The 72,089-nt window shown below is 39.0% G+C and overlaps 1 protein-coding gene across 1 annotated transcript; it reads left to right on the top strand.

Moving 5' to 3' along the window:
• Positions 1-23,549: 23,549 nt before the first annotated feature.
• Positions 23,550-50,560, top strand: TNFSF4 (TNF superfamily member 4). Its single transcript, XM_027613680.1, has 3 exons — positions 23,550-24,039; positions 48,042-48,090; positions 49,620-50,560. The coding sequence occupies exons 1-3, from the start codon at positions 23,887-23,889 to the stop codon at positions 49,967-49,969; spliced, it is 552 nt and encodes a 183-aa protein (XP_027469481.1). The 5' UTR covers positions 23,550-23,886; the 3' UTR covers positions 49,970-50,560.
• The last annotated feature ends 21,529 nt before the right edge of the window (positions 50,561-72,089 follow it).

The raw sequence follows: 72,089 nt of genomic DNA on the forward strand, positions 1-72,089 counted from the left end.
GAAAAATAAATGAATATATCAACAATGCCTACAAGTCCCAAGGAGCCACTCTGCATTTTATGTAGATCTTGTTTCCTTTAAAGGGGTTTCAAAGTACCAGCAGGCAATGGATGATTGCTTTGTGCCTCTTGCCCCAACGAGGTAGACACCGCTACATTAGAGGAGGCCTGAAGTTATCCATCTCGTTCTCCCTTTCCCCCCTAAGCCCGGCTGTTATTTCAGGATCATATGAGATTTATGTAAAAATCCACTAGCTTCCCTAGTGAGGGAAAACAAATGAGATACAAGTTCCTGGGGAGTGGAACCTGCTCTTGAGCAGAAGGGAATGTGAGGGTTATCTGGGAAAGAGAATGTGGGAATGAGACAAATCGTGCATTCTCAGGAAAGACAGATAATATTAGAGAGCAAGGTAAACTGGATGAAAGTTTGCAGAAGAAGGATCAACACAGAAAGCCTTGTGGCCAGGCCAGGCTTGGAGGAGGGACATGGAATGGGGACAGCTGTATACATTCAAGAAAGGTAAATTATTGGGAGGGAGATGATCAGTGTTCTGCCTCTGCACCTGGGAGCTGGCTGGCAGGTGTGCATATGGCCAGAGGTAAGTCTGTAATATGCATCAGATTTCAGTAGATTGCTTCTGAAATTACTGGACAATGTTAAGCATCTGAATGGCCCTTTGTGGAGGGATGGTGGTATTGTTGATGGATGTATGTGCAATGATGTGTATCATAGGAAGAAGTTCTTTCTAAACCTGAAATGATGTGATTCTCTGACTCTAAAAGTTAAAAAGCAAAGCAGGAATATTGAAGCCTTCTAATAGCCCTGTTCTAGTCAAAGGGATAACTAATATCTCATCCCAACTTTTGTATTCATTCTGTATTCTTTTCAATAATAACTTTTCTGAAAAAGATGCCTTTTGCCAAACAATTTTGAGTCTCAAACTCACAAGGGCTGGAGCAAATTCTCACTCACCCATGACTCATATAAATTATATTTGGAAATTCCTTTCAACAGAAGGTCCTTCTACATGTTTTCTCTATAGCCCATTCTAGAAAAGTTTTCTTCACTTTTAATCAGACACCCTTGAAGCCACTTTTCCTAGATTGCTGTTTTCAGTAAAGATGGAGTACAGTTTTTTTTTCCTGAAGATATTTTGACATTTTTATCTTCACAGTCTATTTCACAGAAATAAATTAAGTGCACCTCTGTTTTCTGAGCATGATAGAAAGATACAAACTGTGCATGTCAGATAGACATAATTTTAAATCCTCGTTTCACTACTTAATGGCCATGTTTCTGCCTCCAGAATGCTATGCTTGCTGTTTCTTCTCTCCATATCGTTGCCTGGATCTCTCCTTTATATCATGTAGGTCTCTGTTCACCCTCATAGCTTCCTACCCTGCTTAGTTTTCTTCATAGTTTTTATAATACTCAACATATTACTTGTTTGTTTGACTTTGTTTTTGGTTTGAGTCCTCTTTTATTGTCTGTTCCTTCCTGACTCTAAAAGTTCTTTCTAAAGAAAGTTCTTCACTTTAGACACTCCTTTCTAAAATAACACCTTCCGTAGAGCACACACTCAATAAATATTTATTAAATGGATGACTAAATGAATGAATTAGTGACCTTGGGCAATTTAGTAACTTTCTTTGAGCCTCAGTCTCTTTTTCCTATTAAACAAGTGTTATTAAATCTCACTCAAAGGATTGCACTGAGGATTAGATAACATAATGCAACATATCTAGCACAGTGTCACATCAAATATATTCAGGACTTACTTTTTCTTTCCCTGGTGAAAAATGATTCCCTTATAATGTTTACCTGATGGATCCCTAAGGATCTGTACCACTGAGAGATGATTACATTGGTATCTGACAATCAAAGGACAAAACAAAAAACAAAAAAACAAAACTCAAACAAAAATCTCAGTGCTTTCAATGGGTTTTCTGACAACAGGAAGGAACATGAAAACTGACAAGAACATTTTGTAAGACATGGTCCCTGGGAGAAAACCTTGAGGTCTTTGGTTTTCTGATTTCCTTCTGTTATGGCTAAGACAATATTGGCCCAGGGAAGTGAGGTCACTTGCCAGGTAACTAGTAGGAGAGCTGGGTCTGGAACCTAGATGCTTGAGACTTGCTTTGTGCTCCTGCCCTCCTACACTTCACTTGCCTCTAAACCTGAATTGGTTCAAGCTAGTTTCATAGTTTAGAGACTCTGCAGATGGAAAATGTTAATCATTTTGGTTTCAGATTCTTGGCTGATTCCAGCTTTCTAACTCTTTAGTTATAAACATGTCTTAACCTTCATCATAATAGCACCTTAATAACAATAAAGATTAGGAGATTATTTTTTTCTCTTATTAAATTAGGTGACCTCTTCAAACTTTGTTTGTAGGCCTAAAACTATATTGTAGAAAACAGTTGAAAGAAGTCATATAAGAATAAGGGAAACACATGCAAGATGGAAATAACAGAACATAATGCTGGAAACACTTTAAGATCAAATTTAGTATCAAATCAGAGACTCCCGGTCTGAAATCAGTAAATGATGTGAAACAATGTGATAAAGTTATGAACATGATCTGAGACTGTCATAGAAAATAAGCTCAATAATAAAAAAGTATGATTTTAAAATCTCACTTTCATTTTTTTAGACCTGGGCAATCTTCTATGACATTTGATTTGTCTAAATAAGAGCTTTAAAACTTTAACATAATTAGACATACTTTATGCTAAATCAGCTTTACAGAAGTATTGAAAATGAAGTGTATATTAGACAATCACAGTTTCCATGTAACTTATTCTGGGTAAAATCAGAATAGATACCTTTTTAAAACCTAGTTCCTAAAAAATGAGCTAAATTTGTTTCTAGTGGGCTCCTAATAACTTTGCTTTTTCAGGTTACATTTTGATGGGACTTAGTCATTAGCCGCTTTCCTCTTAAATGCCCTCCTCAAGTCCTTACTTTGCCCTTCTGTCTCACATCTACCTCCTCCCCCCTTCATTCTCTTTCTTCATCTCCCCCATGACACTCCTTCCCATTCCCATAATTTTCTTACTACCCCTCTCTGTCCATCTTTCTTTCCTTTTATTGCCCCAAGCTAATTTTCAGAAAATCATAAACAAAGGTCTTCAGGTCTTGAAAAACTGCATAGACAAGACTTTCAATTTAAAATACACTATAATTTTTATCAGATGTGGTGATCTTAGATACAAATTGTAGTATATTACATTGATGGCCCCAGTTCTTCCCTATAACCACATTCTTTGCATCAGACTGTGAAGTTCTACCCTTGGAAGAGGTGGGGGCATATTTCCCCACTCTTCAACTTTGTTTTGGCTATATGACTTGCTTTGACCAATGAATGAAGTTGATGGTATACGATTTCCAAGCCTGGGGCCTAAGAGGCCTTGTGTAATTCTGTTTTGCCTCCTTGCACTTCTATCATTGCCATGAGAAGAAAATGCCAAGACTCTTCTGTGGGTCTCAGAAAGAGAATGAGAGACACTTGGCCCAGAACTACCCACCCAAGTCAACTCTCAGTCAGCTGACCCCCAGCTGACACACAAATTCATAAGCTAAATGAATGCTATTGTTAGGTGCCACTGATATTTGGTGCCTCTTTGTTACACAAAGTTATTGTAGCAATAGGAAATTGATACATTATCTACCTCAATGTCTTCCATTTTGAACATGTGGGGACTGAGGCCCAGAGAAGTCTGTTATGAACTAGTTAAGGACAGATCTGGAACTAGGACACAGAATTTCACATAGCTGGACCTACACTTGTCCAGTAAACCATGTCTTGTTGTGAAGTGCATTTGCATATGCCTACAACTCTTAATACCCTTCCGCTGAACTTCTATTAATACCTCATTATTTATTTCTTTAACTAATTTGACTCTATCATTTCAGCTAACCAATTGGGTTAACTTGATTACTCAATTTATGATAAAAGGCAGGAAACAAAAGGCAGTATTGTATTGTTAAGGCTTATCAGTCTTGCTGTGGTATATATGTGTATGTATATATGTGTGTATTTGTGGTGGGGAGCTATGAAAACTTGTCATCATAGCTATCATTGACTGAGCAATTACTATAACTAAACCATACACCATGTATTGTGCTAAGTACTTTTTAAAAATTCGAGTATAATTAACATGGAGTGTTATATTAGTTTCTGGTATATAATATAATGATTCAACAACTTTATACATTACTCAGTGTTCATCACGATAAGTATACTCTTTTTTTAATTTAAATTCAATTAGCCAACATATAGTACATCATTAGTTTCAGATGTAGAGTTCAGTTATTCATCAGTTGCGTATAATACCTAGTGCTCATCACATCCTCCTTAATGTCCACCACCCCATTACCCTATCTCCCACCCATCTCCCTTCCAGCAACCCTCAGTTTGTTTCCTGAAGTTAAGAGTCTCTTGTGGTTTGTCTCCCTCTCTGATGACTTCCCATTCAGTTTTCCCTCCCTTCCCCTATGATCCTCTGCACTGTTTCTTATATTCCACATATGAGTGAAACCATATGATAATTGTCTTTCTCTGATTGACTTATTTTGCTCAGCATAATACCCTCCATTTCCATCCATGTCGATGTAAATGGTAAGATTTCATCCTTTTTGATGGCTATAAATTTCAAATCTCCTTCACCTGTTTCACCCATTTCCGATCCTACCTCTCCTCTGGTAACCACCAGTTTGTTCTCTATAGTTAAGAGTCTGTTTTTTCATTTATCTCCTTTTTTTTCTTTGTTCATTTTGTTTCTTAAATTCCACATATGAGTGAAATCATACGGTATTTGTCTTTCTCTGATTAACTTACTTCACTTAGCATTATACCCTCTGGATCCATCCATGTTGCTGCAAATCGCAAGATTTAATTCTTTTTATGGCTAATATTCCATTGTGTGTGTGTGTGTATGTGTGTGTGTGTATCATAATTCCTTTATCCATTCATCTATGATGGACGCTTGGGTTGCTTCCATATCTTGGCTAGTGTAAATAATGCTGCAATAAACATAGAGGTGCATATACCTTTTGAATTAGTGTTTTCATGCTTTGGGAGTAAATAGTCAGTAGTGGAATATTCATTATCTCATTTGGTCTATACCAAGGGTTAACAAACTAGGGCCTTGGGCCAACTCTTGTCTGCTGCCTGTTTTTATGAAGTTTTATAGGAACACAGACTTGTTTATTTGTTATGTACTGCCTATGGCTACTTCTGTGCGGCAATGGCAACGTTGAGACGGTACAGCAGGGAGAGGATGGTCTGCAGAGTTGAAAATATTGCTATCTGGCCCTTTACAGAAAAAGTTTGCTGATACCTGGTCTGACAATAGTAGTTTTCAAGCATCATCTATGGATCCTGGGGTTCCTTAAGAGGTTTGTGAGGTCGAAATTATTTCATAACAATACTGTCACACATTTGCCTTTTTCACTTTCACACAGTGCCTGACATTTGCACTGATGGTGGATAAAACTGTTGTCATTTTGGTATCAGTTAAGGCAATAGTACCCCTCTGTAATAGTCACCGCATTCTCTAAGCACTCACAGTAAACAAAAAAGTCAGTTTCACATAAGAATGTCCCGATGAGACAGCAAAAATTAATTTTATTGAATTTTGACTCTTTCGGTATCCATCTTTTTAATATTCTGAGTGCTGACGTGGGAAGTGTAGTAGGAGCGTGGGCTGCACACTGAAATACTAGGTAGTCTAAAGAGAAAGTCCTTGTGTGATTGAATTAGGAGTTCAATAGCCGTTTTTTTCACGAAACACAATTTTTACTTGGGAAGAAAAAGACTAAGAAACAGTCTTTTTGAGTTTTCGGACTTGAGTATTTGGCAGATATTTTCTCTTAACCAAAAGAAATGAGCCTGTTACTTCAAGAAAAACATTTGGCAATATTTTTTGCTAATGATAAAATCCAAGCTTTCAAGTGAAAGTTAGTTTTGGAAAACTTGCATACCACCTTGAGAGTGATTGCTCACTGGTACTTAGTGACTTTTCTGGTGACTGCAGCGGTGATATGAATGAATGAATGTAATTTTTTTTCTGGCTGTTGAATAACATAATGGGCCAGTGTTAGGAAGATCTGTATTCATTCAGTGAGCCAGTATTTAAATGATCAGTGAATTATGTTACAAATTCATGGATGGTAAAGGAGCCTTTCAAAACACAAGGTATTCCAATGGATCTTAAAGTAACAGTATAAATTCATTGATATAATTTTTGATTTACATGGCAACTAATGTTTAAGAAACTACCACTTGTTAAGTTCTAGTATGTAATCAAATGATAATATCCACAATTTTCTGAAAAGAATATTAAAACACTCCTCTCTACCAACTATACATTTGTAGTTAATTAGATTTTCTTTGTGCACATCAACCAAAACAGCATGTCACAACAGATTAAATGCAGCAGATATGTGGATCCAGTTGCCTTTCATTAAGCCAGATATTTTTTTTAAATATATATAAAAACATAAACTGTTCTCATGAATTTTTTTGAAAATATAGTTTTTTTCTATAAAAATTTGTTGTTGATGTTAACATGCAATAGGGTTAATTTTTAAATGAATAAATGTTCAAAATATTCTTTTTTTAAAATTATTTTATTTTTTTATTATGTTAGTCACCATACAGTACTTCATCAGTTTTGGATGTAGTGTTCCATGATTCATTGTTTGCTTATAACACCCAGTGCTCATTGCAATATGTGTCCTCCTTAATACCCATCTCGGTTTTAATTTTTGCTATAGTAAATATTGATAGATATAGCTCATGTAAATAAAAGCTCTTAAGGATCCTCAATAATTTTTAAGAGCATAAAGAGGTCCTGAGTTAAAAAAATGAGAATCGCTGGTCTCTATATATTCTATGATATGGGTATAATTATTATCCCAAGTTTATGGATGATGAAACTAAGGCTAAGAGACATTAAGTAGCTTGCTCAAATTCGAATAGCTTGTGGTACAGCTAAGATTCAAACTGCAGCAGAATGATTATGGAACTTAACAATTGTCACCACCAAAAATGCCTCCCAGCATTTCTGGATTTAGAAAGCTGGCAAGAATCTGGACAGTCTCTCTACCATCCCTTTCCCACTTAGAACAGGCCTCTTCTGGGACTCCTGGGTGTCTCTATTGGTTAAGTGACCAGCTCTTGGTTTTGGTTCAGGTCATGATCTCAGGGTCATGAGGTGGAACCCTGGGTGGGCTCCGTGCTCAGCATGGAGTCTGCTTGAGATTCTCCCCCTTTCTCTCTCTCTCTCCCTACTTGTTCTCTGTCTCTCAAAGAAATAAATAAATAAAATCTTAAAGAAAAAGAACAGATTTCTTTTATGCCCACTTTTTATTCTATTCACCTTACCTCCTTCTAAGTTCTAAAGACATGAGCCAGTTTATATGCAAAACTGCAGTTAGTAAAGTTAGGTAGAAGAGAACATAGAACATGTGGAGAGAGGGTGACCACAGACCTACCCAGATGAGGCTTTTCACTTTCTACTAATTAGGAAGAGGAGAGAGGATGTAAGCTAGCACTTGGCAGTCTGGGGAAGGTTGGCTCAGTTGGCCAGGGTAGGTGGCAGGAAGATCTGACTTAACAACTGGCTTTTGCACTATTCCATGTTCTCATTTCAGGAGTATTCCAGAGACGCACTTCCACATCCTGGTCCATGGCAGACACTGAGCATAACTTAGAATCCTCTTTCTCATTGAGTATAGTGACAGCCTCAAGGCCTGGCCTTCTCAAGGCCAGGTCCCCTACAGTCACTCTGCATAAAGGATATGGCATATGTGATGAACCTTATTACTATTCTGGCATTTTGTTGTACCTGTGACCCCATCTGTGCAGCAGGTGTGAGTCTCTTGAACACAGAGCCCATCAGGAAGCTGTGTGTGACTCATTCCCAACTAGAAAAGCAAATGCTGATATTTCTATGGAATTTTCACTGGCTGCATTCATTAGGAAAGATCTGTATATTTTTCCTCCTATACCTATGAAATAGAACCCTCTTTTGTCATCCATGCCCTATAGATAAATATATAGTAATTAGTAGCATGGGCTCTGGAGTCAGATTATCTGGGTCTGACTCTCTAGTTGTATTGTGAGGATCAGATGACTTAATGTAAATGAAACACATTTAACAGTACTCAGCTTATAGTAATTCTCCATGAATATTATACTGTGGCAGAGTCCCTATTTAGGAAAATGTAAATGGTTTAAAACTAGGAATTTCAGCTCCAGCAGCAAGGGGGTTAGTTATCCTGAATTATCCTCCAGTTGAAAACAACCAAAAGAAATGGAAAGAACATAAAGAATATTTTAAAAATGCATCTCTGAGCCAGCAAGAAAGGGAGACAACCACAGAGGCTGAAAACTCAGTGAAAGTAGGAAAGTAGGAAAGTAGGAAACTTAAAGGCAAATGCACATCAAAGCAGATTTCATTTGGGGTTATCTCTTAGTGACCTTGATGTTTTGTTTTGATGGGTGCACAGGACTTAGAAGTCAAGGGATAAAGACTAAGTTTCGACTACAGTGGGGATCTCCTAAGAAACTCACAAATAAAGCTGGAACACCTAAGAGCTATGGTCTAGTTTAAGGTTAAATTAAATCTTCCCTGTAGAATGGGACAACAAGGAAACCTGTCTGGTTTGACCTTGGTTTGAGCAGAGGAAGAAAAATCTCCCCTGAGAATTTATAACCACAAACCAGTCCTCTCTGGGGTTTGAACATGAATGGAAAGTCTGAGCTGCAAAAAGAAATGGTGAGCAAGTATGTGATTAAAGATGTAGTTAAATAAAAACAAACATTGACTGTATAAAATAATAACAGCAATGATAATACCTAACTGGTAGGACAAATCAAAACAAGACAGAACCAAAATACCAGACAGCTACAGCATTTAAGTTCGGGGAGTTACACTGATTAGAATGAAAACATTCTAAGATCCGTGTAGTGCTTAAGAGAGGATAAAAATATGAAACTTCAAGTTTGTTAAGTATGCATGTTAAAAAATTTAGGTTAACCACTAAAGGAATAGACAACAAGTTCTCCTTCATCCTGAATACCTTTTGAAAATCTTCTCGGGTATAATGATTTGGCACTGAGGTAGCATTATCTGAGGCCCTGTTGTTGGGTTGTAAATAGAAAATAGAAAGAAAAGTTTTTACAACATAAAATATTCACTAATGAATTGGCTAATTATGAAATTAGTCCCTACATAAATATCCTTCTCCATCTTTTCCAAGTCTATGGTTGTGAACATTTGAATGCAAAGTAAATTGAGTGATGAGTAAAACGCAAGTCTTGCAAGACAATCAAGATATTGAGTCTGTGAAAGTACAAGTGGAGAATCACGCTTAAAGCTTTTGAGAAAGTTCTGGCAGGTTCAGAACAGTTAACAACTGAAGAAGAGGGAATCAACAAAGATGGTAGCATGATCACATGATTTAAAGGAAAATGATTTTGATACACACAGGTTAAAAGAGCCCTTGAGAAAACGGATGAATCTTTAATTGTACTGATTATGGAAAAACCTGAGATGCTGGAAAAGGGAGCCCAAAATACAGTCACTTGAGATAGAAGTTAGGTCTCTCATATAACAGTCTAGCTCTGTAAGGTCAGTTGGGGTGCATGCTCCTTCCATCTTATTGCTCTGTCTTCTCCTGGGGGGTGATGCTCACCTGTGGAGTCAGAGATAAATCATGTGGCATATCCATGTTTCAGTTAAAAGGAAGGGGAAAGAGAGGAAGTCCAGAACAAGCAATTTCCTTTTAAGCAAGTGGTAACAGAAGCTATAAACATATAGCTTATATCACTTCCCCTCATGTTCCATTGGCGAGAACTAAATTCCATGGCCACAGGGGCTAGTGAAGCTGAGAAACGTAGTCTCTGCCTGGCTGGCAAAGGGCCTAGCATAAGAGGAGAATAGATTTGTGGGGACCACTGGTTATCTGCCCCAGGTAAGATGGACTCTGATCATGTTCTGAAAAAAACATGAAATCATGTTTCACTATCTGTACAGTGATATATGATAGTTAGGTCTGATAAATTATGCCCACCCAAATCAATACTTGATTCAGTCTTTAACTTAAAAAAAATCACCATAGCATTATTACTCATATTTTGTAAGTCAGATAAAATGAACTTATTTAAAAAAATAAATAAGCAAGGGTTTATTAGACTACGTGCTTAATAACCTTTGTTTTGTCTTTTTATTTTCTAGTAAATGACTAGAAAACTCTTATTTCTCCTCCACATCTGTAGTTGATGTGATTCTCCATCCACGATCTCTGTGTTCAAGAATTGAAACAAACCTAATTTCTATGTTTCTATTTTTAACCTCTGTGTATTTAGGTCCAAGCAGTTGCAATTTAATTTCACTCCATAGTTCCTGTTTTCACTCTGGTTGCACCTAAATTCCAGCACCCAGAAATTACTGGGGCTCTGTCTAACCTGGCATTTGCTCGGACAGCTATCATTCATCTGCGCCTCCTTCATTAAAAACATACTTCAAGCAAATACATGTGCCAGGCCCTGAGAAACCATTCAGTCCTTTCCCTTCACTAGTGAATTTTGGTATATCGCTAAAAGTTCTGGCTCAAGAGCAAGGTCAAGCATGTACACATGTTAGAGAAAGAAGTCAATTTAAAAGATTGGCTCAAAGTGAGGAAGAAGAAAGTTAATGACTAAATGGAAATCTGGGGGTTGTCTATGATTTTTCATTTTCAATGAATTTTTTAGAGATGTGTATATATAAGAAAGAATGACATCTGTTTGTCCTGGGGAATTCCTCTTTCAGTGTTGGGGTCAGGGGTAGAGATCTCTGTAAACGTTCAAGTGAATGCGGTGGTATTCAACCCACCTCTTACCACATGACTGTAGCTTCCTAGTTGCTGTGGGCTATCAAAGGGATAAAGAGCCACAGTTCTGAAAGTTGCTTAGAGTCTCCTTGTAAAGAAAAATGACAGCTAGGACAGGCAGGAAACAGAACTGTACTAATAAAACACTGTGGCGGAAATAAAGCACAATCCTGAAGAAGGCTAGTATTATAGATAGGCGGAGAGGAAGGGGAGATGATTGTAAGATGAAAGAACAGTGTGGTCAATTAATTGCAAAAGGGCAGCAAGGAGCATGGTGGGCAATGTGTCTCGGGGCAGGGAGGACAGGTGTAACAGGAGCCAAGGTTTGAGTGGGAAAATTTGCTTTGTGGCTACACTCTCGTCTCAGCTACCCATGCTGCACAGCTGCAAGCCCTCTCCTGGGCACTCAGTTTAATTGTGTTACTCTTTCTATAGCCTAGTGAATGAGAACACTGGCTCTACAGTCAGCAGACCCGAGTTTGAATTCTGCCTCCAATACTTACTGCTGTGTGAGCTTGGGAAAGTTACTTAACCTCTCTGAACCTCTCTCTTCTCATTGCCTTGCGGGTTTTTGATGACTGCAATGAGCTACCATACATAAAGCATCCCATGGAGTTTTCAGATACTCAATAAGAGCAATAGTCATCATTATAATCAACACTGTGGTGATGAGTGCTTTGACCAGGGTGGTAGCATGGGGCAAAAGACAATGAAGTACAGCTTCAGAGTGTCCTGAGTTCACACAACAGCTACATCACTTCCCTAAAATTCCCACTCTGCCAGGAATAAATGAGATCATGAACATGACGTGCTCCACATAGGCCTGGTATGTCATAGTGCTTTTGAAGATGTTTGCTTCCTTCCCCATCACTTATCCACCGTTTTTTCTTTGTTCCTCAGCATACACCTACTTTTCTAGTTTCGTGTTTGTGCATAGACTAGGACAACGGACATGGATGAGGGTGGTCATGTGTTGGCTTGCCTGGACAGTCCTGGTGTGTGTTGTTCACCCAACATTATTTCGAGTAGTTTTTTTTTTTTTTTCGATTTTATTTATTTGAGAGAGAGAGACAGAGATAGTGAGAGAACACAAGTGGGGAGGAGAGGAAGAAGCAGGCTCCCCACAGAGCAGGGAGCCCGATGCGGGACTCGATCCCAGAACCCCGGGATCATGACCTGAGCTGAAGGCAGACGCTTAACCGACTGAGCCACCCAGGCGCCCTCGAGTAGTTTTGAATAGTCTTCCCTTTCACTCACAAAGCATCCAGTTTGGCAATTAATCACCCTACTGCGACCTCCAGCTTTCTGCCCTCCTGTCCTGCATGCTAGCCATAATCACAGGCTGCCTTTTCTGAAGGGGAAATCACCTGGGGGCTTTGGGCTGGGGCATATCCCTCCAGAGTGGCTGCAGAGCTGACAGGCATCTCCCCAGGCAACCCCCTTATTTGTATCTCCTTCACTGTCTGGGGGTCCCCAGGATTACCTGGCCAGCTCTCTGTTTTCTAGCATAGCCTATTCTTTCCCCTGGAACTCTTATTGAGATAAGACACAGACATATAGTAGAGTTTCCCACCCTCCCTTTTACTGTTTGTTTCCAGCCAACACGGTTTTTCTGGTCATCTGAGAGTTTATGATACATTTGGGAAAAGGAAGAAGGGGGATCAAAATAATGTACAGGAGGAAATCACAACTCAACATTGGGACATTAGAAATGCCCCTAACCTCCATAAGCATATGAAAGTTGGCCTTTTTTAGCCCTCCTCACTGATTCATCCCTTCCAGTGAACTTCTGAAATCCACCTTGGTCTAGTCTTCCTGACTAAATTTTTTTTTTTTTTATTCTTGGGACTTTATGCAATAGTTTCCCCACTATTTTCTTTAGCAATTTATTTTTGGAACTTATTGGGAGCCCAATAAATATTTTTTTCTAGAATGGGGGCAAGCAAAGAAATGGACTGAAAAGGAACAAATTCCTGACAGGTTTTTTTTTTTCTTTTCCGAAAAGGCTCATTCCCTGAGAAATCCTGTTCTAATCAGAATGACACTCCAGATAAGGATAGAATCAGTATAAATGCTTACTGAAGCCTATGTGCCAGGTGCTTTAGGAGCATTATGTCACTGACATCTCACAGCGACCCTGTTAAATTATTATACTCTTTCCTACCTTTACTATACAATTTTTATATTCTTTCCCACATTAAGGAGGAAACCAAGGCTTAATAAGATTATGTTGTCTAATTACTCTAATAATTCTTCCATTATTACTGAAGAGGTTGAGGCAAGCTGGAATTCAGACTCAGGCAGCCAGTCTTCAAAGCACCTGCTCTTAATCCTTATACTAGACTGTCTCCCCAGACTGTAGGAACCAGAGACCCCAATCCCAGACTTGTAGCTAGGATCCAACCTAGAGAGAGCCTGCCTGGCATGGGGCTGAATTTTGGGTGGAGTGGGCCCTACACTTCTGAGACAAGGCTCAACACTCTGACCATTTCTACTTTGTCTCTCTGGTTTTGCTTTGCCTTGCTTTCTCTGACAGCTTTTCATACTAGTCTTAATGATCATATCCTCATTTTACCTTTAAAGGTTATTGAAAAGGCATCATTTGGTGACTGTTTGGAAGGGTCACCCCCACTTCAGTTGGCACTGATTTTCCACTGCCATATTTTCTTACCAGATGGAATGCCATGAGGGAGAAAGGGCATTCTGATGTTAGGGTGTACAATGGGATTGTGGAAGAGGCTGCTGCACCTGGGTGGGCTCAGGGAAGGAATTTTCCAGGCATTTAAGCTAAACCTCTAAATTTTGCTAATTTTGGATCAGTTCTTCCTGTGAGGTCAGCATGGGGGAAATGCTCTTGATTACTCTTCACCTTTGGATTTCCGGAATCAAGATCTTTACTGCCTGATTATATCGTGTGTGGTTATTTTTTTTTTTTTTTTTTTTCACTGAGACAACTAACTTTCCCTGATTAAGGTTGGGACTTTTTCTCTTTGGTCATTTCAGACCCTTTCAGTGGACTTTTTGTATCTTGTCTTTTGCCTCTGATGTTTCCTTTACTCAATCAGACTTTATTTCATGTCTCACTGGCTTCTACCCTGCCCTAATTTTTAGATGTCAGAGAGTTCCAGCGTAGGCTATTGAGTTCTCATTCTGGAATGCTGTCTCAACAGTGAGAGACAAAACTAAGGTCAAAGCTGGAGGCTGATTGGAGGAAGAACATATACCTCCTAGATGGGTTCTTTTAGTAGGGGTAATCCAGGATCATAATGTTACAGTATTTCTAGCTTTGGAGATGATCAACTATAACATTAGCTAACACTTATCACACATGTATTATATGTTACATCATGCAAATTGCCTATCTTGCTGCACTTGACTCTCACTCAAATCCTGAGCAGGAAACTTTCTGTTTTCACAAGGACAAAATCAAGGCTTAAAGAATTTAAGGGCCTTGCCAAAGGGTCACACAACTAGCAAATGATGGTCGTGGGGTTAGGATTCAGCCATCTTAACCTCTACACTGCTGTGTGAAGGAAGATATCACATGGAGTGAGTCAGCCAAATGACCTTAATCTTGTTACATAACCTGTCTGTTTTAGTTTCCTTATCTGTAAAATATGAGGAAGAAAATGACTCTTGGAGTCATCTTAAGCACCTCTGTGGTGCTTAAATGAGGAGCTGTCCAAAACAGATCTCTTGATTTGCAAACTGCCTCCTAAACTGCTTCTCTATGGTCTTCCTCTTAACTCAGTCAATGGCACCAATACATAGCGACTCAGTCAAGTCATCCAGAAATCATCTTTGATTCCTCCAGTTCCTTCACTTGTCATATTTAATCCAGTAAGCCTTCTTGCTCCACCTGCAAAATACATCCCAAATCTGATCATTTGTCAAAATCTCTACTGGCACAACCCTAGTAGTCAAGGGGCTTCACATCTTGCCAGGATTACTGTGTCTTACTGCTTATAGAAGTTGTTAGTATTAATTCATTTCCCACACAAGCAGAAAAAGAAAACAAATAGAACTCCCTCCACCCTTTTTTCTTAAGTAGTAACTAAAAGACCAATGGAAAATATTTTTTACTAACCTTGTAATAACAGAATCCCACATTTTACACATTAGGAAGGAGCTTTATTTAATATAATGTGAAGGTTAGAGGTGGGAGCCACTAGGAAACATCAAAGGTTTTTGTTTTGTTTGGTTTTGTTTTTTGTATGTTAGGGGAATTTTGTTCCCCATGTCTGGGCCAGGAACAGAAGATGAGATCTTTAGTAACTAGAAAGAGAGAGATTGAGAGTGTCAAAGAAGAGGGGGCTACTGTAAATAAGGAGCTTTAGAATTTTTTCATCAATGGGCATTGAGTTGGCCCTTCCCTTGTCACCTGGAAACTGAGATGAAGCATGTAGGGGCCCTTGAGATAAATATATTAGGTTCTTGGATACTGTCAGTACACATTTGTAGTAACTATGGAGGGGACCTCACTGACAGCCAATAGGAATAGGGATCTAGAGAGTTCAGTATGGAATGTCAAGGTGATTAGATCATGCAAGGGGCCTGAAGACTCAGGAGGAACAATGGTTCAAGGAGAGAACTGATGACAAAGATGAAAACTATCAATCTGGACTGATATGTGGAGCATCCGACCTCTCTCTGGAATGCCCAGAAATACTTGGGACCACACTGTGGAATGTGACAGGGTCAGGTTATCACGTGGGTTAGGATCTATCTAGCCCAACAGTATCCACTGGAAATATCACAATGTAATCTAAAAATTTTTAGTAGCCACATAAAAAAAGCAAATAGAAACAGGTGAAATTAATTATAATAATGTATTTCACCTAATAGATCCAAAATATTATCATTTCAATATGTGACACTAGTCCAGTGGTATGCTGGTAAAGCAGTTCTTTCTGAAAAAAAGTCCCAGTTTGTAGTGTTTACCAATTTCCATGATGTAAATACTCTTACTATGCTCAATTTCAAGTTAAAATAATGATACTAATAATGACAACTAAAAATTATTGAATGCTACTCTGTATCAGTTTCTCTCTCTCTTTCAGCACTGTACTTTACTTGTCCTTTTTTGTTAGCATTTTGTTATAACATTTCTATAAGAAAAAAAAGCAACCCGATTTCAAGTTGTCTCTTTTTTTTAAATTTTATTTTATTTTATTATGTTATGTTAATCACCATACATTACATCATTAGTTTTGGATGTACTGTTCATGATTCATTGTTTGCATATAACACCCAGTGCTCCATTCAGTACATGCCCTTTTTTTTTTTTAAAGATTTTATTTATTTGAGAGAGAGAGAATGAGAGATAGAGAGCATGAGAGGGAAAAGGTTCAGAGGGAGAAGCAGACTCCCCACTGAGCAGGGAACCCAATGTGGGACTAGATCCCGGGATTCCAGGATCATGACCTGAGCCAAAGGTAGTCGCTTAACCAACTGAGGCACCCAGGCGCCCCTAGTACATGCCCTTTTTAATACCCATCACCATCTCGAGTTGTCTCTTAATTCTGATACAACTTTATTTTAGTCATTTGTAAGTCTCTTTATACTGTAGTGTTTTCTACAGCTGCAGGATCCTAACTACAAGGTTATTATCTATCATCTATCTATCTATCATCTATTTATCTATCATCTACTGATTGATCATAGATGACTAAAAAAGGCTGTGACATTAAATAATTTATCAGTAGGAAGTTGTAAAGCTTTTATTTGCATACAGTTCTTTTGGCTTTGCCCAGAATGTCAAGAATAAAAGCAAAGTGGGATCAAAGAATGGTGGGGTATCATGGAACTAGAAGGGTAGAAGGATAGAACAACAGAAGCTCCAAAGAACAGGAATAAAACTATAGCCCTCAATCCAATTGAATTCAGTCCCTGTACTAAGCATAGCCAGGGACTAGTTCCGGTGGGGAGCAGGGGCATATGACAATGGCTAAGGCTTGTACCCTCTTCCCCATGGGTTGACAGGCACATCTATGCAGAACTCTGACACAGGTTAGACTGTAATTGGTGCTAAAAATAGAGCCCAACCCAGCTTTCCCAGACTGACCCTAGAAAACACCAAGGAACACAGCAGAAATTAGGAAGGAGAGGCCTGGAGGAATTCCCTAAACTGGTTTGCATAAAGTTGCAGGTGTGTGTGTGTGTGTGTGTGTGTGTGATTTTTTCAGAAAGGACATACCCCTAAGACTTATTAGTACAGCTTAGGGAGGTGGAAATGAGTGAACAAACCATATAGTGGTATTGAGGGTAGGGAGATGAGGGAAAACTACCTTCAAAAAGAGAGAGACTGTTGATCGGACCTAAGCTTTAAGAGTGGTTAATGAACATATATGTCTCTGGAAGAATAAACACTAAAATGCCTTTACAGATAAAAAAAAAAATCACACTACAACATCTGTTGAAGTCCTACTCTGTCTATAAACATTGCTCAGTGTATTTTATAGATTCTTTTACTCTAGCTCCAAACTAGAAGTACATTCAGAAAAGGGTTCCCTAGATGTACATTGAAGATGACAGGATAACACTCTTGTTATCACAGAGTGCATGTATCTGGAGGTAGAAACAAGAGAGAGTTTGAGAAACAATGCTCCTCTGGTACAGTTTTTATAATTTTTAGCTTTCTCAGTCTGTTCAGGCTGCCATAATCAAATACCCTAGACTGGGTGCTTAAACAACGGAAATTCATTTTTTTCACAGTTTGGAGGCCAAAAGGCCATGATCAAGGAATCAACATGGTCAGGTTCTGGTGAGAGCTCTCTTCCTGTCTTGTGGCTGTCTTTTCACTGTACCCCTCACTTGGCAGGTAGAGAGAGAGAGAGAGAGCAAGCTCTCTAGTGACACTTCTTATAAAGGCACTTACCCTATCAGGCAAGGCTCCACCTTCATGATCTAATTACCCTCTATCTCCAAATACCATCATCCAGGGTTAGGACTTCAACAGCGAATTGTAGGGGGACACAAGCTTTCAGTCTATACCATCAGCTATTAAAGGTTTGGAACAGTTAAACAAACAGACAAACCCAGATGATCTTGGTTTAAATCCCAACACTGTTGTGGTTAAGTTACTCTGAGATTCTGGTTCCTCATCTTAAAGATATGGTTAGTAATAAACATGAACAGTTGTTCCCAGAAGGATTGAATGAAGCTCAGAGGATTTGTTCCTGGCACACAGAAGGCATACAAGAAACATAAGCACGTATTCTATTCACCAACAATTTGGGAAAAAATCAGATCCAGCAGATCCAGTTATTTTGTTACTGAATTTGACAATGTTAACATCTGCTTAGATATACTGATTGCTTACTAAGTGCCTGGGCCAGACACAGGGCTTGTATTTTCATTTAGAAAATTAATAGTTTCGGGGTGCCTAGGTGGCACAGCTGGTTAAATATCTGACTCTTGGTTTTGGTTCACGTCGTGAGATAGAGCCCAGAGTTGGGCTCTGTGCTCGGCGTGGAGTCTGCTTGAGTTTCTCTCTTCCTCTCCCTCTGTCCCTTCCCTCTGCTCTCTCTCTCTCTCTCTCTCTCTCAAATAAGTCTTTAAAAAAAATAATAGTATGACATAGAGTTTAAGAACAGGCCTCAAAGTAAAAGGATCTGGATTCAAATCCCATATCATAAGGTTACTATGTGACCTTGGCCAAGTTAGTTCATCTTACTAAGCCTCAGTTTCTTTCAATTATAAAATGGGTAGAAAAATAGTACCCTCCTTATAGATTTGTTGCTGGGCAGTGGAGAGGCATTTCAGGCAGGACAATAAGCAAATGCAATGTTCAGAGAGTGAGTACTGTATTGCTTCATTCATGGTCAATTATGGAAATGGATCTATACCAGGGTTCGTCAACCTCAGCACTATTGACATTTTAAACATTAATCCTTTGTTGTAGTGGGAGCTGTTCTGTGCCTTGTGGGATGTTTAGCAGCATCCCTGTGCTCTACCCAGCAGATAAACTGTAACACCCACCCCAAATCCAGACAACCAAAAATGTCTCCAGACATGGCCAAAGGACTCACTCCTGGGGGAGACAAATCGCCCCCTGTTGGGAATCACTGGTTTGCATGAATTCCATTTTATACCCAATTAAACATATTTTGGAAAGAGGAGGGAATTTCTTATGTACTCTGTTTGGATTTGCTTTTGGAATGATTATTTTTGAAAGAAAAATTATCTTTTGGGTGTGAATAAAGGTTCTGTATGTGATGATGGTTTCATGAGTATCTACAGTCAAAACTCATCTAATTTTTCACTTTAAAGAGATAAAGGTTTTTTTGTCTATAATTATATTTCAATAAAGTTGATTCTTTAAAAAAGAAAACTGCCTATATTGTTATGTATTAAAAGATCTACTTACAAATTTTTATATATTCTTGGTGGTGCCATGTTTTGTACATAGACAACTTAAAAAGTAATATTGTGTCTAGAAATTTCCTCTCATGATGTTGTAATACTTCCTGGGCATATTTCCACAAAGAGAAAAATTTCTGTGGCTGTTTTGTGCCACATAACTTTTAGAATCTATCATCATGCTCTAAAATAACTGCCAATGATCAACTTAAGATAAAGAAAAGTAGCAAATATGAAGAATGGAGGGGAAAATCAGCATCAGAAGAAAAGGGGTTGACAAGATGAGGGACTAATGAGTCTGAAACCCAAATGAAATATCACTAGAAGACTTCACATTTGCATTTGAAATAATGGTGTACAACCAGTTTCAATGAAAAGTACACATTTCAGGTTTGCTAATCTTTCACATCTAAGACCAAAGTCCAGCTATCAGGAAACTTCTGTATTTAATAGTGCCATTTTCAGTTTTGTTTAGACTCTCATTCTTTGTGGTCCTGAAAATAGCATGTTTCAGGTCTACTGCAAGCAAATTCAATTTAATTTGGTAAATCTTTATAGAAAGACGATTTTGGCCCTGAGAGTGAGTGCTACACAAGACTCTTAACTTTAGGATCATGCAACATTACGGAGGAGCCTGAAACAGATTTAAATTGTTATGACACAAGAGAGATTATGACAAATGCTCTTGATACAGGGGTGGAAACAACTGCATTCTTCTGGGAGGCCCAGGGGAAGCTCCTTATCATAGAAATGTAATAATGAAAGAGACCTTAAGTGGTCATCTGGGGAGATCACAAATCTTACTGAAAGTTTTAGAAATACAGATTCACAAGGCACTACTCCAAACTTCTCAAATCAGAATTTCTAGAATGAAGGGATCAGGAATCTGAATCTTTCAAAAGCTATCCTTGTGATTCTGATGATTAACTAGGCTTCGGGAACTACTGTTCATACAACCCTCCCCACTCTATGGATTCCCGGAACAAGATTCCTTCAGGGGTTTTGTTTAGGTTTTTTCTGGAACACTGAAAGCTCAGTGCCTCACAAGACAGCCAGCCCTTCATGGAAAATGTGTATGTAGTGTGTAGGCTTTGATTGTCAGAGATGGAGGGTAAGGATATTTGAGGCACAGCGACTATCAGAAATCACGAGGAAACAGAAGAAGATGTTTGGAGTGGAAACATGGAACCCGAGGTCCCATTATGGAGTGACTCAAATATCAAGCCAATGAGTTTCAGCTGCATCCTGTTTGAGATGTAGACCCTTGATAGGATTTGGTCATCACTGGGTTTAAAGAACCTGCCAAAGCAGAATGGATTGGAGAGCAAAGAGATTGGAAATAGGGAGAACAGCTGGAAGTTTCCTTCGGGAGTTCAAGTGAGAGTAATAAGGACTTGGGTCAGAAGCAGTAAGAAAGGCAAAGTGGAGGAAAGTATGAGCCGCTGCAGGGATAGTCCTACAAAGCCTGACCGATTGGGGCCAAGGAAGAGTCAAAGCTGATTCTGGGGTTTTGAGATTCTGGAATGCTGAAACATTAACCAGAATGAAGACATTAGGATCAAGAGCAGGTTGGGAAGGCAGATGGCAAATCAGGCTTTTGACATTTGAAATGCATTTGTTTCCATCACCAACTATCTTAATTCGTCACTTGTCCCAGGACAGAGCTTAGTTATGACTCCCTTTGTATGCTCAGAGGTTGGCATAGAATAGGCCCTCAAAACATTTGGTGAGTTAATAGCCACTGTAAATATCTTTCTCTCTCTGCTTCAGTTTAGGATCTTATTATTTCTCACTTAATAATTGCAAGTTCCCGACACCAGACTGCTGTCTTTGTGTGAATTAGAACAAGGTGCCCTCTCTGAATTTATGAATTTAAATAGGGGGCTTTTATTTGGGTAGATGCGACTCTTTGTCCACTTGGGGCTTGGGAAGCCATGCACACCTTTGTGGGAAGATAAAGGCTGCCCTTCCTATAGGGCGAAGCCTTCCATTCAAGGATGGAGGACAGGGACAGCTCAGGGCAGAGGTGGCTTCAGACCACACTCTTCTCCTCAGATGCCACAGGGCGCCCTGGAAAAGTCCCCCAGCTAGTGCCCTTGATCCTGCTCTGCCATTTCTATTTCACTCAAGGAGATATTTTTCTAAAATGTCACCATATTACATTCTGCTTCAAACCTTTCTTTATTTCCCTAAGACCTTCAGGATAAAGTTCGAAGTTCTTAGAACAAAAGTCCATTTGTGACAGCTTCTCAAGCCTCTTCCCCGGCCACTCTCCTTCACAGTCTTCCTCTCTAGTCACAGTTCCCAAATGGGCAATGCAAAAGCAGCTTCACCATGTTGCGTTTCCCTCATTCCTTGCCCAGCTATTACTGCTCTTCGTTTCCCGCCTGTGACTGTCCTGCCTTCCTGTCTATGACCTCCTTGAGGACTAAGAATGTGTTTTGTTCATGTCATTTCCCTAGCACCAGTATGCCGGCACCCAGCTTATGCCGGGTGAGAAATGTTTCGATGTATACCATCACTTGAACTTTAACCTAAACATCACAAGTAAGCAAAATATGGCACTGGAGATCCAGACAGGGAGGTGAGAGGTGCGCCGCACTCGTGTAGACCTACACATTGCAATGGTCGACCCCGCGCTCTTTTGGGACAACACAAAAATGGAAGCTTATTTTGTTGCACAGTTCTCATTGTCTATAACAAAAAACAGTAATTGTAGTTTTTCTTCATAGAAACCACGATGTTAATAATGAGAAGAGATGCAGCTCAGGGCACAAATACACACACTAAATGTTTATTTTTTCCATCCTTTTGGCAGTCATTTAAAAATATTTTCTATAATTTCAGCATTAATAGTTTTCATAGATTTTTTACAGCTAGTCTTTATAGTTTCTTTTAGTATTTTAGGCGTTACTCTTTTAGTTGGGTTTTGAAAATAAATGAGTAAGTTGTTACCAATTTTAACATCTATTTATGACTATCAGCTATTACACAAGAATTGGGCTCTACACACTGATTTTTTTTTTTTTCAGTTTTCCCCCCTCCACACCCTGTATGTTACACATACTTTGCTCATAGGAATAACTAGCTACAGATAAGTTTCAATGGAATTTGCTTTTTAATTTTGGCTTGGAGTCTATGATAAAGTGTTACCTTTGATAACTATTTTATCATAGATAAAACTATGATAAAGTTTTATCTTCCAGACAAAAACTTGAATTTCTGAAGACCAAAGTGTTCTCCAAGTGCAAGGCATAATGATTATAATGAAGATATTAATTCATACCTTCTTCGATTTATGCTGTAATAAAGTATTTTCCATTTTCCACAAACTATTTCTCTTTGGAATATGCCTCATATTCACTTTCTATAAAATTAAGTTGATATAGCATCTCATATTGTTGATATCAAAATAGTCTTTCCTCCCTCCTTTCTTTAAATATCTATTGAATGGCTCATGGGAAGCTTAGAGAGACCTACTTGCCCACAGAAGAAATAGAATTCTGCCTTAAACTTCCCCTCCCCAGCATCCCCATGTCCTCCCGTACAGCACTGGGTTTACCATGTATCCAGTAAATATTTGTCAATCTGGACTTGATTTTATAAATCATTTCATCATTTATTTCATTTTATCATTTATTTCAGAGCTCAAGGGTGAGTAGTGTCCATCTATTGGTAGAATACTCTTACTTTCCAAGTTCTGAGTCCCACCCCTGACCTCAAAGGAAGGAACAATCTATTTCAATCTATTCATTTCTTCATTCACACAAAAATTATGTAAGGGGACAAGGAAAAGTGGAAGGAAGGGGAAAAGTTCAGGATACTCTTCTGCTTCTTTTCTGCTATGCTTAAAATTAATCATGTAAATGCTTACTAAATTTGCCTCAAGAGATCAAAGGAGAAAAAGATTGTAAGGCTATCTATCTAGTACAGTGTCTGACAATAGGAGATGCTCAATAATTATTATAATGTAATGTACTAAAACCAGAGGATCTCACTCCTTTATTGTTACGTGACCACCATCCCATTTTCTTCTTTTCTCTCTTTCATTTCAAGAATGGCCTGTGTGTGCTTTTATATATCCACGGATATTTGTACAACGGTTCAATGCTTAGTTACTCAATAAAGTGCAGATGAGAAATTAAGTCCAACATTTCCCTCCAATCTCTTCTCTTACTTAAGACACCTCAGGGAAGGGATACAGGAACTCCTACATCAACGGATGATGATTTTTATCTCTATCAAATGACCCACAATTTGGTTACTGGTGCAATGAGAAATTAAGAAATTAGCACACTTTTATGACTGTCATTTCACAGTCACTCAAATCAGAACTGGAATGCTACAAAAACAACTCCCTGTTAGCCCAGAGGAAAAAAAAAGAAAGAAAGTAAAGGGGAAATTCAGATTAGTCACAAAGAAGTTCCCCCGCCTGCCTGCAGAAGCTGCAGTGTTAAAACTGAGAGAGTGCGTTCTGCTCTTTCAATCGCCTCTTATCTCTGGTCCTGGGACCTCTGTGTATTTTCTGATTGATAAGCTTTGTTTTCCCTTCATCTCCTTCTTTGTGGAGAAGAGGTCAGTCCCCCTCAGGCTCCCCTTTGCCACAGTTTTCATCTTCCTTGCATCCAAACTGTGAAGATGGAAGGGGTCCAACCCCTGGATGAGAATGTGGGAAACACACCAGGGCGAAGATTCCAGAAGAACAAGCTATTGCTGGTGGCAGCTGTAATTCAGGGGCTGGGACTGCTCCTGTGTTTCACCTACATCTGCCTGAACTTCTATGCTTCCCAGGTAAGATGGATGCTCCTGTGGGCACTTTGTTTCCTCCAGCTCATGCTGATGGCAGCTCCAGCAGCTCCAGTCACTTGGAAATATCTGGTGCCAAAACTGCTCATTGCCCTTCATCTGCCCCCCAGCGATTGTATAAAGTGTGGTCAAACACCCTCTTGTCTCTCCTTTCCTTCCTTCTTTTCGGTAGTGGCAGTGGTGGGGCAGAGTAGAGGTAGGTAGGGCAAGGGCACTGCTTCTGGATTCTTCTTCTTTTTTTTTTTTTTTTTTTTGCAATGCAAGAATCTTGGTATTCCTTTATGAGCTCTCACTTTGAAGCCTGGAGTCACTGATATACTTGCTTTACCCATTCTGCTAGCAAGCATGTGATCAGGGAATTTATATAAAAAGGAAATAAGAAAGGGACCAGTTCCACTTTCCTACTGTATTCATAAACCCCATAGGCTATTTGCTTTTTGAAGAATGCTGAAGGTATCAATATTAAGTCCTTTAAATAGCTAACCTATGGACTGTAAGGGCAGAGAGGTGTGTGTTCAAGTGTGTATTCATACATGGCCAAATATTTACCCTGATAACTTAATCAGAGATTATTTTTCAGTCTTTCTCTGCCAATCACAACTTACGGACATCACTTTGTCTTTTTCCACTTTTTTTCCAGTGCACTATGTAGTGGGTGATCATTTTTCTAAGTATTTCTCCCACTTAATGACGATATTCTTTCCCTTTTTCCTTCTACATTATTTTTTCTTATTTACTTGTTTATATCTACAAACATTACTAAGTCTTTAAGGATGTTCTTGGCTGCAGGAGATTCCACTGAAAAGAATATACATGTATAGTCTTCCCCTGTTCCCTTGGTGGGGCTAGTCTGATAATTCTTGTTTCCTTGGCAGGTCACTTTAGGTTAGAAAAGTCTTTCTCTGGTAAAGGTGAGACAAAGGGAACTTATTCTCATAACCATGTCAGAGACTGGGTACCTCAAATTAGACCAGGATAAGATAAGCAGAGTCCTAACCAACGCCTGGGCTTGTCTTTGTCTACAGGAAGTAGGGGTTTTTGGTGCACAGAGGCTGGTGGGAGTGTGGTTGTGATCAGTGTACCGCAGAGAGGGCTCATGTTCCTAAATTCCACAAGTGTAGCTGGTGTCATGTCAAGTCTGCAGACCAATGAGCACAACAATGTGCTAGTCCTCTCTTGGTCTTGTCACACATTTCCTTCTCTGTGCAGAGACCCTTGGATGAAATTAGAGTAGGCGATTGGGGGAGGGGAGGGGGAGGAGTAACGTGTCCATGGCAGGATGCCTAAGACATAGACCGGAATTAGGCTTTTCTGAGAAGAAAACAAAGAGAATGACCAAAAATAGAACAGCTGAGTGCATTCACCAGGTCTAGGAGCCTTGAGAGTGCTTTTTCAGACAACCCACAGTGTTACATATTTCCTTACACTGTGGGGTGATAGAAAGACAGGACAGATGGCCCCAGTCAAGGCTCAACAATTGCACTGGGGCTCTGAGCAGGAGAGACAAAAAGGTGAAACAGATATATAGCCAGCTGGTGGCGGGACTGCCCCAGACGGTTAATACCCAGGAGATGCTGAGAAGGAGAGGGATCCTTTTGGCAAGTCACCCAGTGACTCTGTGACAGAGCCTGGAGGGAAAGCTAAGTGCAGGTTTCCAGGATGCTAGAATTCAGTGAGCCGATCTCTGGGAGGGAATTAGCTTTCTCTGGTCCTGGCACAGAAATGGAAGCAAAGACATAGGAGGTATATTAGAGCTGTTTGCTCAAGAAATGTGCTCTCATGTACTTGGGGTACAGAATTTTTTTGGCACAGATATTTGAAATTCTTCACTTCATATCACCTTTAATTTTTATCTTATTTCTTAGCTAGACTGTCATAACTAACATAATTTCTTGTACTGTTGTAGGACCCAGGGCAGCACAATGTGTCCTTACATTTAATCTCATGTAGTCTATTGGGGGAAGGATAGCATAGATGGGTCATGTGTGTTCTCCCTGGAATTTGATCAAATGATGGTGGTGGCAGTGTGTGTGTGTGTGTGTGAGAGAGAGAGAGAGAGAAAGAGAGAGAAGGGTGTAGTGTAGCTGTTGAAAAAGGGACATAGACTGGTAGTCTTCCTAAACTTATTGATAAGACTGGAATTTTGGTCAAAGGATGGGGTTGGTGGTGATATAAATCAAACCTCTACTTTTATAAAACATAATATTCCAGTGATGTGTCTTAGGGGTGAAATTATGCTGAAATGTTGATCATTTGTCCAGTTAAACTGGATCTCTTTTATTGTAGGAAAACATATTTGGAGAACAATCATGGTTTTTCCTTATTTCCTAGGTTTAACTTTCAACTTTATAAAATAACTGCCTATATGTACAGCTCTGTAAAAAAAAAATACAGATAGAACTATTAAACTTCATTTGACAGGAGACTTTCCCTTCAATCATATTTATTTAGTAACCTTTGTTTTCTCACAATTCTGTTAAGTTGTATTTACTTATGTGAAAAGCAGAAGTTTTAGTTTTTGAGATATTAGAAAAAAAGATAGGTCTTACCCACTACTCCCGTAACTTCCCTCTTTGGGCCTTGATTTACTCATTTTAACACAAGACAGTTGGATCACATGATCAGAAAGATCTCTTCTAGCTCAATATCCTGTGAGTATGTAGTTTATATATATATTTGTAGAACGGGTGTGAGGTTTTGAGAAATACAAAATATAAGTAAATAGATTTTTGTGTTTAAGCTTATGAATTTCCTGCTTCTTAAGAAAGGACTGGAGGAAATAAATTTTGCACATATATATATTTTTATTAAAGATTTTATTTATTTGACAGAGAGAGACACAGCAAGAGCAGGAACACAAGCAGGGGGAGTGGGAGAGGGAGAAGCAGGCTTGCCCGCGGAGCAGGGAGCTCGATGCGGGGCTCGATCCCAGGACCCTGGGATCATGACCTGAGCCGAAGGCAGACGCTAAACGACTGAGCCACCCAGGCGCCCCTGCACATATATTTGTAATGTGTACTTATATATCATATATAAATCATATATATATATCATATATAAAATATCATATACTTATCTATATCACCTATTCTGGGTTAGCTAAATGCCTTATTTAGAAAGGGGAAAGAAGTGGATGCCCTAGAAGAATATCCATGATACAAGTTATAAAACTGAGTGTTTCTGTCACCAAAATCAATACACATTGTTTGGATATTTATTGGGACTGCCATTTAAAGTATCAGGCTCCTAGTTGTACCTGTGGTGTCAGCTGGGAACAATGGCAGAAAAGAGTTGACCTATAATGCGTGAAGCTTTCGTAAATTATATCCATGTGGGGAGCCTGGGTGGCTCAGTCAGTTAAGCGTCTGCTTTTGGCTCAGGTCATGGTCCCACGGTCCTGGGATCGAGCCCCGTGTTGGGCTTCCTGCTCAGCCATGGAGCCTATGTCTTCTCCCCCGCTTATCTCCCCCACACCCCCAGCTCGTGCTCTCTTGCTATCTCTCTCTCCCCCCAAAAAAGAAAAAAAAATTATATCCACGTGTCTCAGGGCTTTTGAAGCCAGGGCTTTTCTAAGATTTGTACCACCTTTACAGTAGCACTTTATATATGTGAGGGCTTTTAGTGATAATTCTTCAGCAAATCCCACAGTGAAAGATTTACACTCTTACCACTTTTACTGCTGGGAAGAACAGAAATAGGGGTACTTGGAAAGTGAGTGATCGGTTCTGTACCAATGATGCCCAGAATTAGAACTCACAGTTTCTTGATGAAGTTTCAGGCTATAACTTGGATTTTTATTTGTATCAATTAGGAAGAAAAAGAAGTGTTTTTGCCTGAAGAAATCTCATTTCAGATTAGCTCAATTTATTTTTTATTTTATTTTTTAAAGATTTTATTTATTTATTTGACACAGCGAGAGAGGGAACACAAGCAGGGGGAGTGGGAGAGGAAGAAGCAGGCTTCCCGCTGAGCAGGGAGCCCGATGTGGGGCTCTATCCCAGGACCCTAGGATCATGACCTGAGCCGAAGGCAGACGCTTAACAGCTGAGCCACCCAGGCGCCCCGAGATTAGCTCAATTTAAATGCATCCCCCATGTAATCGAACACATTTTTAAGAAATTCTTCTTTTAAATAACAGGCAAATAAGTGATTTCCAATACATCTGAGTTTGCATTTCATAAACAATTCTGTGAGAATGAAAAAGAAACATCTGAAGTGTTGAACTGAACTTGTCATTAAGTATTTTCAGGTTTTCAGGGTAAGTACTGATAAAAACACAGAATCTTTGGATTTTTGAGCAGGCATTAGACATAGTCTATTTACAGATAAACTCCCAGAAACTCAGAGATGGTAGAAGCTGGGGGAACAGGTAATGCTTCAGCTGATTAGAAGGAGTGGAAATTCTTTAAATGGACAAGAGAGATGGTGGCCTTGGACAGGGTCAGAAGGCTTACTCGGTAGAAACGCAATTTGTTCAGAGTGGTTGAAGTTGAGTGTTCATAGGGGAAAGTGGCAAAAGGTGAGGCCAAAAACCTAGGTGGGGGCAGGTCACAAAGGGTCTTGTGAGTCATGCAAAGGGAGCACACTTCATTCTATGCAAAAGAGAATACAGGGCAAATTACTAAAATTGTTGCTTCTCCAAATTTCGCTTCTCTCATGTTGTCTATGTATTGGCAAATAAAAGAGTGAGTCAAATCTCTTACAGCACTAGGGGGCACCACAGTAAAACTAACCATTCTCAGATTTTTTTGTTTGTTTGTTTGTTTGTTTGTTTTTTTAAAGAGAGCCTACTCTCTTTTCCTGAATAGCTAAGATTAGAAAACTTTCCTCAGGAAGCCAAGTGATGATCCATGTCTAAGAGAATGAATACCGTCAGGGGGCCTGATATTGTTCACTGTTTACACAGTAATGATATTTTCTAAATAAAAAATTTAGATACATGTTCTGACCCATGTACTCAAAATAGGACAGAGTAATTTGGACAGAGATCGTGCTGGAAAATGCCACATATATATATATATATATATATATATATATATATACATATATATATACATTATGGATATAGAAAAAAACATGCACACAGGAGATTTGGGGAGTGAGCAGAAGGGCTCTCGGTATAGACCCAGGAGTATAATCTCCTGGTTCCTTTTCTCTGACCTCAGCCGGTACCTACTAGCATGGATTAGACCCAGCCTTGCCCAGGGTTGACCACCCTGCCTTTCCAATTCTATTTATTTAAATAGCAACTACTCTTGTGCCCTTTACTCTTAGAGTAACTGCAGCTTTCCACCCTCTTCAGGGATTCTTTATTCATGGAAAATCAATGTTAATTGGGAGGTAGCTAGGTTAGAGGAGCCATGTACAATGTTGTTTTTAGGTTATATTTAGTGAGTTAAAGGAAACAACAGAAATACAGAATAGAAAGGTTATTCCCCAGTCACAGGTGAAACCTATGGTCCTGACATCCTATAGCTTGTGTATTTTGTTTGTAGTCACCATACTTTGGGGATCCATACTTTTTCAAGCAAAAGAATTAAAACACTTCCTTATATGAAATCACAAAACATCCTCTCAAACTTCTGAAGGAGCCGTTGGGGGCACGTAGATGACAATGCCCTGGACCAGGAACCAGATGACTCGTTCAGTCCAGCCTTCTAACTTTGTGACCCTGGGTAAATTCTGTGAAATTCCTAGAGTGTCCATTTAATCATATCCGAAATTGGAATTTGGCTTCTGTGCGGAGCGAATGTTGTGGTACAGAGCTTTGTAAATGCTGAGATTATTATTATTCGTGAACATGCTTCCATAGGCAGAGGGCCACTGAAATATTTACTTTGTGGCACCTATCACATGGACAAACACCCCGTAAGTCAATCCTCAGAAAGCATACCATAGTTAAGGTTAACCTTAACTTCATGATGCTTGACTTGGTTACTGAAATTTTTAGGATTAAAAACAGACAAACAAATCCTTGTAATAATTACAGCATTTTTGAACGTAGATTTCTAAGAGCTCACGACTGCGTTAAAGAAGAAAGGAAGAGTGAAGGGGAGAATTTATGAAGATATATGGTGTTATTAGGGTTAGTGTCTGAAAATGGTTCAGAGACCTAAATCACATACTTAGACCATGGCCTGTTCCATCCCCCCCCATCCAGTTTGATATAGTTCATCCAATTCTGTAATGACTTGGTTGCCAAATCAGGTAGAAAATTATGTCTAGAAAAGGCATGTCGTCTTGTTCACAATACTGGAAACATTGGGGATCTGACTAGCATAATTAAAAATTATTTTTCCTTTCAGAGACCTTTCATTCTAAAATGTACCTTAGGTGGGTTATGAATTTGTATAAATTTGTCTAGCTTTGATAACATGTAAACATCACTTAAGAACATACTCTGACAGGGGTGCCTGGGTGGCTCAGTCATTAAAAAAAAGTCTGCCTTCGGCTCAGGTCATGATCCCAGGGTCCTGGGATCGAGCCCCGCATCGGGCTCCCTGCTCAGCAGGAAGCCTGCTTCTTCCTCTCCCACTCCCCCTGCTTGTGTTCCCTCTCTCGCTGTGTTTCTCTCTGTCAAATAAATAAAATATTTAAAAAAAAGAATATACTCTGACAGAAAAATGGACAAATAGGCTCAACTTTAATACTCCCAACACTAATGTAATAAGTAAATAATAAACCATCATTCCCAAAGTGTTGCCCTGTATCTGTGGGGAAGTGAGGGTCCCATGAGTTTAAATGTTGGACCCTCAGAGCTGGGGTTTCCTGTAGCTATAGCTAGGTCATGGTCCTAGAGAACCACAGAAACCATCAAAGATCTGGATGAAAACAATATCACAAAACATTATAAGCAAGCAGCAAAACAGTCATTAAGGGCAAATATAAACACCTGTTGGGTTATAAGTTGTAAAACACATTTTACAGTTCATTAATACAAAATATATTTTGAATTACTTGTGTTTTGGGTGCTTAATGTTTTCAGCTTCCAACACGCTGAAAGTTCTTAACCTGACCCTGTCTGTATCTGGTATGATGAAGACTGGGAACTCAAAGCTCTTTTTGGAGGGATGAGGGGTACCACTCTTGCTGTTACTTGAAATAACACCCCCTCATTTTTGCAGATCTTTTCCCTACCTTTGTCCTCTCTAATTCACTACAACTTTGGAGAAAGTTAGATGGATATTTGTGTTCAGTTTTGCAACGAGGAAATTTGAGGCATGGGAAACTTGCCTAGGTTTATGTAGAAAAGTCAGGGTTAAAAATTAAAACCAGTGGGGTGGGGTGCCTGGGTGGCTCAGTCAGTTAAGCATCTGCCTTTGGCTCAGGCCATGATCTCAGGGTCCTGGGATTGAGCCCCGCATCAGAGTCCCTGCGCATCTGGCTCCCTGCTCGGCGGGAAGTCTGATTCTCCCTCTCCATCTACTTCTCACCTTGCTTGTGCTCTCTCTCTCTCTCAAACAAATAAATACATAAAATCTTAAAAAAAAAGAAATTAAGACTGGGTCTAAATTCTAGTCCTCTCTCTTTCCATAACACTTGGCCATGACTCCATGACCCTAAGCTTTAAATATTTTGTCTGGCTGTTTGAAAATTTGTTTCCTTTTCTGACATCAGTAGTTTTTGAAGAAAAATTAAGGGAAAGATTTGTTACCTGGTATCGAGGAAGAAGATTCTTTTTCAGAGGACAGTTGAATCTACTTATGCAGATGTTGATAACATGATCAATGAAGCTTTAACAGTCACATAACACCTTATAGGTTATTTTTATAAGATGGAGTATTGCATGTGTGGTACAGTCATAGACAAGAAAGGGGACCTCAATTTGGGCACTAACTCATTATTTCTCTGAGCCTTATTTTCTCTCTTTTATTGTTATTTTTTAAAATAATAAGGAGATTCGACTACATAATCTCCCTGATCCTTTCTAGTTCCATCACACTCTGAATCAAAGATTTACTTTAATGTGATAGTGTGATTTGCTCACTATTTCAAATACCCATTCAACGATGTATTAGATTTTTAGGGTGGCCATAATAAATTACCATAAACTGGGTGTCTTAAAACAATAGAAATTTGTTCTCTCACAGTTCTGGAGGGTAGAAGTTCAAAATCAAAGTGTTGGCAGGGCCATGCTCCCTCTGAAGTTTCTCAGGACGAATCCCTCCTTGCCTCGTTCTGGTTTCCGGGGGCTCCTGGCAGTCCTTGGTGTTCCTTGGCTTGTAGTTGCTTTACCCCATGCTCTGTCTCCATCTTTGCCTGCTCATCTCTCTGTGTGTATCAGTGTGTTCTCTCTTTTTGCTTTAAGGACACCAGTCGTATTGGATTTAGGGCCCACCCTGATCTAGTTGACCTCATGTTAACTTAAGTAATTACATCTACAAAGACCTTATTTCCAAATGAAGTCACTTTCTGAGGTTCCAGGTGGACATGAATGGGGGGGCATTTATTCAACTCATTACAAACTACTTATTCACTTACTTATTTATCTATGGAGTAACAGTTACCCGTCAGACACCGAGGAAGCAGCGGTGTGCAACATATGGTCTTCCTTGCCCTCCCAGAGTTTCCAACACAGTGGGGAAACAAGACAGTTAAAGAAGCAATCAGGCAGTGTATGAGAAGTACTGGATAACCAAGTAGGGTACAGTAAGAAACTTCACTAAGAAGTTTCACAGAAAACGACCTACCTGCTTCGATATCTAGTTTCTTGACTGGGATTGTAAAGCAAGCATACTTTTCTTTTGCATTAGGTGCTTTGTTTCTCTTCCACTCATCAGAAAGCCTTTAGTTTTCTTTTTTTTTTAATTTTTAATTTGAGTGTAGTTGACACACAATGTTACATTCGTTTCAGGTGTACAACATAGTGATTCAACTTCTCTACATTTGCTATGCTCACCACTTGTCCCCAAACAATGCTATTACAACATCACTGACTATATTCCCTATGCTGTACCTTTTATTCCCGTGACTTATTCATTCTGTACCTGGAAGCCTGCACCTCTCACTCCCCTTCACCCATTTTTCCCATCCCCCCACATCCATCAATTTGTTCTCTGTATTTATTGGTCTGATTCTGCTTTTGTTTATTCATTTGTTTTGTTCTTTAGATTCCACATATGAATGAAATTATATGGTATTTGTCTTTCTCTGTCTGACTTATTTCACTTAGCATAATACCCTCTAGGTATATCCATGTTGTTGCAAATGGCAAGATTTAATCCTTTTTAAAAAAGATTTTATTTATTTATTTGAGAGAGAGAGAGAGAGGAAACACAGAGACAGAGTGAGAGGGAGAAGCAGACTCCCCACTGAGCAGAGAGCCTGAGGTGGGGCTCCATCCCAGGACCTTGAGATCATGACCTGAGCTGAAGGCAAATGCATAACCGACTAAGCCACACAGGTGCCCCAGATTTTTTTATGGCTGCATAATATTCCACTATCTACATCTATGCCTATGCTTATGATTCTATCATCTATCTATCATCCACCTATCCATCTTTATACCACACCTTAGGAAGGCTTTAGTTTAAAATTTCATTGTCATTGTCACCATCATCATCATCCCACTGATGATTTTTCCAGTCACCAATCTCAGTTTGCACCAGAATTCAGGTTGAGGATTATTTAGGATCATGCAAATGAGACTAAGAGCTTCACTGCACAAACAACACTAGAGATATTTTTGATTGTTCACTAACCATCAGAGGGAGCCACTTGGGGAGGAGGCCTGCTGCTTTTTTTTTTACAGTAGAAGGATTTACTGTGTTGTAAAGATCTTCTGTTCAGAAGGTCTTCTTACCACCCAATCTCTTGGGATTTCTCTTTTAAATGTTGTGATTTGCCTACTCTCTGACGTGGAGGAGTCTGTAGGCATTGCTTAGTCCACAATGTGAATAAGTATTTCTTACTTCATATGGCTTATTCTGCCAGTTTAACTGAGGTTGGACATCAAGATGAAGAAATTAGAAACTGAGGGAGGGAAAGGACTTATCCTAGCTTACAACCAGACCCAGGTGTTCCTATTCCCAGACCAATGCCTTATCTGCTCTACTATGTTGCCCTCCCAAAGCAACGGTCCTTCCTTTTTGTGCTGCAGGTGAAATGGGAAATGCGTGACTTCAAATAGAAAGATATTGATTGTAATAATTTTGCAACTCCCTTTGTACTCAAGGATGAACAGGGCAATTTCAAAAAATCTTGAGCTATGTATAGTGTTGGCTAGAGCCTGTGTCAGATATTATGTGATTATGGAGTCACTAGCTAAGGTCTGGGCATAGTCTAAGGGGCTAAGTTCCACCTTAGCTCAGTAAACATTTATTTACTATGCCATTATGTTTGAGGCATTGTAAGACTTACGATAATGCAGTGGGTACGTTGTAAACTGACCCTTCCAGTAGCTTAGACACTAACCTGCTACAAGGATATTATGGTGGAGACTAAATCATTGAGGTGAGGAAGGGAGTTCTTGGAAATAAGTTGGCAGACCCCTCTGTCAGTGTATTTTGAGGACTTCCCCAGTTAATGTGGAAAGGGAAACCCAGATATAAGAAAATCTTTCCCTTGAGGATATAAAGAATTGGTTGCATTAGGTCAATCATATAATTTTGAAAGTGTGCTCGTGTCATATGGATGCTTTTGCCTCTTCATTTAGCTGTTTACCTGAATACCTAGATTCCTTTTAGGAATTTGTTAATTGCTAAGCATTCAGGACAATGAAACCACAGTTCTTGTTCTCTGAGATAGAGAGGAGAGGGTCAGTAGTAAGTGCCTCTTTGAGGGATATCCATTACTTAGTAAATTTGGCAGGAAGAGTGGAAGTGGTTAGAGAGTGCAGGCTACATTTAGGATATCATATGGGCTGTGTAGTAGAGAGGAGAATAAACATTAAGAGAAAGATTATAGCAAAAACGGTGCTGGCAGCCATGGGAATGGAGAAAGAGAGTTCGGATGAAATTAAAATGGATTTTCTTTGTGTTCATTAAATCACAAAAGATTATTCAAAGAGGTTTTCAAAGCCACACATTTTCATCTTTAAGAAATATACCTTTTTGGATAAGGTTTTCTGAATAGAAAAGCCTCTCTGGCCAAAGAACCAGTTTTTGCCTGTTCTTCCCTTTTTTTTTTTCCCCTCTGCGTGGGCTTGTGAATTTCCCTGATAAGAGGTGGGCCCTTTGCAAGGAGGCTGTTTCCCCTGAGTACACATTAAATGCACCAGGACGAGAGTCTACTTTCCCAGCCTATTATAATGAGTTAAGTTTGGAAAATTCCATCTTTCTTTTCAGAGGCTCTTTGAGACATATCCTGACAGCTTGTGACATTGTGCTTTCATGATCTCTCAGGTCTCTTCTATTGACATGAAGCCCAAGGTGGGGGAAGGAGTGGTTCACATCCCAGTGGAGGTGGCATGGTGAACTGGGGAGTCCCCAACAAAGATCTGTTTCTCCACCATCCAACACTGATTCACTCCCTGGCACACTCCTACGTAAGATCTTGACACTATCCTGATATCAAGTGAGGAAGGACAAGGCCCACAGAGTGAATGCAGAGCCTGCTTCCTGCTTTCATATTTGATGAATGTCATTCCCTCCTTCCAAGATGCCCTTCTCCAGGACAATTGCCAAATGAGTATAAAGTTGGCAGCCTCATGCCACATCCCAATGAATCAGAATTAGAAACTCACACTCTCCAAAGATGAGCTCTTTATTTATTTATTTATTTATTTTTAAGATTTTATTTATTTATTTCAGAGAAAGAGACAGCACAAGAGGGGGGGACAGTCAGAGGGAGAAGCAGACTCCCTGCTGAGCAGGGAGCCCAATGTGGGACTTGATCCTAGGACCCTGGGATCGTGACCTGAGCCCAGTGCAGACACTTAACCAACTGAGATGAGCTCTTTAAATAAGCATCACATTTTTGGGAACATGGTACAGACTGCTAGGTAAACACTAGACATCAGACATTTTCCATCCATGGTCTTGGACAAGTCAGTGCTCAAGATGCTAAGAGAGGCCAGGAAAGGACCTAATTCTGGCTCTTCTTTGCAGCACCTGCTTGCTGCCTCTTTTATACTTATTCATTGGCCTGCTGCTCCTTGCCAGGACAATTGTACTTAATCAGAGCTGAGCTAAAAGTTTTGCCAACCTGTACTATGCAGACAACCTTGTGGAGTTGGCTGAAGAACTTTTTTTTTCCTAAAGAATTTCTGGATATTTTGAGATATATCTATTTTAACAACTATCTAAAACCTAATATATTAGTCCTGATCAGTATTGATGATGAAAATAATTCAAATTAATCTTGGACCATCAGACAAATGTTTTCATAGGGCTTTTTTTTTTTTCTCTTAAGATAGTATAAGAGAAGGGTTATTATCAGGAACTTGGAGTTCAACCAAACTCAAGTTAATACCTGTTTATTTGTGCGCAAGTTCTTAGCAGCACTGATTCTCATTTTCCTATCTGCAAAACATGGGTAATTATTATTCATACATACTAGGATTGTTTTGCACAGCAAATGAGGTAATGAATCTGAGAAAGAATAACCTAGTTCATGGCATGTTGTAAGTTCTTAATGAATTTTTACTCTTTTTCTTGAATACCAAGAATGCTCTCATTTCTAGACCTTTCTTCCATAGAATGTCTTTTGCTTATCTGGTTCCTTTCTCTCTTTCAAGGCCTCTGTCCAGCTCTTTCCTCCTTGAGCTGCCAAAACCTGCAGTGATTTTTCTGTTCTCTGGAACCTTATGGCATACACTGTCTATTGACATTTACCAAAGTTTTTATATAAAGGGAGGGTTTTATTTCCTCAACTGGCATATGAGTTTGTCAAAATAAGAATTGTCTGTTCTATTCCTTTGGGTTTTCAGAGTTGAATCTAATGCCTGCCATAGAACAGATACTTAGTAATTGTTGACGCTGTTTCAAACCACCAAATAATTCAGTAGAAAAAACATTTCTTGTTTGCATCAAGGAGATGATTTCTCTTATACTCATGCTTCTGAGACCGCTTCATTCAAACATCAGGACTATACTTTTTCTGATGTGCTTGCCTTATAGGAGTTTGCATTTCACCTTTGAGAATGATGTGGGCTCTTCAGACTTTCCAGATTGAAGAAGCTTTATTCTATAGCTTGTTCTTACATGGAAGCTCTCTGGGACCTTTGATATTTTCCCATTTCTTTTAGTATTTGGAGAGGATCTGAGGATTTTGCTTTTCTTTATATTAAAAAGACCATGTTTATTTGCATGTGGGTAAAATAAGTATCTTCTGATTGTTTTCTGGTAATCTTTCTCATGAAGCCCAGGTCATTTTGTACTGTTTCCTTTGGGCTACAGAGAGCCAGAGAGCTAATATTTCAGGGACTTTGGTAGTCTTTATTTTTTTTTAAAGATTTTATTTATTTATTTGAGAGAGAGAGAATGAGAGATAGAGAGCACGAGAGGGAAGAGGGTAAGAGGGAGAAGCAGACTCCCTGCCGAGCAGGGAGCCTGATGCGGGACTCAATCCTGGGACTCCAGGATCATGACCTGAGCCGAAGGCAGTCACCCAAACAACTGAGCCACCCAGGCGCCCTTTGGTAGTCTTTATTCATTATTTTATTAATTTCTTCATTCTGTAGTCATATACAAGGCTTGAGTAATGTTGCACAGAATAAATTAAGAACATGATATGGATTTTGTCTTCCATGTGCATCCAGGAATACAGCTGACATTTGTCAAGCCTTTTCACTGTTCCAGGCCACATGCTGAAAATTCACAAAACATTAGCTCATTCAATCTTCACAATAACCCTCTAACATATAGATTTTACCATTTCCATTTTATAGATGAAAAAACTGAAAATCAGCAAGGTAGTACCATTTACCAGGGTCACAAACTTAGTCTTGTAGAGCAGATGAGACTTATATCCAATGGTGATAGAATGGAAGTCAATGGAGTGCTTTTGTTTTATTTATTTATTTATTTTAATATTAGGATCCACTCTTGGTATTGTACATTTTATGGGTTTTAACAACTGAATAATGGCATGTACCCACCATTACAGTATCATGAAGAATAGTTTCACTACTCTAAAACTTTTGTACTCGATTTATTCATCTCTCCCTCCTCCCTAACTCCTGGCAATCACTGATCTTTAACTGTCTCTGTGGTTTTGTCTTTTTCAGAATGTTAGATATTTAGAATCATATAGTCTGTAGCCTGTCCAGATTGGCTTCTTTCACTTAGTAATAGGTATTTAAGATTCCTCCATCTCTTTCCATGGTTTGATAGTTCATTTCTTTTTAGCACTGAAAGTGCAATGGCTGGATGTATCACAGTTTGTTTATCCATTCATTTACTGAAGAACATTTTAGCTGCTTCCAAGTTTTGACAATAATGAACAGAACTGCTATAAACATCCATGTGAATACAGTGACTTTAAATACTTGCTATGGGAGTGCAGAAGCCAAAAATCAGGGATCTGATTTAGGCCTTGAAGGTGTTGATGTTTTAATGAGTAGACACAGATGGAGGGACATTCTTGGCGGAGAGAACAAAGAAAGAGTATTTTTCAAACGCTTGCCAGACTAACTGCTGGGCGCGTTCACATGTTATCTTACTTAAACTTCATAGTCATCTGGAATAGTCCAATAGTAATATTATGCCTTATTTTCATAAAGCTGAAAACGAATGCTCAGAAATAATATATAATGTTTCCAGACTGTTTTTCTGGGACGGAAAGGTGCCCAGTGCTGCACTGCAAGGCTCTCCTCCAGAGGAAGGGAGTGGGTCTGCACCCTGCCAGGTACTTTAGGATTTGTTGTTTTGAGTCCCAGCCACTGGTCAGATACAAAACACAGGAGAACTCTGACCCTGGGCATGCTAATGGCTGGGCACAGACAGGTTGAGGGCAGGGATCTGACAAAAGCTTGGGACACAGAAGAGGAGATTGTTCACTTTTCTGTGAGGGCCTCCTGAGCAGCGGCAGCTGTAAGTTTCCCTCCCTGGGCAAGAGGGTAGGGTAATGCCATCTTCCACACTCACCCACACCCCCCAGCCTGGTTGGACTTTAGCACAAAACATAGCACCTCCAATAGAGGCTGGAGTCACTTACACAGAACCACACCCCCTTGCACCTCCGGGGCATCTTTATTAGGGCAGGTCTGGCTGTGAATCAGCACAGTGGACCTCTCCCTCAGAAGACCAACACAGGTCCCCCACATGTACTAAGTCTACTGATCATAGAGTGCTCCAAAGCATCAGCTTCATTTCCAGTGGAAAGAGGAACAGGTTTTGGTTTTTTTTTTAATTATTTATTTTAATTTTTTTTAATTTTTGAAATTAATTTTTTTTTCTTTGGCATTGAGCTTATAGTTTTTTGTTCATTTGCTGGCTTGTTTGTTTGTTTCCTTTTCTCCTTTTTTGGATCAGGCGGTTTTTTTTTCTCTCTTTTTTCCTTCTTTCTTTTTCTTAGGAATCAGGCTTATACTTTTTTGTTTGTTTGCTTTCTTGTTCCCTTTCCTTTTCTCTTTTCTTGGATCTGGGTTTTTTGTGGGTTTTTTTTTTTTGTCTTTTTTTTAAATCAGGCTTATCTTAACAAATAAATCAAAGCACATTTAGTTAAAGGTCTAAATATCAAATACTTCCCACTGCAAGCAAGGAGGAACTCTACAAAAGACTGACCTGGGGGAAAGAGCCGCCAAAACACAACAGCAGAGTGCACACAGCATACACCAGAAACACTTTCTGAAGTGCAGGCCATGGACAGTGTATGACATCTTAATATAGTATTACTATTATAGTATTATAGTATTACTCTCAGGAACAATAAACATAACAAGCTTTCATAACACACAAAAGACAGAAACTTAGACATAATGACAAGATGGAGGAATTCTTCCCAAAAGAAAGATGAAGAAGAAATCAATCACAGCCAGGGATTTGCTCAAAACAGATATAAGTAATATATCTGAACAAGAATTTAGAACGACAGTCATAAGAATACTACCTGGGCTTGAAAGAAGCATAGAAGACACCAGAGAAACCCTGGCTACAGAGATAAAAGACCTAGAAACTAGTAAGACTGAAATAAAAAATGCTATAACTGAGATGCAAAATAGACTGGATGTAATCACATGAAGATAGAAGAACCAGAAGAACCAATAGGTGATAAAGAAGATTAAATTATGGAGAATAATGATGCTGAAAACAAGAGGGAAAGAAAACTATTAGATCATGAATATAGACGTAGGGAACTCAGCTATTCCACAAAGTGCAATAATATCTGTATCATAGGAGTCCCAGAAGAAGAAGAAGAGTGAGAAAAAGCTATATTTGAACAAATTATAGCTGAGAACTTCCCTAATCTGAAGAAGGAAACAGGCACTCAAGTCCAATAGGAACAGAGAACTCCCCTCAAAATCAACAAAAACAGGTCACCAAGACATTTGCAAAATACAAAGATAAAGAGAGAATTCTGATAGCAGGGTCCTTGACCTACAAGGGTAGAAACATAAGGTTAGAAGCAGATCTGTCTACAGAAATATGAGAGGCCAGAAGAAAGTGGCCTGATATATTCAATTGTGCTGAATGGGAAAAAATATGCAGGCAAGAATACTTATCTAGTAAGGCTGTCATTCAGAATAGAAGGAAATATAGTCTCCAAGACAATTAAGAAGTAAAGGAGTTTGTGAATTCCCAGCTCTGCAAAAAATATTAAAGGGGACCCACTGAGTGGGAGATACCAAAAGCAACAAAGACTAGAAAGGAACAGAGACAATCTATAGGAATAGTGACTTTACAAGTAACACAATGGCACTAAATTCATATCACTAATTACTCTGAATGTAAATGCACTTAATGCTACAATCAAAAGACATAGGGTACCAGAATGGATGTAAAAAAAAAAAAAAAGACCCATCGATATGCTGCTTATAAGAGACTCATTTTAGATCCAAAGACACCTCCAGATTGAAAGTGAGGGGGTGGAGAACCATCTATCATGCTAATGGACATCAAGAGGAAGCTGGAGTAGCCATACTTATATCAGACAAACCAGATTTTAAACAAAATACTGTAATAAAGATGAAGAAGGGTGCTATATTATAATAAAGGGGTTTATCCAACAAGAAGATGTAACAATTGTAAATACTTATGACCCCAAATTGGGAGCACCCAAATATATAAATCAATTAATAACAAACTTAAAGAAACTCATTGATAATAATACAATAATAGCAGGGGACTTTAATGCCCTACTTACAGCAATGGACAGATCATCTAAGCAGAAGATCAACAAGGAAACAATGGCTTTGAATGACATAGTGGATTAGATGGACACAGTGGATTAGATATATTCAGAGAATTTTATTCTAAAGCAGCAGAATACACATTCTTTTCTTTTTTTTAATAATTTGTATTGTTATGTTAATCACCATACATTACATCATTAGTTTTTGATGTAGTGTTCCATGATTCATTGTTTGTGCATAACACCCAGTGCTCCATGCAGAATGTGCCCTCTTTAATACCCATCACCAGGCTAACCCATCCCCCCACCCCCTCCCCTCTAGAACCCTCAGTTTGTTTTTCAGAGTCCATCATCTCTAATGGTTTGTCTCCCCCTCCGACTTACTCCCCTTCATTCTTCCCCTCCTGCTATCTTCTTCTTTTTTTTTTTGCTTAACATATATTGCATTATTTGTTTCAGAAGTACAGATCCGTGATTCATCCGTCTTGTACAATTCACAGTGCTCACCATAGCACATACCCTCCCCAAAGTCTATCACCCAGCCACCCAATCCCTCCCACCCCCCACCACTCCAGCAACCCTCAGTTTGTTTCCTGAGATTAAGAATTCCTCATATCAGTGAGGTCATATGATACATGTCTTTCTCTGATTGACTTATTTCACTCAGCATAACACCCTCCAGTTCCATCCACGTCGTTGCAAATGGCAAGATCTCATTCCTTTTGATGGCTGCATAATATTCCATTGTGAGAATACACATTCTTTTCAAGTGCACATGGAACATTCTCCAGAATAGATCACATACTGGGTCACAAATCAGGTCTCAACCAGTACAAAAAAATTGAGATCACTCCATGAATATTTTCAGACCACAACACTATGAAACTTGAAGACAACCACAACAAAAAAATTGGAAAGACTGCCAATACATGGAGGTTAAAGAAATCCTACTAAAGAATGAATGGGTTAATAGAAAAATTAAAGAAGAAATAAAAAAATACAAAGAAGCTAATGAAAATGAAAACACGACAGTCCAAAACCTTTGGGATGCAGCAAAGAGGGTCAGAAGAGGGCAATGTATAGCAATACAGGCCTTCCACAAGAAGGAAGAAAAGTCTCAAATACAGAACCTAACCTTACACCAAAAGGACCTGGAAAAAGAACAGCAAATAAAGCCTAAAACCAGCAGAAGAAGGAAAATAGTTAAGATTAGAGAAGAAATAAATGATACAGAAATTAAAAAAAAAAAAAAACAGTAGAAGAGATCAACAAAACTAGGAGCTGGTTCTTTGAAGGAATTAACAAAATTAATAACCCCCTAGCCAGACTTATCAAAAAGAAAAGAGAAAGGACCCAAGTAAATAAAATCATTAATGAAAGAAGAGAGATCACAACCAACACTGCAGAAATACAAACAATTATAATATAATATTATGAGCAATTACATGCCAAAAAATTGGGCAATCTGGAAGGAATACATAAATTCCTAGAAACATATAAACTACTAAAATTGAAACAGGAAGAAATAGAAATTTTCAACAGACCCATAACCAGCAAAGAAATTGAATCAGTAATTAAAAATCTTCCAACAAACAAGAGTCCAGGGCCGGATGGCTTCCCAGGGGAATTCTACCAAACACTTAAAGAATTAATACCTATTCTTCCGAAGCTGTTCCAAAAAAAAAAAAAGGGAAGGAAAACTTCCAAACTCATCCTGCAAGGCCAGCATTACCTTGATTTCAAAACCAGACAAAGACCCCACTAAAAAGGAGAATTACAGACCAATATCCCTGATGAACATGGATGAAAAATTCTCAAGATACTATCTAATCAAATCCAACAACATGTTAAAAGGATTCTTCACCCCGATCAAGTGGGATTTATTCTTGGGCTGTAGGGGTGGTTCAATATCCACAAATCAATCAATGTGATACACCACATTAGTAAAAGAAAGGACAAGAACCATATGATTCTCTCAATAGATGCAGAGAAAGCATTTGACAAAATACAGCATCTTTTCTTGATAAAAACCCTCAAGAAAGTAGAGATAGATGGAACATAACTCAACATCATAAAGGCCATATACAAAAGACCCACAGCTAATATCATCCTCAATGGGCAAAAACAGAGCTTTTCCTCTAATGTCAGGAACACAACAGGGATGTCCATTCTCACCATCGTTGTTCAACATAGTACTGGAAGTCCTTGCCTCAGCAATCAGACAACAAAAACAAATGAAATTCATCCAAATTGGCAAGGAAGAAGTCAAACTTTCACTCTTTGCAGATGACATGATACTCTACATAGGAAACCTGAAAGACTCCACCAAAAAATTGCTAGAACTGATACATGAATTCAGCAAAGTCACAGGATATAAAATCAAAGTACAGAAATCTGTTGTCTTTCTATACACCAATAATGAAACAGCAGAAAGAGAAATCAAGAAATCAATCCCATTTACAATTGCACCAAAAATTGTAAGAATAATCTAGGAATAAACCCAACTAAAGAGGGAAAAGATCTGCACTCTGAAAACTATAGAACATTCATGAAAGAAATTGAGGAAGACACAAAGAAATGGAAAAACATTCCATGCTCATGGATTGGAATAACAAATATTGTTAAAATGTCTATCCTTCCCAAAGCAATCTACACGTTCAATGCAATCCCTATCAAAATACCATCATTTTTCACAGAGCTGGAACAAACAATTCTAAAATTTACATGGAACCAGAAAAGACCCCAAATAGCCGAAGTAATGTTGAAAAAGAAAACCAAAGATGGAGGCATCACAATCCCAAACTTCAAGCTGTATTACAAAGCTGTAATCATCAAGACAGTATGATACTGGCACAAAACAGACACACAGATCAGTGGAAGAGAATAGAGAACCCAGAAATGGACCCACAACTCTATAGCCAGCCAATCTCCAACAGAGCAGGAAAGAATATCCAATGGAAAAAAAGACAGTGTCTTCAACAAATGGTTTTGGGAAAACTGGACAGCAACATGAAAAAGAATGAAACTGAACCACTTCTTACACCATACACAAAAATAACTTCAAAATGGAGGAAAGACCTAAATGTGAGACAGGAAACTATCAAAATCCTAAAGGAGAACACAGGCAGAAACCTCTTTGACTTTGGCCGTAGCAACTTCTTACTAGACACATCACCAGAGGCAAGGGAAACAAAGGCAAAAGTGAACTATTGGGACCTCAACAAGATAAAAAGTTTCTGCACAGTGAAGGAAATAATCAACAAAACTAAAAGGCAACGACAGAATGGGAAGAGATATTTGCAAATGACATATCTGATAAAGGGTTAGTATCCAAAATATATAAAGAACCCATCAAAATCAACACCCCCCCCAAATAAATAATCCAGTTAAGAAATGGGCAGAAGACATGAACAGACATTTCTCCAAAGAAGACATACAGATGGCTAACAGGCGAATGAAAAAATGTTCAACATCACTCATCATCAGGGAAATACAAATCAAAACAAGAAAGAGATACCACCTCACACCTGTCAGAATGGCTAAAAATTAACAACTCAGAAAACAACAGATGTTGGCAAGGATGTGGAGGAAAGGGAACACTTTTGCACAGTTGGTGGAAATGTAAACTGGTACAGCCACTCTGGAAAATAGTATGGAAGTTCTTCAAAAAGTTAAAAATAGAACTACCTTATGATCCAGCAATTGTACTACTAGTATTTACCCAAAGGATACAAAAATGCTGATTTGAAGGGGCACACGCACCCCAACATAGCAGCAATGTCTGCAATAGCCAAACTGTGGAAAGAGCTGATATGGCCATTGACAGATGAATGTATAAAGAAGATGTGGTGTGTATACACACACACCACACACACACACACACACACACACACACACACACACACACACACAATGGAATATTACTCAGCCATCAAAAAATGAAATCTTGCCATTTGCAACAACGTGGATAGAACTAGAGTATATTATGCTAAGTGAAATAAGTCAGTCAGAGAAAGACAAATAGCACATGACTTCACGCATATTTGGAATTTAAGGAACCAAACAGATGAACATAGGGGAAAGGAAGGAAAAATAAAATAAGATAAAAACAGAGAGGGAGGCAAACCATAATAGGCTGTTAACTATAGGGAACAAACAGGATTTCTGGAGAGGAGGTGGTTGGTAACTTGAATTAAAAAAAAGATCATGCGTAGTACTGTTTTGTATCAAAAAAAGAAATAGTATATAATGGTTCCAAATGCACAAACCTAGATAAGTCACAGTTTGAACTGAGTCTGACTCCCAAGTCTGTGATCTCTGTCTCGTTTTACCAGGCTCTAGTCAAGGGCAAAAAGATTTGAGAAAACAGTTGGCTAGAATGTAAGACACAGACGGGATGTGTGTGGCAATGAAGCTTGACAAGGAGCCAGGCCATGGAGGGGCTTGAATTGGGCACTGTGGAAGGATTTCAGGGCAGTGGGGTAGTGAGCATGAAGTAATCAAATATGGAGCATGAAGGGAAAAGTTGTGAAAGGGCAGGGAGCAAGAGAAAGGAAGGAACATCTTATTTTATTTCACAACATTGCCTGGATTTGATGGTATTGATGCTAGCAAGAGACTTCTGAGAATATGTAAATGTTTAATACTGGGCAATCTTTAGGAGAAGGAACAGAAAGCCTGAGTTGAGTTCTGTTGGATCTACCCTAGAGAGGAAGTTGTGTGTGCTTTCTTTGCTGCCTCTCAGCATTGCGGTCTCAGAGAATGTCCTCTTGGTTACTACCAACCTACTTCACCAGGGTACTTCAAAACATTCAGCAATTTCTTTGATTTGCAGGGACCTTTTAGAGATTTTGCAGAGTCAGTCAAATTAAATCATGAGGACTTTTAGATCTGAGAGCTGGATGTAAATTTGGATGAAGAGGCTTTGTGTTTTTCTCTTTTATTAAAATTGACTTAGAATTGCAATTTTTAAAATCCAAATCTTGGACAGTTAATGCTGGAAGGGATGCCTGTGATCTTCTGGTAATTTTTAAAGATGAAAAACTTGACTTCTAGGGAAGTTATGAGATTTGCCTGAGATGACACCAAACCTGCCTGGCTGACATTAACACTGACGTTGCCGTGTGCTGAAACCTGTGCTCTTTGTGCTACTCCACAGGCTGCTTCTGATTTTAAATAATGTGGCCACTCATGCTGGGACCAACCAGCTGGAGAGTAGTGGGGGCATTTATTTATCCAGGGGATTATGGTGATAGTGTAATATGCCCTTTGAAAGGCCCTCTTCCAGAACATTGCCTTAAGCACGAAGGTCACTAATTCAGCCGTCGCAAACAGTTCACAGACGGGAGAGAACAACAGACTCTCAAGCTTCCGAATCATCTCAAGTCAACACCTCTGTCCATGTGCTCACCACTGAATTAAAATTGCCTCTGAGGTCCACCCACTGGCAGGCCTCAGAAAGACTCTCCCTTCTTCCCATGCAGCCTGTTGGTTTCAGCTTGGTATAAGTCTTGTGATTTGACTTAGAAGGGAAGTAGGGGATTCCTCATCCGTGTGGGCAGTCTCAGTGGAATCTGCATGACTGCAGCCCCTAGTGTGCCAGGAGAGTGGGAAGCAGGGATTCCACCTCCCAGGGTATGAAAACAAAACCCTCCCCATACCTTTGATCAGAATGTCTTGCCAAAAATAACCTGTGAGAAGAGATGTTGTTCATGGCGGGAGTAATAGGTGGTGTTTTTTGGTTTTGGTTTTGTTTTTGATTTCCTTTTTTAGTGAATAACACAAGCATGTGGTAAAAAATTTTAAAAATATGAAAAAGTAGACTGTGAAAAGTAAGTGTCCTCCCACTCCTGACCTCAGGCTTCCAATTCCATTTTCCAGAGGCAGCATCTATGACTTGTGTTCTGAGTAGTCCTTCAGATATAGTCAATGCGCATACATGCATTATTAATATTTTTTAACATGAATGGTGATATACTTTATATATGATTCTGCCTTTTTTTTCCCCCACTTCATATATTTTGGAATTTGCTCCATATTGACCTGCTTTGTTCTTTTAACCGTTAAATTACTATAGATATTTTATTTACCTGGCTTCTTTTCTTTATTATTTTACTTCTCTCTTGTTGTTGAGTACTCACTTGATTCAAGTTATATTTTTCAAGTCATTAAACAAAAGAGAAAGAGACAACATTAGAAACTTATACACTCAAATCTACTGAACTCTGAATGATTAGAACAGTTGCTCTTGCCCGTGTGACCTGAAAATAGTACAATCTTACTCCTGTGTTGCATGCAGTGAAAGAACAAGCAGCCAGGAAGCTTCCAGAATTCACTCCCAGTACATTCTAGGAGTCTGTGGCCATGATGGATTGATTGGTCCCAGCCTTCTTCATGAGGGGATCTCTATGACTGAATGGATTTCTTAAGATGGCTATTAAATGCTCCATTATCTAAAATGGGAAAGTGGGGCTCAGAGAGCCAAAACAATGTACCAGAGAAGAGTTTGGCAGAAGTGGGGACAGATCTTAGATGCCCCCCATGACAGAGTAGAATACTCCTAATTTATCGTAGGAGATATTATGGAAAAGCAAGGGGGCAGTAGAAAGTCTGGGTTTAATCTTCCTAGAAAATACGAAGTGTCTTGTCAACTCATTCCTTCTATAGTCCTGCATTTTTGCTTCATAGGATATGACTTGTCAATTTCATTTGCTCACTTTTTTTCCCCTAAAAATATATCCTTTTTCCTCCTTCAGGTGCCACCTCAGTATCCTCCAATTCAAAGTATCAGAGTACAATTTACCAGTAAGTATTGTTCAGTTGATTTATGTTTTTAAAAGAATCTTCCTTCTAGTCTCTTAATTTCTTCCAGAAAACAGAATCTCTCCCTGCGCCTTGGGAAGCACAAAATCCTGCAATTGTTAGAGCCTGCATGCTGTTTTCATTAGGCACAAAGAAGGTGTATAAAGAAGACAAGGGAGTAATTAGTTACAAATATGTATTGTCATTGTATTAATCACTTTATATACCTCTCTTAATCCTTCCAGGAATCCTCTGAGTAGGAATTCTAATTTTTTAGGTAAGGAAACTAAGGCTTTATTTCTTACAAGGCTGTCTGACTGTATGACACATCATTTCCCAATAAATCGATTATAGGACAAGTTATTATCTTAATGAGAGTTGCAGGGGGGGGGTCCCGGATGTGAAGACAAGGTAATCCTCTAACTACCAGGATAACGTTATTTGGATCCATGATTAATATTAGGACAATCACCAGTGGTTTCTATATGGATATTCATTTATTTATTAAATTCTTCTGAGCCTGAAGGGAAGTATATCTTGCCTTCCATCAGTGGCCCTCATTTTCAATTCAGACTATCCCCCCTGGGCCTGGTGAAAGTAAGAATTAACCGAATTATGCCCAGTAGTGGAGACCTGTTCTTTCCTATAACTAAGGGACATGGGCCAAAATGGGGAATCTGAGATATGGTTGCTTGGCTATTCAGGATGATATTGTGAGGTAGAAATAAGAGAAATTTGGTCTTTTTGCCTTACACTTGGAATGGCCTTATACAAAACTACCAAAGCCATTAATCTGTGTCCTTTGTCACCCCTCATTTTTTTTTTCTCCTGTGGTAGCAACTCTTCCTGAGGCATTTTCCAGGAAAAACTAGTAATAAGGTAAAAATGGAGAAGCAGGTCTGTGTTCTCAAGCTCTTCCACCTGCATCTTACTGAGAAGAACTGGGGAGCCCACAGATATTCTGTGTATAACCGTATTATTACGCTTAAGTGACTGCTAGCAAAGGCCAGTAATAAATGCTGTTGAGAAGTCCAGTCCCAAGGAATATGAAAAATTTGCATTTCATGGTCAGGTGGAGAGAGGATTGAGAAGCATTAACAAGCTTTGTGTGAAGGTGGTGTGCAGGATCTGGGCAAAGGGCATTCCTGCTAGGCTTCACCCAAGTCTATCCAGTTAAAAAGAAAGGAAGCACTGAAGTTACTGACCCCTCCTGGTTTTGAAAAATCAGGGAAACCTCAAAGTTCCATTTCCTGCGCCTGGTCTGTTGTGACTACTGCCAATTGCTATAACCTCTCAGTTTTTGAATCCCAACCCCATCTGAAATTCTCTAGGCCACTAGTATTATGCCTCTTCTTCCATTCCACAGGTGACGCAGACTCCAACCGTCATGTAGAAACACAATGTTCTTTCTTTCATTCTTTCCAAAATCTCTCCCTATCACTTTTTCTGTTTTTAGATGAGTTAGAAGGTTGTTGCCCTTCTGTGCTGTGCTAAGGAATCACTTTTTTTTCTTCTTGCCCTCCCCTCCTTAGGGTGTGAGAATGAGAAGGGTTGCATCATCACATCCCCAAACAAAGATGAAACCATGAAGGTGCAAGACAACTCAATCATCATCAACTGTGATGGGTTTTATCTCATCTCCCTGAAGGGCTACTTCTCTGAGGAGCTCAGCCTCAGTCTTTATTACCGGAAGGGTCGGAAACCCCTCTTCTCCTTGAGCAAGGTCACATCTGTTGACTCCATTGGAGTGGCTTATCTGGCTTTCAAGGACAAAGTCTACTTTAATGTGACCACTCACAATACCTCCTACAAAGACATTCAGGTGAATGGTGGGGAATTGATTCTCATTCATCAAAATCCTGGTGGATTCTGTGCCTACTGAGGACCCAAGGGCTGCACCTAAGTCAGGCACCAGCATGAACACTGAACCGGGGTTGGACAGGACTCTCATTCTTCCTTGGGAGTGGAGAAATTGTCCTAGCTTAGCCCCTAAAAATGGCCACACGGGATGTGACCAGAAGCAAATCCCCCAACTCAGGGATATTTAAAACTTATTTTACATACCAATTAACTTTATTTATCCTCATGTCTTCTAAATCACCTACTTCTCATCCCTCATGGTTGCCTCAAGCCTACTAGGCACCTCTACAAGAATGAGAAAATAGGTGCCTCTTCCTTAAGGCACATTATTTCTATTGGTCAGGAAATTGTCATAATAAACTTTCTTTATTGAAAAAGACACTTGACTACCGTTTGCTGGAAATTTGACATCTGGCTTTGTCAAAATGAAGAGGACCAAGGAAGGGGCTATGAATCTGCCAAAGGTGGTGTGGACTAACCCTTGGCAGCCAAAACTGTCTCTCCAAGATGAAATTAGTTGCTGTTTGTGTAGTGTCTAAATACCTCTCTCATTTGGTGGAGTTCAAAAGGAAGATCATCTTGAGAACAGCTGTCAGGACTTGAAGACAGCCAGCTAAGGAATACTCTGTGCTCTGGGCTTTTTTTTTTTTTCTTTACCACTTTGCTTGCTTTCCCAGCCTCCAATGTTCTTAATAGAAACTTCCCTTCAAAGAATCATCTTGGGGATGTGATGCTGTGAAAATCTAAACAGTAATTTCAGGAAAACAGAGAGGTTTTTCTAACCTGGGAGAGTGAGATAATTTATTGTGAGGGTTATCTTTATGGCATGGGAGAGCAGTGAAACTGGACATCTCAGGGTAAAAGTCAGTAAGAATTTAAATAGTCTGGGAAGAAAACACATTCTTTGCCACTGCTAGGCAAAGCAACGCATATGCATTCTCCCTCTTATGCTGAAATACACACTCAGCCCTATTTCTTGTACATGTATACCATATTGCTAGCTTAAAAAAATGAAACAATTCTATTCTTGAATGCAACTTTAGGCCAAGACACTGAGAAGTTATTATATGAAAAATAATATCTGTCTAGAAACACCATAAAATTGCATATGATCTAATACTAATAAGAGACTAGAATGACCAATAATCAGCAGTACCAATAAGGAAAAAGATCCCTTTATTTTTAGTTTAAATATCCCTCTTGATGCATCAGGCTTATGGCACTGTGGACAAATATCCAGATGATTTGTAAGTTCTCAAATTTTTGATAAATTTTTTTAATGGCAGCAAATGGTTTCCTCCCAGTTTAAATAGAGTGCATAAAGTAACATAGAATCTTTCTGGATGATTCTGTGTCATCACAGTGATTGTACTGTGCTGCAGTACAGTGATAGCTCCAGGATCTCCAGAAAGGCGGAAGGCAGTTTGCCCCACACTAAATGGTCTCAATTGCATTTGGTTTTTTTTCTATTTAACACGGTTTTCCAACTCCTCTTAAGTGTTCATTTATCTCCAACTATATTCTTGCCCCTCTATTTTAATTTGTTATGGAAAGAAGGTAAACAAAGATGCATCACGAAAAGAAGCTAAATAAGAGGAATTGTACATAAGGCAAGAGTAACCAAGCTCTGAGTGGTTGCCAAGGCGCGCACAGAATCATAATCATGATCATGATCATAATCATAGGTAAACATTAATGGAGGGTCTGCTGTGGACCAGGCATTGGGCTAAATGCTTTACATGTATTGTGCTGAGCAAGATATTCTGTGATATTTGTCTTGACAACTCAGAGGATTTAAATGTGTGTGTGTGTGTTTATTTGTTGTTGACTATGGTCTTCAAAGTTGAAGCTACTCAATGGGTGATATCTAATAAGTAAATGTTTATGACTATAGATAATATTTAAGAAAATATATGTTTACTTTTTAAAGTTTGGAATTTCTAACTATATTTCTCCTGAACCTGTACATTCCTGGCCTCAGCATAGTTGTTCTGTGGGTTGTCTGTCTTTGTTGTCATGGTCCTTCTTCACAGATGCCCACTGCCTTTGGGTACACATAGTTTGCTCTTCCCATGCTGGCTTCTTTTGGCCACGCAGAGATTTTTTTGTCATGCACCAGCTTCACTCCCCTCCCCCACTTCCACCTATGAAAATATGCGTGTCCCCTTTAAGTCATTCCTCCAGAAAGATAATTAAACCTTCTCCAGGCACAACAAAGTTTTGTGGAAAGAGAACTGAATGAGAAGTCAAGAGATTGAAAATCTAATTTGATTCAGTCACTAACTAGCTAAGTGACCTTGGGCGAGTGATATCCCATTTTTGGATTCTGCTTTCCTCTCTTGTTAAGTGACTGTTTTGGAATCTTATGTTCATAGTGCTAACTGTGAATGTTCATACTAAATGTCTAGGTACTGATTGCTGTGAGTCAAGATGTAGAGCCTTCTCTTACACTGTGTGGAATTTTTTTTCTTAGACAAACATCTTCCCTCAGCCTTCTTGACGATTCTTTCAAAAGCAGTTCCAATTGTTACTTAGTAACTTTCTATTTAGGGGACGGCATAAAGAATTCTAATCTTGATCCAAATCGTAATTTGTTTTTAAGCATATTGGGCAGGTCCCTTATTTTAAGTCATAATTTTGTAGTTAGTGCTTTTCTGGCTCTCAGGAAGTATTAATATTGATATTAATAATAAAGCTAATAATAATAATATTGATATTTACATAGAAACAAATAAAAGAAGATTTCAGAATTCACCACTGGTTAAAGGCCTAGAGTTTGTTTTTTTTTTTTTTTTAGCCATCATATATATTTTTATTTTATTACAAGATATTTTAAAATTTGGGCAGATACAATTAGGACAGAAAACCAGCTTCATACCAAAAATACACTTTCAATTACTTTATCAAGCAAATAAAAACAACCTTCATTTATTTGCTTTTTCTAGAGTTTTTATTTATCCCCTCTTCCTTTCGTTGTTTTTTTTTTTTTTTAAAGATTTATTTATTTTTAGGGAAAGAGAGTGAACGAGCTGGGGTTGGGAGAGTCGGGGGAAAGGGCAGAAGGAAAGAATCTCAAGCTGACTCCCCACTGAGCTCGGAGCCCATTGTGGGGCTTGATCTCATGACCCTGAAATCATGACGTGAGCCAGAATCCAGGGTTGGACACTTAACCACCTGAGCCACCAGGACCTCTTCTTTTCCTTGCTCTGATCAGCTCCTTCCCTGATGAGGGAAGGATGGGGCAAGTATTCTGGTGTCCTATCTGCCTTCACTTTCAGCCATCAGAACTATGTCCAGGGGATAGTCAACCTGCCAAACTCTATCTCTGCTTTTGAAAAGACATTCACTAGAAGTCCTCAGAGCTCCTCCTCATGGTTCAAAAAACCAATTCAAATACCATTCTACTATGCACTGTTCTTTCCCTCAGGAATTCTTGCCTCATTTCTAAACCTGGGATGATATCTTTGAGTGTTATGTCCCCTTTCCTTAGTAGTAATTACATCCTAAACCTTACTCTCCTTATCTGTAAAGTGGGGGATATTAATACATACATTCTGGGTTATTGTGACTATGAAAGTACCTAGTATATTGCCTGAAACATGGTTGTTCTCAATACCTAATAATTATTAATTTACAAAAGTCACTTACTCTCCAAGGCGAAAAGTAAGTACCAAAGGAATAAAAGAATTATGGAGATTTAGGATGGAGAGATCGCTGAAGCATAATGGAAGAGCCTTATAGGATTGAGACTGGAAAAGAGATAAGGAGAACATAGCTGGAGAAGAACAGTATGTGCAAAGGCCTAGGGGTAGGAATTCTCATGGTGTTTTCTGAGGACAAGGAGCTACCATTGTGGATATGGTTCTCATTCACTTATTTCTTTATTTGAGCATATTCTATTTTTCTAAGATAGGAATTTGTGTTTGGTCATGGTTGGAGATAGGAATTTGTGTTTGGTCATGGTTGGAGATGAGGATAAATTATTGAAGGCATAAAAACAAAGCTAAGAATTTTGGATCATGTCCTACAAAGGGAAACACTGAAGGTTTTTGAATAAGAAGAATTTATTGTGGTTTGGGAAAAAGGGTAAGCTCTTATCAATATCATTTTTCATTTTGACGCAATTCATATGAGTACCTTACTTTCTGTCAGTTAAACAAAAGCTTCAAATTACTTTTATTAGAAGAAAATGAGAAAAAGAAACATCATAAGAAGCCACATTTTTAAATACTTTTGGGAAAAAACATAGAGAGAACTTCTTATTAAACTCAAATGAAATGTTTAATAAAAACTACGTTGATGGTTTAAAAAATATTAAATATTTTCTAAAAAGTAGTATTTTAAGTTATCAATCTGAGATGTTATGAGCACTAAAAAATAATCCCTGAGGATTTCAGTCATTCTTACACATTTATTTCTTTGTTTATGTATTAAATATATCCTGTTCTCAATTTAATTTTTGGCAATTTTGGAATTGCCTTTCACCTATCATCTATCATCTATCTATCTATCTATCTATCTATCTATCTATCATCTATCTATATCTATCTATCATCATCATCTATCATCTATCTATAATTTTCTCTCCCTGGCAGTAGCCTCACTCACAGAGTATGTGGGTGTCTAGGAACCTCTTCCTAGCATCCCTAGTTAACTAGCCATAGTGGCTGATAATCCATGATCCATGGGATCGAAAAGATGACATTTAACTCAAGATCTGAAAATTGAAAGAAACGAGCTGTTTGAAACCAGAAATGTTATCTGGGCCAGTGAGATGGGGGTGGATAGTGGGAAAAGGAAGTTAAAAATACCATCTATGACCATGTGACCAATTTCAGAAATGAGGACTATAATAGTTATATTTATTCCTTATTTTGATATGACTATATTAATGTATATATTAACCAGTGTTTTCCTTCCACTCTCCATTCCTTTGCCATCTGTTAATATTAGTTAACGTTACATCATATATCTATATATACATATTTAAAGATTTTATTTATTTATTTGACAGAGAGACAGAGAGTCCAAGTAAGCAGAGTGGCAGGCAGAGGGAAAGGGAGAAGCAGGCTCCCTGCAAAGTAGAGAGCCCAATGTGGGACTCGATCCCAAGACCCTGGGATCATGACCTGAGCCAAAGGCAGACGTTTAACAACTGAGCCACCCAGGCGCCCCAACATCTTATATTTTAAGTAATAGAATTTCAAAGAGGGAGTGTGACTTAGTTGAAAAGAAAATGAACATCACTCGAAGATGGATGAATGAATTTTGGATCATATTTGGGGGAGAACCAGCATGTTGTACAAGGGACAGCTGCATCGTTGTGTGGAAGTATCATTTTGACGTTATCTTTATTTGGAAGTAAATTATGATTAAAGGATACTATGTGGCCAAGGGGTGAACTGTGGTGGGGTTTGCACTAGAACAAGTTAGCTAAGATAGAAGCATAATTCCTAGAATTCTTTTCCCCCTAGAGTTACAGGGAGAAGTCTGCATGAGATTTATAAGGTGGAAATAAAAGAACAGTCATTTTTATACTCGAAAGCCTGGAAAACAGTGTCAGGTACTGTGGCAACTCATAGTTATTGTTGTGGATCTGTCAACTCACTATGTTGCTGTGGAGCAAAACCAGAACCCACAGCTCATCTTGCTCCTTCCAGATCTTCTAAGTTTCTCCAAGTCCTGAGGCAGGCATTTATGCAGCTCTGTGGTGAAGGGATCTAATTTCTCATGCAAGTCACCAGTGTCCTCAAGGTTGGTGGTGCCTAGAGACAGATGTGTGTTCCAGCTTATTTTCATGGGTTCAGTGTTCAAGAGAAAGTGACAGTATTGAGATTAGGCAAAGAAGATCCAACAAATAAGATAACAGTAGTCCTCAAAGAAGAAAATTAAGACAAAAACAGAAGAAATGCTAAAACTATAATTTTTAAAAAACTCCTCTGAAATAAAAAAGATTTGAAACCACATATTAAAATGCATAATACATAACCTTGGCAATCCTGACTCTTAATGACTGAATTTTAAAAATTACTGAACTGAAAAAAAGATAAAGAATTCAGTTATTGTCTTGGCAAAAATATTATCACCAGACTAACACTCTATTATTTTCCCATCTGCTGTAACAAATTGCCACAAACTAGTCAGCTTAAAACAACAGAAATTTCCTTGTAGTTTTAGAGGCCAGAAGTCTGTAAAGAGTCTTACAGGGCTAAAATAAAAATGTAAGAAGGGCTGGATCCTTCTGGAAGCTCTAAGGGCAAATCCATTTCTTTGCCAGCTTTTAGAGGTTATTGTCATTCCTTGGTTAATAGCCCCATATCACCTCACCTTTTCTCCTCTTGCTTCAACATTCACATTGTTTTCTTTCTTTTCTATAGTCTGCCTCTGCCTCCCTCTTATAAGGATACCTGTGATTACATTTAGGGCCATTTGGATAATCCAGGATAATGTCCCTATCTGAAGAGCCTTAACTTAATCACATCTGCACCATCCCTTTTGCCATATAAGGTAACATTCATAGGTTCCAGGTATTAGGACATGGATATCTTTGGGGCAGGAGGCATTATGCAGCCTACCACAAACACTTTAACCAGAAGAAAATAGAAAAAAAAATATTTAAAATACCCAAAGGAAAAATAAATATGAGCCAAGGATTTTATATTCAGCAAAACTGACATTCAACTACAGTGGGCATGGATAAATTGTTTTCAACTTTTAAGAACTCAGAAAATCTTGTTCCCATGAGCCCTTCATGAAGAATCTATTAGAAAATGAGCTCCAGACAACTAAAATAACTCCACAGACATTGGCCTAAGGACTTGTGATCATGAAACACCTGGTTTTTATAAAAATAAGGCTTAAAAGGAGGAGATTATAGTGTGTAATGGCTATATCCTCTGATAGTGTAGGTATATTATAACTTCAAAATGGGAAGGGGAGAATGAGGATGATATATTAAAAATATGTTTTAAGTTGTTCTTACTAATTGTATTAATTGTAGTTATATATTAGATTGCTATTCTGAAATTGTTGTGTATGAAGTGGAGTAAAGTAAATGTATAATAATCACTCAAGGCTCAGCTTGAAGAAAATTCCCACATAAGGCCTTTTTAAATTCTACTAGGCAGAAGAAAGCTTTTCTTCTCTCTGAATTCTCATTATATAATTCTTTGATGACCTTATTATTTTCATGATGATGAGTTTCTGTACTTGGCACATGATAAGCATATAAAGTTGGCCATTATACATTTTTATTTTAGCCCTGTAAGACTTTTTACAGACTTCTGGCCCCTAAAACTATAAGAAAATAAATTTCATTGTTTTAAGCTGATTAGTTTGTGGCAATTTGTTATAGCAGATGGGAAAATAATAGAGTGTTAGTCTGGTGATAATATTTTTGCCAAGACAATAACTGAATTCTTTATCTTTTTTTTAAGTTCAGGAATTTTTAAAATTCAGTTATTCAGGGTCAGGATTCCCAATAAGAAATTTATTAGGTACAGAGGTAAAACATTGATATTGCTAATAAAATTCTTATACTGGGTCCACATTTCTTTTTTCCCAAAGTGATGCTATATCTGAAAGATAAAGTATCTTCATTAATAATGTCTCCTCATTAAATAGTGAAAAGTTCCTTCTACAAATCCATGTCCTGCCCCCGGTAAATGTTTTTTTGTTTTTTTTTTGCTTGGTCTAGATTGGTAGTATGAAAATAGTTCCCCAGGGACCCATAATTTTACTGTTTTCTGAAGGTAGTTACTCTCCATGGGTATAATTTATTCGATAAACATGATAAACCATAATTACCTACCCACAAAAAAGCAATTACACTATTACTAATTACCTACTCACAGCTTCCTTGTACACAGAACAAGATACCTTGTACAAGATATAAGGATACTGTAGTATTCATTCTGAGTCTCTAGCCCAGCCATGTGCTTATAAGCAGAAGATGTTTGTAAGAGGAGGCTTTAGCCAGCTGGTCTTAGACCAAAACCAAACCAAACCAAAACAAAACAAAAAACACCCCACATGACTTTCTTCTAGCTTGGCAGATTGTCTGTTAATTTAGTGTCAATTGAAAACATAACTCAGATACCATCCAATAGGAGTTTTCCTCGAAGAGGAATAAAATCTAGCTGAGGAGCCTGGAGAAAAAATAGTGTCCCAAGCTAAGCACAAATATGCAGACAGATGTGTCTAGATTCACATTCCACAAGAAGGTCTTAGTTGTTTTTTCCATATAGTTAAATAATACAGGAACATTTTTCAGATTACAGAAAGTTATGCTCTTCATGAGACTTTTGCCAGAAATTCTCAAGTGGCTAATTGTGGTTATCTGTGCCATAACTTCCTAAATAAAAGCTTCCTTCTTGGGACTTTGAGGTGCTGAGATAGACCTTAGGAGCATCAACAAAAGGAATGATGAAGTGCAAGTGAGGGAAAAAGAAAAATAAAGCAGGCATGGAGAGGACAAGAACTCAAGGAAGGGACAATATGTTTCCTTCAAGAGCACAGGTTTACACTATAGGTTTATTAAACTTGAGGATATTTAAAATTCATTCAATTTATTTGAACAAGTATTTGTTCAGTTTTTTTTTCACCAGGTGCCTGACACTGTGCTAGGTGTTCTGAGAAATAATATGATTGGTAAAAACCCAATACTTGTAATCAAAGGAGGCTTGAGTTCAAGTTGAGACTTTACCATCACTTGTCCGCTGTGTTCTTTGGCTGATTACTTACTTGTAGGTCCCCTACTTATTGCCTTCCTTGCTCCGCCATCATACAGATAGGATAATGAAACCTATTCCATTGGATTGTTGAGAGGATTAAATGAAGCAGTTCATGACATTTTCAAGATGTTTAATAACCTTTAGTTGCCACCTGTAGAAAGCACAGCTCCTGTCCTATAGGAAAATAATTCACAGAAACAAAAGCCTCTAAAAGAAGTAGAGAAATATAAAAGTTTATATGGGCTTGCAAGAAGGATGAATAAGATAAATGGAATATTTTGGACGATTAGCAAATGGTGAAGACTTTTTGATCTGTGTGAAGCCTGTAGGTTTTTGTTTTATTACCAAAAATTCTACAGGCTTAACAGACTTTTTTTAAAAAGTCAGCCTTACCATTTTACAGGTAAGAAATGTAAGGTTTGCAATAGCAGAGACTACTAGCTAATCAACAAAATTGTTTCCTCTTCTTCCTGGGACCCCCAGCCTCCCTTGCAGTTAATAGTGGTCATGTGACTGAATTCTACCCAATGAAATGTGAGTCATCGCCCCTCCGGCTTGCAACCCTCCATGCTCTTCTCTTATCTGCTGGTGGATATTAACCTCCAGGGCAACTTTGAAGCCTCCTGCAACCTGTGTCTGCAGCCAACTGCATGGAATAAAGCCTGTTTTCCCTCTCTTGTTTTGATTGGTAAATCAGAAAACACCTATTTCATCTTTGTAGATGAATGGCAAGAAATTTCCAGTATTTTATGTCATTGAGATTTGGGGGTTTTTCTTTTACAGTAAGCAGGATTGCTCAACTAAAACACTTCGAGAAAATAAGAAATTGATTATATATAGAACCACTCACAAAGCCAAGTTTAAAACCTCAGAGCATCAAGGAATCAGTTGAGAATGTTAGAGACAGGTGAAGTTCTAGAGACTATACTCACATTCTAGTAGAGAAGCAGCCATATTTAAGGGGAAGAGATATCATCAACACTGCCACCAGTACTGCTATCATCATCATTGTCATGATTCTACAGGCAATAGTATGTGCAGTGGCTAGGGACAGGCTATGGAGCCAGATGACTTGTGTGAACCCTGGTTTACCATTCACTAGTTGTGTGACCTTGGGCAAGATACTAAACTATTCCATGCCTCAGTTTATTTATCCATAAAATAGGAATGAGGATATTAATATTTATTTCACTGAATCACTGATGGTATTGTTATTTCATATGTGTAAAGTATTTAGAAGAGTGCCCGGCACGTAATAAGCACTAATTATGTAGGAGCTATTATTGTTATGGTTTTAGGATAAGTCAAGACACTGGGGAAAATATGAGGCCATTGAGACCTCATATTGTTTTCACCTTTCCTTATCTACAAAGAGCATGGTCATAGGTAGCTGGAAAGCATGGCTATTTTGACTCTCATGTGGGTGATGGCATTTATTTATTTATTTATTTATTTATTTATTTATTTATTTATTTATTTATTTTTTGGGGGTGATGGCTTTTAAACATGAGGAAGTAGGGCTAACCTTCTGATTCTTAAGTGGTATAGTGGATAATGAGTATTCATTTTATTATTGTCTTCCATAAGGTTCACATACATTTATACTATATTGCATGCATCAAATATTTCATCAAAAACAGGATTTGTGGAGTCTTACTTATGAATTTATGGAAAATTATATAAATAGATTGAAAATGTAATAAGAATCAACTTTTCAATACTTTTAATTTTTTTTACTTTTTTTCTTTAAAGATTTTATTTATTTATTTATTTTTCAGAAAGAGAGAGAGAGAGAGAGCACAAGCAGGGGGAATGGCAGGCTGAGGGAGAAGCAGTCTCCTTGTTGAGCAAGGAGCCCAATGCGAGACTCAATTCCAGGACCCTGGGATCATGACCTGAGCTGAAGGCAGATGCTTAACTGGCTGAGCCACCAGGAGTCCCTACTTTTTTTTTTTTTAATTAAGTAGGCTCCATACACAATGTGGGGCTTGAACTTATGAGCCCGAGATCAAGAGTTGCCTGCTTTACCAATTGAGCCAGCCAGGTGCTCCACAAGTCCTGAGTTTTCCAATGAACCCAGTTTTAATATATGGTATTTTTGTATGCCAAACTGATATCTTGTCCTTTGTATATATGGTAATGTTGATTTTATGACTACTGTTAAAAACACATTTGCTATGATTAAAATTCATAAAATGATTTCAAATAGAAAAAAAGAATGAATTTTTAATATTTAAAAAATAATAGGACAAGCACTCTGATTATACCAGTTGTAGCATAACATCCCAAAGAGCTAAGTTGGCTTGCTTTGCTCAGAAGAATGAGGTTACATGAGTGAGGATAAGTCAAATCAGATACAATGGTAAGTGGGTGAGATTTGTCTTTGATGTCAACAGGATTCTTGTCTTTACTCCTCTATGCTCCTGGTTTCCTCCTGTCTCACCTTCTGTCCTTATCAAACGACACTTTTTAGATACCATCACCTATTGCCTGGTTTTATTTAACATCTTCTTAACAGGTTCCCTTGGCCACTAAGGGATAAGTGGGGAAATTGTAGGTTTAAATGTCTCAGAGGCTGTCACCATCCCCTCCACTGCATGGCAGACATCACTCATTAATCTAGACATTCTCTTCTGTCATGCCTAAGTTAGCTTCATTATTTTTGTTAACCTGGTGTTCCAGGTAGATGCTAAAATTAATTGGCATTAGTAAGATAAAGAAGGGTTCTTTGTAACTAAAGTATTAAAAATTTAAGTACTGGATGTACTTAAAACTTGAAAAACTAACCATGGAGATGGGCCTAAATCATGAGTTCTAGTCAACATAAGTAAGAGATTGAGTTGGGATGTGAGTCCTACAGGTAAGAAAGCTATTCCAATGGGGAGGGAGGATGTGGAGGAAACTTTCAACACTTTGTAGGAAAACTGAGCATCCTATGACCTACTTATATGGCACAGAGTACATAGATCTCATTTCCTTCACTTATGGCTTTGAACAAGTCACTAAACTCTCAAATTGCTGTCTTTATTTGTAAAATTTCAAGATAAAATTGTAAGAATTAAATGAGATAATCATAATCATTAGAGTTTTGTAAATTATGAAGTGTTATGAAAACCTACTATTAAGGGACTATTGATTTGTAATAAACACTAGCCAGGTAGACCCTAGATAGTTACTACCTCAGTGAATGTGAAATTTTGAGAATAATGAATGGATAAAATCACACTAGAGCCAATCTACAGAGAAATAAATCCTCCAGAATGAAAAACCGAATCACAAGCAGGAGAAAATAATAGTGGAGGTAGAAGTGATTGAGGGGCTTTCAAGCCTAGAGTCCACAGATAACAAGAAGTGGGAGGGGACCCTGGAACCTTCATCAGGATGCAGTATATCTGGAGTAATTTGGCTGTTGTGCTATGCAGTGGGCAGTGGTATATGTGCATGCTAAAAGCAGAGAGTTAAGACTAAGGCCCAACTTCATGCCCTTCTCCCCTCCCACAATGACCAAAGGCACATAACCAGAATAGGCTGGTCCAAAACCAGGTTCCTCAGTACAAAAATGCACAAACACTGATAGAAAACCTGTACCATGAAAACGAGGCGCCAAACTTAACAAACAGAACTATTCCCTCTGGTTAAAAAAACAGTGTTAGAAGAAACTCATATGAGGAGGAAGGGAATGGTTTTCACAGGAGGGGGTCATTGATGCTAGTCCAGACCAAGTTGTTTGCAAGAGCTCACCTATGCCACAGAAGCTCTTCAAGAGCCACTGACCTACACCATACATCACAAGTCACACAGGTTACTTACAACATGTCCTCATTACTCACACTGGTGAAGAAACTTTCTTCAGAGAATTGTGAAGAATAACTTGGAAGCCAGCCATGCTTTTGGGATTGACACTGAAGTGGACAGGGACACTGAATGGGGGTGGAAAACAAGCACTGAGTTAGGTACATTGTGGGGGCAGTCTCCCCATAAGCCATAGGTAAAGGTGGGTACGCACTGAGAAAATGGCAAAATGTTGATTACATCACTTTGGATTGTTTTTCAGAAGCTTACTATCCATTGGTGTCCTGACTTCTGAATGTGACAATTATACAAATACTTGCTGAACACTTGTCATGTATCATGTATGAATGTCAATAAGAAATAACCACTAAGTTCTCTTCACTCCTTTCTAGCAGCCTTTACAAACAAGATACAAGATAATAGTTAAACAACAACACAGTGAAAGATGTTACAAGTGCAGATGAATGGGGCAGATATGGATTGCTATTGTACTGGAAAAAAGAAGTCCTTGTGAGCTGGAGCTCCCTGAGAAGTTTGCATGGACATGGTGGTCCATAGCTGAATGTTAAGGTTGGGTAGCAAAAAAAGTAAAAATGTTAGGCAGTTAGCGTGGTAACTTGTAATCTTTGTAGATCCTAGACAGGCACAAACCTCCTATTACCAAAAAGAGCTATGAAACCTAGATATTTCTCCAGGCTTTGGAAAAAGTCAAGAAATACTCCATAGTGCAATGAACAGCATAAGAAACCAGAATAAAGGGCACTAAGTACTTATGCCATGAATTAAAGACATCTGTCATGTGTGGCTATCCAATGTCTTTTTTCTTTTTTAAGATTTTATTTATTTATGAGAGAGAGAGAGAGAGAGAGAAGGCAGGGGGAGGAGCAGAGGGAGAGGGACAAGCAGACTCTGCACTGAGTGTGGAGCTCAATGCAGGGCTCGATGTCAGGAACCTGAGATCATGATCTGAGTGGAAACCAAGAGGCAGATGCTTAACCGACTGAGCCACCCAGGAGCCCCTCCAATGTCTTTTGAACAGACTCTATACTTTGATTGTTCTCCTATTATGATTTCCACCTTTGTTGGGTAGAGTGGTGCTGGCGGGTCATCTAGGTTCTACCAAGTAGACATGTGACTTCAGAGTGAGTTATATGAGGAAAAATGCTATGTGTAGGTGGCTGTGGCTTGGTTCTGGTGTCGGGCGTCAGTGGTAGAAACACTGTTCTGTGGTGAGTTTCTGGGAGGAGTTTCTGGAAACCCAGCCATAAGTTTATTTCTCCAGCCCCTTGAGCTACTTAATATCCCATAATAAATTCCTTTTCTGCTTAAAGTTGCCAGAGTAAGTTCTCTTTTTGGGATTAAGAGGCTTAGCTGACATTCCATTGGTTCTAGGTAGCCTTTGTAACTCTTGGCTTTAGACTGCCCTACATCTTTCACTGGAGTTGGATCACATGAAGTCTAAGCAGTGGAGTGACCTTGTGTAACTCATAATATAAGAAGAGTACAAGTCCATTGTCTCCCTCCATCCCTTTAATGTTCATTCAGAAGAAGTAATCTTTCCCTACTCTGAAAACTCTGGTAGACCCCAGGACTTTTCTATTCAGAATGTATGGTCACCTTAAGTAAAGAACAGAGTCATGTGTTCAATAATTACAATATCTAGGAGAAGATATTAAAGAGATCTCAAAATGTGATTTATTGGCTCATCTCCTCCTACTTATGGATCAGCCTGTTTCAGCCTGGAAGCTTCTAGTGGGAAAGAGTCATGGTTAACTTCTTCCCTAACTCTCGGTCTTTTTACCCTTTCTTACCTTGCTGGTGTGGGAATGCAAAGGACTAGAAAAAGCATCAATTGAACTGACCAAATAAAGTCAGCTTAAACATGGCAGGTGTTTAAACCAGAGTCTTTCATGAAGCACTTTGTTGGCTCTTTGGAAGCTAAGATCAAGTCTCTTAGACTTCAGTTCCCTTATTTTGAGCAGATACTTCTCTAATCTAGATGGCCACTTGAGCTTTCTTTAGTTACTGTGCTTTCTGTAGGCATTTATTTCCAGGTTTTTTCTGCTGGGGTTCCACTGCCTCTCTTTTTTTTTTTTAAAGATTTTTTATTTATTTATTTGAGAGAGAGAGAATGAGAGATAGAGAGCACGAGAGGGGAGAGGGTCAGAGGGAGAAGCAGACTCCCTGCTGAGCAGGGAGCCCGATGCGGGACTCGATCCCGGGACTCCAGGATCATGACCTGAGCCGAAGGCAGTCGCTTAACCAACTGAGCCACCCAGGCGCCCCTCCACTGCCTCTTTACGTGGCTGTATAGGACAAACACCCAAGGTGAGTCCTCACACCTGGTTCCCATCAACATCTTTGCCTTGACAACCTCTGGTAGTGTTGGTCAATCTCAATATAATATCATGTTCTGTTTCCTTGCCACCAGAGCAGTTAGCTCATATTCGAATTGAGATTCTTTGGGTGAACATTATTTATTTTATTTTATTTTATTTTAATTAATTAATTTTATTTTAGAGAGAAAGAGTGCATGTGAAAGTGAGAGTTAGGTGGGGAAGAGAGCAGGGGAGAGAGAGAGAGAATCTGAAGCAGCCTCCATACTGAGCACAGAGGCTGAAGCAGGGCTCAATCCAATAAGTGGGAGATCATGACCTGAGCTGAAATTAACAGTCAGAAGCTTAACTGACTGAGGCACCCAGGCATCCCATCTTTGGGTGAACATTAAGCCTCAAATCTTTATGACATATAGTGATCACAAATTAAGCTTTTTTCAGTAGCCCAATGGAAAGCCACACTCCTATGAGTGAGATGAAGGGGCAAGCATCTCTTCCTAACATTTTGTTCTAGAAATAAAAGACAGGTATGTGTTTTGTTTTGCTTTGTTTTGTTTTAAACAAAATGCTTTCAAAATTTGATAAACTGAACTCAGCAAACATATATGCAGTGGGAAGTGAGTCACTCTGGAGATGCAAAAATAAAAAAATGGTACTTGCTCCCTGTGTGGCAGATTTATAATTGCAAACAAATAATTGCAGAATGGCATGTCTCAGGGAGAAATGATGGTATGCAACCAGTCTGCTGAAATGATGTGATCAGAGGAGTGGATATCTAAAAAATGAGTAATATTTTTAAGAGGAAGCAAACCACACTAACTCAATGGAAAATGTCTGGATATATGAGATGGAAAGGAAAATATGAGAAATTTCGAAACTGAGAGAGATTAGGCTAGGAATTTGGCTCATTGAGGGGGGAGTTTCCTTTCAATTTGCTACAGAGCAGTTTTAGATCTTGATGTCTTATCTTGTGGATGCACCTCAAGTGACATCTGGGAGGCTCCTGGCTTCAGAATCTGCATACTTTGTTTGGCTTTGGGTACCTACATAAGTTGTTTGAGAACATCAGCTAATATCAATAAGACAAGTATCAGGAATTTCTAATGAGTAGAATTATTTTCCTTGGATCCAAATAAATGAGCAACAGAAGAAATTCTCCAATTGTGCTCTTTCGTCACAGTGCGATAAAATGAAAAATAGTTATCAGTAACATCTTATTATTATTATTAAAGCAAGAACTCAAATCAATAATGACAAAAATTATATGAAAAATGTTTTAAAACTCTCCAGTATAATCACTAAAAAAGACACAAGCCAATGACTTAATAACAGACTTTAGATAAAATAACAAAAATTAGAGCTCCTCATGATACAGAAAGCCTTTAGGATGAAGTCACAGAAATACTCAGAGGTCAATTCTCAGTCTTAAATGCTTTTACTGTTAAAAATAATGAGAAAATAAATAAATAAAGCACTTAATTTGATTATATAGGGGGAAAAGACACATTAAAAGTCCTAAGGATATTAGCAGAAATGAAATAAAACAAAACCTGAAAAAAATAAATTGGTAAGCAAAAAATGTTACAGCAGAACTAACAAACCCAAGAGCTATCATTACTCTTATAGGGCTGCAGCTTTAACAAGGAAGAAAAAATGAAAATGAAAAGGAGGAAAAACGCCACAGAAGAAACTGTTAGCAAGGGTTCTCTGAAACAAGAGAGCGGAAACCTGTTAGAGAGCATGATGGCAGAGGTGCAACATTGCAGCAGATGATCCAGGTAATCAGATGGCAGCGGCTGAAGCAAAGCTTCTTGCTCTCTTGCCAATCAGGGACCCTTCTTGGGCAGGCACTTGGAATAAGGAGCTTCATCTGATACAGAGACGGAGACAGAGGCAGAGGAATGGAAGCTGCTCCTCAGAGTGAACCCAGAACATTTGGGAGTGATGATTTTCTATATCCTTTTTATTTCTTCTCTGCTAATGGGAGACCCACACAGTCCTCCTCAGGGTTAGGAGTAAGGAGAGTGAGATTTAACACAGGGAACACGTGAGATTTAACATGGGGGAGGGGAGGCGGAGTCTGTCCTCACTCCTGGGTCCAGAACTTACTGATGCAGCTGCAGTTTAGAAGTCAGGAAGCTCCATGAAGTGAGTGACCCAACAGAGAAATGCTGTGCCCAGCAGCTTAAATGCCTCAAATGCCTGTGGACTTGCCATGCTTGTGCCTGTCAGGTGCTGGATCGCTGAGTACAGGTGTCACCATTGCCTTGAAACACTCATATCTCAGGACCGTACTCACCAGACAGAGCTGTAGCAGGGAGATGGCCTTGCTTCCCTTTTGTCTTCCAAGTTGTACAGGAGAGCATGGGCAGAAGCTAAGTCACATCCAGGACTTCAGCTATGGAATCTGGGAAATGTAGTCTGTAGCATTCCCGATGAACAACAGAACGGAATGGATCCAAAGCAAACCAAACCCACAGAAGGGGATTGGAAAATGATGTCAAGTGCAGATGAGCATATTCAGCACAATTCAACTGGTTGTAAGTTTCCTTTCACTTACCTTGTTTGGGGTGTCTTGAACCTGAGAGTAAATTTTTAGCAATTCTGGAAAATTCTCAGCCATTATGTACTCAAATGTTGCCTGTCTTCTTTGGGTTCCTACTTTCTCTTGGTTTTTGGCCTCTGAAGATTCATTATTATTTTCTTTCTCTCCATTGATTCTCGCCTGTTCTCTTTTATGGTTTCAGGTCTCACATGTAGATCTTTCATCCATTTTGAGTTTATTTTTGTGTATAGAGTAAAGAAGTCATCCGGTTTCATTCTTTTGCTTGTAGTTGTCCAGTTTTCCCAGCACCATTTGTGAGAGAGGACTGTCTTTTTCTCATTGCATATTTTTGCCTCTTTTGTCATAGATTAATTGACCATATAATTGTGAATTTGTTTTTGGGTTCTTTTTTCTTTTCCATTTATCTATATATCTATTTTTGTACTGTCTTTGTCAGTTTAATTTTCAGGCCAGGAACCCTAAGAGGGTTGAGAAAATTTTTTTCCTCTCCTACACTTAAGTAGGGATGCTTCTAATGTAGTTCCCAAACATGCAATTAAAAATAACTTTCTTCCTTTACTTGAGGGCCATGATGACTCTGGGAAGAGCAATGAAAGCTGTTTCCTATTACCATAATCCCTCAGATGCATTCTCTCACAGCAAGCAGGGGCAGAGAGAGTGTGGTAAAAAAGCTTCCTGGGGAGCAGAACCCACGAATATTCTCTCTTTACCCTGGGTCAGGACTAAGTGTGTTCTACTAGATTCTGCCAATCCAATTAAAAGGGGCAAGGCATCTTGGCTGTTAGTCTGGCTAAAGGCTAAAGGTGGGACCCAGGTCATTGCCACTCTGGGACTGAATCTCGCATGAGTCATAGATGTGCAGAAAGGAGACCCTTGTAGTTCACAGGCGCTGATGCATGGCTGCACCCACCCAATACCCTTCTAGTCTTCTCTTCCACATTACAGTGTGCTTATAAAATATACTCTTATCCTGCCTCTACCCTATTTAAAATCCTCCAATGACTCCTTCATTACCTTCAAAGTAAAACTCAAATATGTGATAGAAGACCATTCATGATCTTAGCCACTAGTGACTTCCCCACTTGAGCCATTCAAAACATTTTGGTTTTCTATGAACATATCTCATTGTTCCAAATCTCTGGTCAGAGTCAGCCATTCTCTGGGTCTCCCAAACTGAGTGAATGAATTCTCTGCCAAAGGACTTTTGGACTTGAGAAGAGAGAGAGAAATTGAGGGTAGGGGGAGAGATACCATTTCAGCTGGTAGAAGTGGCAAAAGGTCAAACTCAAGAGTTGTTGGTGACCATGTTTTGTCCAAATGTGTAGAGAGGATGAGACCCACATGGAGATAAGTGAGAAAAAGACTGAGAGTCTTGGCAGCATTGAGTCTCCAGTTCCAACTTTATTATATTGCTAACCTGGCTAACTCCTCCTTATCCTTAAGAGTTGCATGTGAGACAGTACACAAAAATAAGGGAATGAGTTTCTGGTCTCCAGTGAAAGTGCCATATAGAGCATACCTACCATCCAGAGCACTCCCTTTAGTTTGTCTGCTTGGAATAGCGTATGACTGGGAAAGACGGGTGACATCCAGTTATTTCTAGCTTTGTCCTTAAAGAAAGTGCCCAAGGCTTTTATTTATAAAAACATTTTTTGGGACTAATTCTCAACAATTAAGATGATATCCTGAGCTTTGTGAAAATATCTGATAATCTGAATTTTATAAAAGTATAAAAATAAAAATTTTATACCCTTTATAAAGGTAATGTGTTTAGAGGTTTCAATGGAAAAAATATGCCTTATTAAATAGTTTTCCTTCTGCAAACTGCCTCTTAGGTACATCCAGGCCAGTGATATTTGGAATGCAAGAAAGAATCCAAAGAATTAAGTTAGAACATACTGATTATCTGCAAAACATTCCTTTTAAGCTTCAACATGGAGCAAGTTTGTGCTGATTGACGTTGAGGTGTGGAAATTTATATCTAAGAAATTTCCCTTTGATTGTTAGCACAAGTTAATACCTGGGAAGCTGCTTGGGAAAAGATGCAGTGGGGTGTGCCTGTGATGATTCCTTCCTTTTCATTCGTAAGAAGCTGGCTCAGCTCTCTCCACGTCTGGGCAAGCAGTGACTGAGCAGTCTGCACGATGCCAGTGAACAGAGGAAGCGCATGATGTAGCTCCACAGACTGCAGCTGAAAGGGGTGCCACTAGTTTAGCAAATTCAGACAGAGAAGTGGGTAAAGGTAGAGGCAAGGAGCCGGGGCACCTGATGAGTATAATAGGATGTTTATAGCTGGGACTTCAAGCTGGAATCCCCCTCAACCTATAGGTACACTAAAGATGAAGGAGAACATGCTGGGTTTTCCTCCCTCGCCTTTCTTTATTCAAAAAAACCAAACCCCAAAAAACCTTCTTAGGCTTTACATAACAAGGAGCTCAAAACAGGGAAGGGAATAAACTCTTGGTACCTGCAAAGCTGCCTGAATTAGGCACTAGTCAGTGCCTCATGTGCCTATTTGCATGATTTCATTATTCCAAATTCTCAGGTGTCAGGGTCATCATGGCAATGAACACTGGGCCCAGTCTCCTCCAAGCCCTTCAGTCTCTCTGAGAGCAGGACCCAGCCTGGATCTCCTTATTTGGGTATTAGGATGGCAGGACCTCTTCGGACCACTTAAAGAACCTGAGAGTTGGGGGGAATTAAAAGCAGATTAACAGAGGTTTGAGCTGTACCCGGGCTCTAAATCATGAAAAGAAGAAGCTGGGCCTTCACTTCTGAGCCCAGGCCCCCTCCCTTGCCTGGCTAATCTAGCATGTGGCCGCAGCTCCTCAGGAATGTGCTAAACGGAGGAAGCAGATGGTTGGTTTCACTTTTATAAGTAATAACAACTTAGAGAAACTGGCAGAGAGAGATCCCTCCAGGGCTTCCGCTTCTCAGTGACGCAACTGGCCCTTTGCAAAGCAAAGGGGTGATGCAAACGGCTTGGGCTAGCCCAGCAGGAATCTCTGGTGGGTGGAACAGTCAGGGGGGATTTTCTTCCAGTTAAGATAAAAATTGGCATCCCTGCACAGTGGGAGGAGCAAGCAACTCAGGCTTTTGCTTTCTGGAATCTGCGCAATGAATGGAGACACAGCTGCGTGGATGAAGTCTGGGCTCCTGATCACTCAGCTCCTCTGATTTTAAGTCGATTTTTGTTTCCTTTATGGAAGGGTCTTGCTTTTGATCACTTTAAGCAAAGACTAAAATAGTGTGTTCTCCTCGGGAAAGGAATTGATCCTCCAGATCTGTGCCAGCACCTTAATTTTACATGCCGTATTTTTGACTCACCCGTAAAATCAGGAGGCTGCATTTCTCAAGAGACTCATAGTTACAGAAAGTAGAAGGCAACCCAAGCTAAATAAATGCCAGCCTAAATTGTATGTGCAGGAACTGAAGGACAGACTTCCTCAGGAGGTTACTGTGTCCCTCTGCATCAAAATAGAACTGCTGACTTCAGTGAAAGGGTGTGTGCTTTACAAGATCATTTCCAGGAGTGATGACAGTTATGAGGGCCCACAGGGCCTCCCCCTTTCATTGACTTAATTTGTAAATTACACCCTGTCTTCTCCCCAGAGGAAAAAAAAGACTTGCGGTGACCTATTACAAAAACAAACAAAATGAGCAGCAACGTGATCACAGTCGAAACCGGAAGACCTAAGACAGGTAGAGGGAAGTGTTTGGTTAATAAATATGTCCAAAGGCACATCGATATTATTCCTGGGAATTGCACACTCAGGGAGTCAAAAGAAAGCAGTCAGAGAAAATAGCCAACCAGCCAAAGAAAGAAGGAAGGAAAGAGGGAAGGGAGGAACCAACACTTATGGAATACCTAGCATTCTGCTTTCACAGGCACTTTTCACAGCTTAAATCCTCCAGTCCTAGAACAGTCCTAGGAGAGCGATCTAATTTTCTCTCTTTTACAAAAGAATACAGAAAGTTTAAATACATCAGCCCAAGATGGCAAGACTAGTGGCTGGGACTAGGATTCAGCTTTGTCTTTCCATGTCCATAAGATAGTGAGGCTCAGTGCTTAAGAGTATGTTCTAGAGAACCGCACAAGGGTTCAAGTCCTGGTCCCACCAGGTACTATCTATCTGTGTGCTTTCTGGCACATTCTTTAACCTCTTTATGCCCCATCCCTGAAATGGGGATAATGTAGATTACATGAAGTAAGCTATATAAAACAAGTACACTAGTATCTAGAACATACCGGATGCTCAAAAACTATTAATTATTATACAGAAACTGGTGGGAGTGGGTGGGGCCCCAACTGTGTTGTGTTGTGTTTGCGTTTTTGTTTTTTTTCTTCCTAGATTTCTGTCTTAGTCTGTTCAGGCTGCTGTAACAGAATATCATAGACAGTGTGGCTTATAAACAACAGAAATTAATTTCTCACAGTTTTGGAGTCTGGGAAATTCAAGATCAAGGCACTGGCAGATTTGTGTCTGGTGAGGACTTCCTGATTCACAGATAGCCATATTCTCACTGTGTTCTCACATGGTGAAAGGGATGAGGGAAGCTCTGTTTTGTGTGTTGGGGGGGGAGTGGGGTTTATAAGGGCATTAATTCCATTCAGGAGGACTCTCCTCTCATTACCTAATAATCTCCCCAAAACTCCACCTCCTATTACCATTACATTAGTGATTAGGATTTCAACATATGGATTTTGAGGGGACA

This window comes from Zalophus californianus, chromosome 10 (genome assembly GCF_009762305.2).
Source record: "Zalophus californianus isolate mZalCal1 chromosome 10, mZalCal1.pri.v2, whole genome shotgun sequence".
Classification (NCBI taxonomy): Eukaryota; Metazoa; Chordata; class Mammalia; order Carnivora; family Otariidae; genus Zalophus; species Zalophus californianus.

Excerpts from the sequence above, each read along its gene's own strand:
- TNFSF4 (XM_027613680.1), top strand. The coding sequence starts at position 23,887 with ATGGAAGGGGTCCAACCCCTGGATGAGAATGTGGGAAACACACCAGGG. Across the intron at positions 24,040-48,041 it reads TGAACTTCTATGCTTCCCAG|GTGCCACCTCAGTATCCTCC; the intron begins GTAAGATGGATG and ends TTCCTCCTTCAG. Across the intron at positions 48,091-49,619 it reads TATCAGAGTACAATTTACCA|GGTGTGAGAATGAGAAGGGT; the intron begins GTAAGTATTGTT and ends TCCCCTCCTTAG.